Raw genomic sequence first — 72,089 nt, forward strand, 5'->3', positions numbered from 1 at the left:
GGCAGCAGAGGAGTATTCCAGGATGATTTGCATTTCACTGTAATGCTGTGTTCATAGAGCCGATTTGGATGTTTTGTTAGTCCATCAATTGCCTCTCTGGGTAGTGGGTATTGATGGACTCATACCAGGGCAGCATTAGGGTTAAGCTTTACTACAACCAGGGGTCTGTTTACAGCACGTCCAGGGAGGTTGTCCTCAGCCCATACACCTGGTACCTTGAAAAGCATTCCCCACATATTGTGTAGGTCTGGATCCAGCAGCCTCCTGGTACATAGTTCCTAGAGCCACCATTCCTCAGCCCTTGGGACAGTTAGAGTCAACACCATTGCCTTTGGCTTCCTTATCTCCAAGGTCATATTCCCTTTAGGTGTAAAGGAAATTTGTGCCTGCAGTTTCTGGAGTAAGTCTTTCCCCAATAAGGGCCCTGGACAATTTGGCATATATAGAAACTCATGGTGCACTGCTTGTCCTCCAATAACACATCTCCTGGATTTGCAAAGAGGTCTCTTTTTTGGTCCCAGTATCCCCTATCATAGTAGCACAGTTCTTTGTTGGGGGCCTAATTGGGTGAGTTACCACAGAGAAATCAGCACTGGTATTGACCAAAAAATACATGAACCGGCCCCCTACTTCCATGGAGACCATAGGCTCCCTGGGGCCTAAAAAGAGGGAGCCTGGTCTGTCTCAGTCATTAAAATTCTTCGCCCCCACTAAGCCAATCAGATCGGGAGCTGCCTTTGAGGTGCCATGACTAGCAACCAAATGCTGCACTCAGGTGTTAGACCATTGACCATCATTTCTATCTTTTTCCTTTTCAGGGCACTCATCTTTCCAGTAGCCCATTTGCCTGTACCTTGCACATTGGTTCCTGTCCAACTGGGACTGGCTTTCCTCTCCCACTCTTGTCTGCCGTCTTCCTCAGCCTCTGCCTTGGCCACACCCTCTAGCAAATCCAGGGTTACTTTCTGCTAGTGCAGCAGCTATAAATTGAGCTGTCTCTTTATTTCTATTTGTTTTTTTTCTTTCTTTCTCTCCGCCTATTCTTCCCAGTTTATATATATTTTGTTTGCTATTTCCAGGAGTTTACTAATATTTTTCCCTGCAAAGCCTTCCAGCTTCTGAAGCTTTCATCTTATGTCTCCCTGAGCTTGCCTGACAAAGGTCGTATTTATCATATTTTGGTTTTCAGATGCCTCTGGAATTGGAGTGTAGAGCTTATATGCTTCACAAAGCCTTTCACAGAATGCACTTGTACTTTCATCAGGCTTTTGGGGCACTTCTGATATTTTACTTATATTCATTCCCTTCCTTCCTCCTGCTTTTATTCCATTTAGGAGTGCCCTTCTATATAGCTGCAGCCATTCTACGTCCCTTGCCTCATTTGGGTCCCAGTTAGGGTTCTCATTTGGGTAACACTCCTCAGTGAGTTGGTGGGGGTTAGGGGTTGTCTCTGGGACTTCTCCTTCTAACCAGCTGAGAGCTGCCTGATTAACTCTCCTATGCTCCTCTGTATTAAATAAAGATAGTAAACATTACTGATAATTCAGCCAGATCGGGTTATGTGTCATAATAATAAAATTCACCAAATTAATGAGAGCCCAAGCCTTTTCTGTATAGGAAGGGGTGTGGTTTTTTATTTAAGGTATGAGTAGTGGAGAAAGGCTGATAAACGTAAAGCCTAGCCCACCTTGTATCTGCCCCTGGTAATTATAAATCATGTTCTGATCTCTCAAAGTGGCATTTGCAAAGCCCATGGTCAGCCAGAGCAGAGGCGCCCAGCTGCCTCACCCTGTCCATCTTCCTTGTTTTTTTCTAACAGGGGATTCTCTTCCTCTCGGGGCAGGGGGAGACTGAGCCTCACTTTCTTCTGAGCCCAACTCTCTGGATGCTCCTGACTCTGCCTCCTGCCTTATTCTGGCCAAAGATGGGTAGACTGGCACATATGGGGGTGGACATTCCCTTTCCTCAGGTGGAGCCTGAAGAACTGGTTTGGGCTGAGGCTTTGGGGATTCCTTTTCCTGGGAGATGCTAGGGGCTTCAGGTTCCTCTGCTTCATCTGGTTGGGCTGCCCGAGCCACTAATGTTTTGCAATATCCCTCTAGGAGGGCTGTAGCCACCTGGGGCGAATTTGTGCCACATTGAGCCAAGAGTCTATACAGGAAAACTGGTCTGGTTATCCTGGGTGTCCTCCAACTCCAGTAACCACCTTAAACACATGGCCAATTAATTCCCTGTCTATTGTACCTTCAGAGGGCCACCCCACATTGAAAGCAGGCCAATCTATCTCACAGTATGTCCTTAACTTTTAAGCATCCAATTTTGTCCCATAATCACCTCTAAATCCTTTTTAAAAATTCTGTATCATGCACTCCAAAGGAGTCAGTTTTGACGCTTTTCCTCCAATTGCCTCCCTTGAGGAGCACTTTCACTTTCACTCTCGGGTCTACCAGACCGGGTCCTGTTATGGGAGTTTTGGACGCTGCTTAGCCAGGAACATGCCTTCCCCTGTCAAGCCTGCTGCAGCTGTGAAACTGGTTCTATCTGCTGTATGCAGCATCCTAGTTCTGATTTCCCCTGCACTCACCTTGGAACGCACAGCCCACCCTAAGGGATCTGTGCCTCCCTATGTCACTCCCTGCATTGGCCTCTTTCAAGACCATCTTTTTCCCACACTTTCACACACCTCCCCTGCTCCAGAGCCTTCATCGGATGAAATGACCCTCTCTCGTGTCCCAGGTAGCTTCAGACACACCCACACACACTCAGTTGGGGTGGCAAGCCACTCTTACCACACTGCCAGCAAGCTCTACCTGCATTTGCTGCTCTATTGGCCCATTTTCTCCTTTTTCCAGTTCCTGTCTCCGGATCCAGTGAACCACTTTCACTTTGTTAGTGGGGACACAAGGTTCATCCAAATTAACAAGCCATTCCTGCTGCCTCCAGTCACTCTGGACTGGATTAGTGGTCATTCCCTGGGAGGTGATCAAGCTCCTCTTCGTCTTTATGGATGAGCCTCCCTGCCTTGAGCCCTTGCTCCTTACTGTGGTTGATGAAGTGCTGGTATCATCCTGCAGCCCCATCCCTGGTTCTGTTGTGCTGCTGGGCAGGGCACCGGGACATGGGGAGAGCCGGTTTCCATCTGGGTGAAGCTCCCCTGTGGTGTGCCTTGGATGCCACGTCTCCCCAGGCCTTGGGGCTCTAGTCCCGCAGGCCAAGGGGACAGTAAATCTGTTGTATCCAATCCCGGATGAGCCCCCAGAAATGTAGAGGGATTTTTAAGGAATCAGAGAGACAGATGAGGTTCAGGAGGATATTTATTAATTATTTAGGTGCACCAGTCCAGTCGGATTAACATCCAAAGAACTGAGCCCCAGACAAAGAGTTAAGTTACTTTTTAAGCATTTCATGGGGTGAGGGTAGATCTCTGCAGAGGGAAGCATACTACAGAAGCAAGAAACAAAGACAGTTATTTAATTAAGACATGCATTACATAATTTCTTACTTTTTGAGGAAAAATATGTTTTGTGACTTGAGTTTATCTATCTAGTGGCCTTGCAGCTGCACAGCTAGGGAAACAGGGTCTTCACAATGCCTGGGAAGGGAGGAAAGATAAGGCTCACTAGCCACAGAAAAGCAGGCAGTTAGTTTTTAAAGGACTCCAGCTCTTTCTTTTTCTCAGGGGGAGTTGGGTTTTCTCACATACAACTGAGTTTCTGCTTACAAATTCTTTAATTTATTTTAATTCCAGTTACCATTTTTTTGTAATTGAGCTTGTTTGAATCTCCACTCCTCTTTTCTTGGTTCATCTTGCTAATGGTCTATCAATTTTATGTATCTTTTGAAAGAGCCAGGATTTGTTTCATTTTTGTATTGTTTGGTTTTTGTTCGTTTGTTTGTTTCAATTTCATTTAGTTCTGCTCTGATCTTGGTTCTTTCCTTTCTTCTGCTGGGTTTAAGTTTGATTTTTTTCTGTTTCTCTAGTTCCTTAAAGTGTGACCTTGAATTGTGTATTTGTGCTGTTTCAGACTTTTTGATGTATTTAAAGCTATAATTTTTTCTCTTAACACAACCTTTGCTCTATCTTATGTTTTGATAGGTTTTGTCACTATTGTTTTTCAGTTTGAATAATTTTTTAATTGTTATCTTGATTTTATTTTTGACCCAATGATCATTCAGGATCAGGTTATTTAATTTCCATCTATTTGCATGGTTTTGAAGGTTTCTTTTGGAGGTGATTTCCAGTTTAATTCCACTGTGGTCTGAAAGAGTACTTAATATAATTTTAATTTTCTTAAATCTATTCAGATTTGTTTTGTGACCTATTATATGGTCTTTCTTGGAGAAAGTTCCATGAGCTGATGAATTGAATGTATATTCAGTTTTTAAGTAGTGTTCTGTAAATATCTGATGTCCATTTTTTTCTAGAATAATTTAAATCTATTATTTCTTTGTTGACTTTCTGTCTTGATGAGCTATCTAGTGCTGTCAGTAGAGTTTAAAGTCCCACATTATTATTATGTTGCTGTGTATCTTATTACTTAGGGATAGGAGTAATTATTTTATAAATTTGGGAGCTGCAGTGTTAGGTGCATATATATTTAGGATCGTGATATTTTTCTTTTGGATGGGGCCTTTTATCATTATATAATGCCTCACTTTGTCTTTTTTAACTGCTGGTTGCTTTAAAGTTTGTTTTGTCTGATGTAAGAATAGCTACTCCTGCTCACTTTTGGTGTCTATTTGCATGGAATGTCTTTTTCCACCCCTTTACCTTACATGAGTCCTTATGTATTGGGTGAGTCTCTTGAAGGCAGCAGATACTTGGCTGGTGAATTCTCATCCATTCTGCAATTCTGTATCTATTAGGTTGAGCATTTAGGCCATTTACTTTCAATGTGAGTATTGAGATGTGAGGTAGTATTTCATTCATCCTGCTTTTTGTTGCCTGTATAGTTTGTTTTTATTCTATTTTTGTTTTATAGCTCTTGTGTGATTTATGCTTCAAAGAGGTTCTCTTTTGATGTGTTTCCAAGATTTGTTTCAAGATTTAGAGGTCCTTTTAGCACTCTTGTAGTGCTCCCTTGGTGGTGGTGAATTCTGTCACCATTTGTTTCTCTGAAAAAGACTGTATCTTTTCATCATTTATGAAGCTTAGTTTTGCTGGATACAAAATTCTTGGCTGATAATTGTTTTGTATAAGGAGGGTAAAAATAGAGTTCCAATTCCTTTTACCTTGTAGAGTTTCTACTGAGAAATCTGCTGTTAATCTGATCAGTTTTGCTTTACATGTTACCTGGTACTTTTGCTTCACAGCTTTTTTTTTTTTTTTTTGAGATGGGGTCTCACTCTGTCACCAGGCTGGAGTGTAGTGGTGCAATCTCAGCTCACCACTACCTCCAACTCCCTGGTTCAAGCGATTCTCCTGCCTCAGCCTCCCAAGTAGGTGGGATTACAGGCACATGTCACCATGCACAGCTAATTTAGTAGAAATAAAGAGAAATTTTTAAACAAATTTTTTCACCCTTATATAGTATGTAGAACTTGATTTTTGGGCCGGGAGTTGTGGGTCATACCTGTAATCCCAGCACTTTGGGAGGCCAAGGCTGGCAGATCACCTGAGGTCAGGAGTTCAAGATCAGCCTGGCCAACATGATGAAACCCTGTCTCTACTAAAAATACAAAAATTAGCCAGGCATGGTGGTTTGTGCCTGTAATCCCAGCTACTCAGGAGGCTGAGGCAGGAGAATCACTTGAACCTGGGAGGCGGAGGTTGCAGTGAGCCAAGATCACACTACTGTACTCTGGCCTGGGCAATGGAGCAAGACTCCATCTCAAAAAATAAATAAATAAATAAATAATAAAAAAAAGGAACTTGATTTTTGGTTTAAAGTACGAATTACTAAGCCTAACACAAATACTTTGGTAAATGGATTCTAACAATTACATGTCTCTCATCACTTAAAAGAGCCACTAACTTTACTTTTGAAATTAAAAGGTAAGATAATCTTATGATTATATGGAATATTTGTGGTTTGCATGTGCTTTATTATCCATTAAGTGGTCCAGTTTCTGAAAGTTTCAGAAACACTAATATGAGAACACTTTTTCTGATTGAATAATTAAAGGATATCAAGTTATTTTAGTTACTAAATGAAACAGATTGGAATTACTAGTCACTTACTAATGTGGTTTTCAATGTTATTTAATGAACACATTGAAGTTTCTTTTAAACTCATGTTAACCACTTATTTCTATTGCTTTTTCACTTCTATTAGAAAAAATATTAAAATTTACATTACTACAAACTTATGTTATTCAAATCCCACACAGTGCAAATCTTAAAAGATCTGTGTGCATAGGATTATGGAAAGCCTATTCTGTGTTTACACTTAGAAGATAAATAACTACTTTTCAGTAAACCCAATGGGAAACTGTGACTCACAATCACAGCCTATTAAAATATTATCATCTAGAAAGTATTAATTTATTTTTCTAACTTTTGAAATACAGTCATTACTTCTAGTTGACATAACACTAGATTTGAGATGCTGTGGCTATGGTAACTAGAAATGTCATGATTGACTCTGCTTTACTTTCTGCTTTTCTATTTCTCCCAAACACAGCAGCACAAAAAAGGCCAGAAATCCCATCTTGATTGCAAACACACCAGTGCCCTTCTAGGGAGAATATATGTTTGAATATATTAAGTTGAAATTCATGACAGTTTTTCTTGAAGAACAGACTTCTATATGGCAAATAATAAAGATAAATAGAATGAGAAAAGTATTCTAAAAATATCTTCTTACTCATTATTTCTTTCTTCACCAGAATGACCTAATAGTTGCAGCAGTGTGTCTTAAATAACCCTAACTCTATTTTATTATTCTTCAGCTATGGTCATAAGACATTTATGCTTATTTTAGATAAATCTTTTTCCTAATTCAGAAATTTAGCATGATTTTCACAATCTCACATTTTCATTTTTTGTTTCTTTGTTTTTTAGAGACAGAGTCTCACACTGTTGCCCAGGCTGGAGTGCAGTGGCGTGATCTCGGCTCACTGCAACCTCTGCCTCCTGGGTTCAAGCGATTCTCCTGCCTCATCCTCCCAAGTAGCTGGGATTACAGGCACCTGCCACCATGCCCAGCTAATTTTTTGTATTTTTTTTAGTAAAGACAGGGTTTCACTATCTTGGCCAGGTTGGTCTCAAACTCCTGGCTTCATGATCTGCCCACCTCAGCCTCCCAAAGTGCTGGGATTATAATATATATAATATATAATGTATTTAATACACTCCCAAAGTGCTGAGATTATATGTGTGAGCCCTTCCTCAATCTCACATTTTCAAAAATTGTTCATTATAAAAAAGAAAGATGATTAAACCAACTTCCATTTTTTCCCTAAAGAGTAGAGTAACAAATTAAATCTATAGTCTCAAGTATAGCTAAAAAATGAAAAATAAAGATCATAGTCACTTGTTTTAGCTGCATACTTGGGAATAAAACACTTCTTGGGCTATAGGCCAAGAGCTTACAGAGATGTTAGCTTATGGAATGTTGAGAGACCTGGTACAGAAACTTTCACCCCTATTTCCAAAGGGAACATAATACTGAGTCTTTCACCCCTAATTCCAACTATGACCCCAGAACTGGAGAAGTGTAACATGTCATTATCCACAAAGCATTTTATTATAACAGATTGAGGGTATGTGTGTAGATTTGTAACATAGTATACTGCATGATGTTGAGGTTTGAGCACTTCATAATTCCACTGTCCAAGTAGCGTACATCATACCTGTTCAGCAGTTTTTCACTGCTTCTCGCCCTTTTTTCTTCTTTTTAGAATTCCCAGTGTTTATTGTTTTTATCTTTGTTTCCATGTGCCCCCAATGTTTAGCTCCCACATATAAATAAGAACATGTAGTATTTACTTTTCTGTTTTCTATTAATTTGCTTAGAATAATGGTCATCTTTTGCAGCCATGTTGCTGCAAAGGACATTACTTCTCTCTCTTCTATGGCTGCATAGTATTGCATGGTGTACAAGTACCTGAGTTTTTTTTTTTATCCAGTAGATTCATGTATACCTAGTTTAATTCTATGTCTTTGCTATTGGGAATAGTGCTGCAATAAACACGTGAGTGCAGGAGTCTTTTGGGTAAAATAAGTTATTCTCCTTTTGGTATATACCCAGTAATGAGGTTGACAGGTCAAATGGCAATTCTATTTTCCGTTCTTTTTATTTTATTATTATTTTTTTGAGACAGTTTCATTCTTGTTGCCCAGGCTGGAGTGTAACGGTGCAATCTCAGCTCACCGCAACCTACACCTCCCAGGTTCAAGTGATTCTCCTGCCTCAGCCTCCCAAGTAGCTGGGACTACAGGCACACACCAGCACCCCCAGCTAATTTTTTTATTTTTAGTAGAGAAGGCATTTCACCACATTGGGCAGGATGGTCTCGATCTCTTGACCTCGTGATCCGCCCGCCTCAGCCTCTGAAAGTGCTGGGATTACAGGTGTGAGGCCACCACGCCCGGCCCTATTTTCAGTTCTTTAAGAGATCTCCAAACTGCTTACCACAAGGGCTGAATTAAATTGCATTTTAACCAAGAGTATATAAACATTCCCTTTGCTCCACAACTTCAACATCTGCAATTTTTTGACTTTTTTTTTTTATTGAGATGGAGTCTCACTCTTTCACCCAGGCTGGAGTGCAGTGGCATGATCTCGGCTCACTGCAACCTCTGCCTCCCAAGTTCAAGTGATTCTCCTGCCTCAGCCTCCTGAATAGCTGGGATTACAGGTGCCCACCACCACGCCCGCCTAATTTTTGTATTTTTAGTAGAGACAGGTTTCACTATGTTGGTCAGGCTGGTCTTGAACTCCTGACCTCGTGATCCACCCTCCTTAGCCTCCCAAAGTGCAGGGATGAGCCACTGTGCCTGGCCAATTTTTTGACTTTTTAATAATAGTTGTTCTAACTGATGTGAAATGGTATCACATTGTCATTTTTATTTACATCTCTCTGATGATTAGGGATGTTGAGCAATTTTTTGCACGTTTATTGGCAGCTCTCATGTCTTTGAGAAACGTCTACTCATATCATTTGTGTATTTTCTTATTAAATTTTTATAGTATTCTAACCTTTAAAATGGTTAATTTATATTATATATAATATATGCCATATAAATATATAATATATATATAACATTAATATATATTCTTTCTTGTATGGAGTTTGAAAATAGTTTATTCCATATTCTAGGTTGTCTGTGTACTCTGTCAATAGTTTCTTTTGGTGTGCAGAAGTTTTTTAGTCTAATTAGGTGTTAAGTTTTCATTTTTATTTTTGTTACATTCACTTTTAAGGTGTGAGTCACAAATTCTTTCCAGAGGCCAATGACTGGAAGAGTCCTCTTTTGGTGTTCTAGGATTTTGTTGTTGTTGTTGTTGTTGTTTTTTGAGATGGAGTCTGTCTTCAGGCTGAAGTGCAGTGGCCAAATCTCAGCTCACTGTAACCTCTGCCTCCCAGGTTGAAGTAATCCTCCTGTCTCAGCCTCACTAGTAGCTGGGACTACAGGTGTGTGCCAGCACACCCAGCTAATTTTTTTGTATTTTTAGTAGAGACAGTGATTCACCATGTTGGTCAGGGTGGTCTCAATCTTTTGACCTTGTGGTCCCGTTGACTCAGCCTCCCAAAGTGGTGGGATTACAGGTGTGAGCCACTGAGCCTGGCCTCTTCTAGGATTTTTATAGCTTAAAGTTTCATAGTTAAGTTTTTAATCTATTTTGATTTGTATTTTTTATATGGTGAGAGGTGCGGGTTCAGTTTTCTCTTTCTACATATGGTTAATCAGTTTTCCCAGTACCATTTATTGGATAGAGAGCTTTTTCCTTGTTTACTTCTGTTGATTTTGTCAGAAAAAATTTTGGTGTAGAAGTGTAGGTTATTTCAGGTCTTTCTCTTCTTTTCCATTGGTCTATATGTGTATTTTTGTACCAACCCATGTTATATTGATTACTGTAGCTTATAGTACAGGTTGAAGCCAGGTAATATGAGGCCTCCAAGATTTTTTTTTTTTTTTTTTTTGAGACAGAGTCTTGCTCTGTTGCCCAGGCTGGAGTGCAGTGGCTACAAATCTCAGCTCACTGCAACCTCTGCCTCCCGGGTTCAAGCGATTCTCCTGCCTCAGCCTCCTGAGTAGCTGGGATTACAGGCATATGCCACCATGCCTGGTTAATTTTTGTATTTTTAATAGAGACAGGATTTCATCATGTTGGTCAGGCTGGTCTCAAAACTCCTGACCTCATGATCTGCCCAACTCAGCCTCCCAAAGTGCTGGGATTACAGGCATGAGCCACCACACCCGGCCCCAAGATTTTTTTTTGTTGTTTAATGTTGCTTGTCTAATTGGGCTGTTCTGTTCTTCCATGACTTTTAAAATAGTTTTCTTTTTCTAATTCCATAAAAAATCGAATTGATAGTTTGATAAAAATAGCACTTAATCTGTAGGTTGCTTTAGACAGCATGGACATTTTAATTACATTGATTCTTTAAATTCATAAGCATGGAATGCCTTTTTATTTGTGTTGTCTTTGATTTTTTTCAGCAGCGTTTTGTAGTTCTTGTTGTAGAGATATTTTACCTCCTTGATTTAATGTATTCCTAGGTATATTATTTTTTGTTTGTGGCTATTGTAAACAGAACCATGTTCTTGATTTTTTTCTCAGCTTGAATGTTATTGGTGTACAGAAGTGCTACTCATTTGTGTATGTTGATTTTGTATCATGAGACTTTGCTGAAGTCATTTTTTAGGCTTAAGAATGTTTTGGTAAAATCTTTAAAGTTTCCCAGGTAGAGAATTACATCACCAGTAAAGATAATTTGACTTCCTCTTTTCCCATTGGGATGTAGTTTATTGCTTTATCTTGTTAAGTTGCTGTGGCTAAGACTTTTGGAACTATGTTGAATAGGAGCGTTTAGAGAGGATACTCTTCTCTTTTTATTTTATATTTTATATATATATATATATATATTTTTTTTTTTTTTTTTGAGACGGAGTCTCACTCTTGTTGCCCAGGCTGGATTGCAATGGTGTGATCTCAGCTCACTTCAATCTCTATCTCCCACATTTAAGTGATTCTCCTGCCTCAGCCTCCCAAGTAGCTGAGATTACAGATGCCCACCACCACACCCAGCTAATTTTTTGTATTTTTAGTAGAGACAGGTTTTCACCATGTTGGCAGGCTGGTCTCAAACTCCTGACCTCAGGTGATCCAGCCACTTCAGCCTCCCAAAGAGCTGGGATTACAGGCATGAGCCACCATGGCTGGCCCTCTTATTTTTAATTTTTATGGAGGCTTCATCTAGATTTTGCCTGTTCTGTATGATGTTGGCTGAGGATTTGTCATAGATGGCTCTTATTATTTTGAAGCATATTTCTTCAATGCTTAGTTTCTTGAGAATATTTTTATAAATGAATATTAGATTTTCTTGAATGCTTTTTCTGTATTAATTGTGATAATCATTTTTTAAAAATTATCTTTACATGGTGAGTCACACTTATTTACTTGTATATGATGAAACATCTTTGCATTCATTTTTACATGATTGCAGCAAAATACCTTTTCGCTTTGCTTATGAACTCAGCTTCCTAATACTTCATGAATTTTTGTTTCAATTCTCACCAAGAATATTAGCCTGTAGTTTTTTTTGTTGTGTCTTCACTAGGTTTTGCTATCGAGATGATAATGGTTTCAAATAATAATTTAGAAAGGACTTCCACCTTGATTTTTGGAATACACTCAGTAGGATTAGTACCAGCTTATTTTTGTATATGTGATAAAATGTGGCTGTGAATTCATCTTATCCAGGGCTTTCTATGGTTAGTAGCTTGTTTGATTACTAATTCAATATTATTATATACTTTACACATTGTTACTCTGTTCAAGACTTCTGTTTCTTTCTGGTTCAATATTGGGAGGCTAGGTGTATCCAGGAGTTTATCTATTTCCCCTATTTTTTTTTTTTTTTAGTTTGCATGCATAGAGATGTACATAGTAGTCTCTGAGGATATTTATTATTTATGTGAAATTAGTTGTGATTTCACAACTCTAACATTTAAATAGATGCAGAATAAAAGTTTGACAAAATTCAACATTCCCTCATGACAAATCTTAAAAAAAATAATAAGTATAAGGCAAATGCATCTCAAGCCAATAAATTTCATGTATAGAAAAAAAATGCACAGCTAACAACACACTAAACAGGGAAATGTAAGCTTTTACTCTAAGACCTTGAACAAGACAGGAATGCCTCCCTCCTTCCTTCCTTCCTTCCTTCCTTCCTTCCTTCCTTCCTTCCTCCCTCCCTTCCTTTCCTTCCTTCTTTTTCTTTTTCCTTCCTTCCCTCTTTTTTTTTTCACAGAGTCTTGGTCTGTCTCCCAGGCTGCAGTGCAATGGCACAATCTTGGCTCACTGAAACCACTGCCTCCCGGGTTCAAGCAATTCTGCCTCAGCCTCCCAAGTAGCCTGGAATACAGGTGCCTGCCACCACATCCAGCTAATTTTTGTATTTTTAGTAGAGACTGAGTTTCACTATGGTGGCCAAGCTGGTCTGGAACTCCTGACCTCAGGTGATCCACCTGCTTTGGCCTCTTAAAGTGCTGGGATTACAGGCATGAGCCACCACACCTGGCTGGATGGCCACTTTCTACAGACTTACTATACATAATACTAAATGACCAAAAAGAGAAATAAGAGAATAAAATCAAAGACATTCAGATTGGAAGAAAAGAAGTAAAATTATTTCTGCTTGCAGATGATAACCTTAAGTACAGAAAAGCCTAAGATTTTACTAAGAACTACTAGAATAAACAAATTTATTAAATTTGCAGAATACAAATGAACATACAAAAGTCAGTAGCATTTCTATTCACTAACAATTAACTCTCAAAATGAATTTTAAAAACAATCCCAGCTACATTAACTGCAGTAACTATACTTTGAAATAAATGTAAGCAAAAAGGTGAAACACCTTATCTTATAATCTAAAGAACATTAAAGTAAAAAATTAAGTAATACACAAATGGAAAATATTACTCTTTCATGAATTGGTACTATTAATATTGTTAAATACATGTGTTACATGAAGTAATCTACAGATGTAATGTAGCCTCTATCAAAATACCAGGGACTTTGTAAACTTTAAAAAATGTATTTAAAATTAATATGGTACCACTAAAGACCCAGAATACCCAGAGCAATCAAGCAAAAAAGAAAGGCTGGAGGTAACACACAATCTTACTTTGAAATATACTAAAAAGCTATAGGAACCAAAGCAGTACACTTGAATAAAAATGAACACATAGAAACCAGAAATATATCCATGTATTTACAGCTAACTGATTTTAAATATAGGTGACAATTTCTCAGGGGAAGGACAGTACCTTTAAAGCAATGAGACCCTCATTTCACACCATAAAAATAAGTCAACTCAAAATAAATTAGAAACTTACATGTAGGGCTTGAAACTCTGAAACTAATACAAAAAAGTAGAGTAAAAGCCCCGTAATATTGGTCTAGGCAGTAACTTTTTTGTTTTTGAGATGGAGTCTTGCTCTGTTCCACAGGCTGGAGTGCATTGGTGCGATCTTGGCTTACTGCAACCTCCACCTCCTGGGTTCAAGCAATTTTCCTGCCTCAGCCTCCCAAGTAGCTGGGACTACAGGTTTGTGCCACCATGTCTGGCTAATTTTTGTATTTTTAGTAGAGACAGGGTTTCACTATGTTGGCCAGGCTGGTCTCAAACTGGCCTCAGGTGATCTGCTCACCTTGGCCTCCCAAAGTGCTGGGATTGCAGGCATGAATCACCACACCCGGCCGGCAGTGACTTTATGATTTTACCTCAAAACCCCAGGAAAGCAAAGAAAAAAATAGATGAGTCAGATTACTTCAAATTAATAAGCTGCTGCACAGAATCTGATGAAATCAACAGATGTGACAAATAAAAAATGAGAGAAAATATGTGCAAATCATACATGTGACAAGGGGTTAATATGAAAAATATATAAAAACTCAAATGACTATACAACAAAAAACAATAACTATTTAAAATGAGCAAGGCCAGGTGTGGTGGCTCACACCTGTAATCCCAGCACTTTGGGAGGCCGAGGCAGGCCGATCACCTGGGGTCAGGAGTTCGAGACCAGCCTCGCCAGCATGGTGAAATCCCATGTCTACTAAAAATACAAAAATTAGCCTAGTGTGGTGGCGGGCACCTGTAGTCCCAGCTACTCGGGAGGCTGAGGCCTCTCTGGTATGAATTCTGTTTAGTAAGTGTTTAGTAAGTGTTGAGGACCAATTAAAGCCTTTGCCACATTCTTCACATTTGTAGAATTTCTCTCCAGAATGAATTATCTTATTTTTAGTAAAGTATGGGAATCAATAAAAACCTTTGCCACATTCTTCACATTTGTAGGGTATCTCTCCAACATGAATTATCTTATGTGTAGTAAGGGTTGAGTACCAGTTAAAAGCTTTGCCACATTCTTGACATTTGTAGAGTTTCTCTCCAGTACGAATTATCTTATGTGTAGTAAGGCCTGAGTGCCAGTTAAAAGCTTTCTCACATTCTTCACATTTGTAGGGTTTCCTTCCAGTATGATTTCTCTTATGTGTAGTAAGGTGTGAGGACTGGTTAAGAGCTTTCTCACATTCTTCACATTTGCAGGGTTTCTCTCTCGTATGAACTCTCTCTCTCTCTTTTTTTTTTTTTTTGTTAGTCCATCTCTGTCATCTGAGCTGGAGTGCAGTAGAGCAATCTCAGCTCACTGCAACCTCCACCTCCCAGGTTCAAGCGATTCTCCCACCTCAGCCTCCAGAGTAACTGGGACTACAGGTGTGCACCACTACACCTGGCTAATTTTTTATATTTTTAGTAGAGATGGGGTTTCACCATATTGGCCAGGCTGGTCTCGAACTCCTGACCAGGTGATCTGCCTGCCTTGGCCTCCCAAAGTGCTGGGATTATAGGCATGAGCAACCACACCCAGTCAAACTCTTTTATCTTTAGTAAGGGTAGAGGACCAGTCAAAGCCTTTGCCACATTCTTCACATTTGTAAAATTTCTCTTCTGCATGAATTCTCCTATGTGTAGTAAAGTATGAGCACTGGTTATAAGATTTGCCACATTTTTCACATTTGTAGTGTTATTCTCCAATATGAATTATCTTATGTATAGTAAGGGTTGAAGATTGGTTAAAAGCTTTGCCACATTCTTCACATTTGTAGGGTGTCTCTACAGTATGAATTCTCTTATGTTTAGTAAGGTTTGAGGACCAGTTATAAGCTTTGCCACATTCTTCACATTTGTAGGGTTTCTCTCCAGTATGAACTCTCTTATGTCTGGTAAGAGTTGAGGACTGGTTAAAAGCTTTTCCACATTCTTCACATTTGTAGGGTTTCTCTCCAGTATGAATTATCTTATGATTAGTAAGGTTTGAGGATTTTTTAAAAGCTTTGCCACATTCTTCACATTTGTAGGGTTTCTCTCCAGTATGAATTATTTTATGTCTAGTAACTTGTGAGGAACCATTAAAAGCTTTGCCACATTCTTCATGTTTGTAGGGTCTCTCTCCAGTATGAATCATCTTATGTGTTGTAAGGTATGAGAATTGGTAGAAATCTTTGCCACATTCTAAACATTTGTAGAGTTTCTCTCCATTATGAATTCTCTTATGTTTAGTAAGGGTTGAGAATACGTTAAAGGCTTTGCCACATTCTTCACACTTGTAGGGTCTCTCTCCAGTATGAATTACCTTATGTTTAGTAAGGGTTGAGAATACACTAAAGGCTTTGCCACATTCTTCACATTTGTAGGGTTTCTCACCAGTATGAATTCTCTTATGTGTAGTAAGGCGTGAGTACCAGTTAAAAGCTTTGCCGCATTCCTCACATTTGTAGCGTTTCTCTACAGTATGAATCATCTTATGTGTAGTAAGGTAAGATAGTCGGTAGAAAGCTTTGCCACATTCTAAACATTTGTAGGGTTTCTCTCCAGTGTGAATTCTCTTATGTGTAGCAAGGTAAATGAATCGGTAGAAAGCTTTGCCACATTCTTCACATTTGTAGGGTTTCTCTCCAGTATGAATCATCTTATGTGCAGTAAGGTAGGAGTAACAGTTAAAAGCTTTGCCACATTCCTCACATTTGTAGGGTTTCTCTCCAGTATGAATTATCTTATGTGTAGTAAGGTATGAGAATCGGAAGAAAGCTTTGCCACATTCTTCACATTTGTAGGGTTTCTCTCCAGAATGAATTTTCATATGAGTAGTAAGGTTTGAGGACTGTTTAAAAGCTTTGCCACATTCCTCACATTTGTAGGGTTTCTCTGCCGTATGAATTATCTTATGTCTAGTAAGGGTTGCAAATACATTAAAGGCTTTGCCACATTCTTCACATTTGTAGGGTTTCTCTCCAGTATGAATTATCTTATGTCTGGTAAGGTGTGAGTACCAATTAAAAGCTTTGCCACATTCCTCACATTTGTAGGGTTTCTCTCCAGTATGAATCATCTTATGTTTAGTAAGGTGTGAGGACTGTTTAAAATCTTTGCCACATTTTTCACATTTGTAGTGTTTCTCTCCAGCATGAATTACCTTAAGAGTTGAGGACTGGTTAAAACCTTTTCCACATTCTTCATGTTTGTAGGATTTGTCTCCAGTATGAACTCTCCTGTGTCTAGCAAGGGTTGAGAACCATTTAAAGGCTTTGCCACATTCTTCACATTGGTAAGAATTCTCTCTAATATGAATTATTTTATGTTGACTTAGGTGTAAAAGCATGCAAAATGATTTGCCACATTTTTTACATTTGAAAGGTTTCTTTCCAGTATGTGTCTTATGTATATTTGAATTTAAAAATTTATGAAAGACTTTCACATATTTATCACATTGAAATATTTTGCTCTGGGTAGTTGTCAAACACTGGTTTAGTTCATTATAACCTTCTTTTTGCACATTACACTCATTCACACTTTTACAGCCGTTTGTTAACTGTAAATCCTTATGTCCATATTTTCCATATTCTCTCAGTATCACTTTTTGGAAAGAATCTTTTATGCACGGCTGTGGCCAAAGGTCCTGCGCAAAATGAGAATATTTAACTGAAAGAAATAAAAATATCAAATTACTCCACCTACTAGACTCATATAGATTACAAATCTAAACTATAACATTATACAAACTACATATATGAGATGATATAGCAAAATACCAAAGGCCCTAATTTTTTATAGACATATATATGTAACAAAAGATACTAACCAAACTACATCTTAGAAAAAATTATACATGAGCTAAATGTTTAAAGCACCCCAAGTGAGCAGAATGCAAAAAGTCATACAGAAGAAAAAAAGTTTGTTACATTTACCCAACACAGCTGTTCCTGCTCCCCAGTATAACATAATGCCTTTAGAAGTAAATTGCCCTGGATGTGGTGGCTCACACCTGTAATCCCAGCACTTTGGGAGGCTGAAGCGTGTGGATCACGAGGTCAGGAGATTGAGACCATCCTGGCCAACATTGTGAAACCCCGTCTCTACTACAAATACAAAAATTAGCTGGGCATGGTATGTGCCTGTCGTCCGAGATACTCAGAAGGCTGAGGCAGGAGAATTGTTTGAACCCAGGAGACAGAGGTTGCAGTGAGCCAAAATCACACCATTGCACTCCAGCCTGGGTGACAGTGCAAGACTCCATCTCAACAAAACAAAACAAAAACAAAAAGAAGTAAATTGCTAGCTGGGCATGGTGGCTCAACCTGTAATCCCACCCATTCAGGAGACTGAGGCAGGAGAATCACTTGAACCCAGGAGGCAGAGGTAGCAGTGAGCTGAAATCACACCATTGCACTCCAGCCTGGGAAACAGCAAGACTACGTCTCAAAAAAAAAAAAAGAAAAAAAGAAGTAAATTGCCAACATTTTATATATATATTTTAAAAAACACAAGTAGAATGCACCTGCCATGTCCATGGAGAGAGGCTGAGGCAGCTGAGCTCCGGCCTGAGGCACTGGGGCGTCAGGATGGTGAAGATGTCAGCTTCCTTAGTCCGGGCAACTGTCCGGGCTGTGAGCAAGAGGAAGCTGCAGCCCACCCGGGCCGCTCTCACCTTGACACCTTCAGCAGTAAACAAGATAAAACAACTTCTTAAAGATAAGCCTGGCCAGGCGCAGTGGCTCACACCTGTAATCCCGAGGCCGAGGTGGGCAGATCACGGCAGGAGATCGAGATCATCCTGGCTAACACAGTGAAACGCTGTCTCTACTGAAAACACAAAAAATCAGCCAGGCATGGTGGCGGGCGCCTGTAGTCCCAGCTACTTGGAATGCTGAGGCAGGAGAATGGTGTGAACCTAGAAGGCGGAGCTTGCAGTGAGCTGAGATCATGCTACTGCACTGCAGCTTGGGTGACAGAGCAAGACATCATCTCAAAAAAAAAAAAAAAAAAAAAAGAGGTGAGCCTGAGCATGTAGGTGTAAAAGTTGGTGTCCAAACCAGGGGCTGTAATGGCCTTTCTTAATACTCTGGAATACACAAAGACAAAAGTAGATTCTGATGAAGAAGTTATTCAAGATGGAGTCAGAATATTCATCAAAAAGAAAGCAAAGCTAACACTTTTAGGAACAGAAATGGACTATGTTGAAGACAAATTATCCAGTGAGTTTGTGTTCAATAACCCAAACATCAAAGGGACTTGTAGCTGTGGAGAAGGCTTTAATATTTGAAATCTCAGGACTCTTCTGGCTGTAGGTTCCAAGAAAACTGGAATCCTTGGTGCTCACTGCAGAAATCACGTGACTATCACATGCTTAATGTGCTGCTGCCTTGTAAGGAAAATAAAGTGATGCATCTTGAAAATGAAGCTAGTGTGTTAGATCCCAGAAGAAATATTTGTATTCTCATTAGAGGACAGAAAATGAGAAGCCATCACTCTCTTTGGATCATTTAGGTCTCTTGCATCCTTTGTTTTAGAACAAGTTTCATTAAAGTTGTCTTCCTGGGCACCTGTTTATCCATTTCCTGAACAGTGTGCACTCCTTAGCTCTCTACTGAATGGCTTGAACATGCATCCCCGTCAGCATTTTCCCAACCAGACAGGCAACCCCTAAAATCCGAGACAGGACGTTCTGATTGCTGGTAGTAACATGGTAGTACATTGTTTTTCCACCCAAACAATATAGCCTTTTAATATATTTTTATGAAAAATTTCATTGTCAGATGCCTCACTGCATACCCTTTAATAGTACCAGGCAAAGATTTTCTTCAACTATAGTACAGATTAATTCTCAGTGATGGTTTTAAAAGGTGAGAAAGACATCATACATGTGTTTTTTAATCCATTCCTTTTGCCACCTTATGTGCCTGCTCAGAGATAGGATCTCCAACTAACTTTTGATTCTTTTAGTTGTGGGGTCTCTTAAAGCTATCTAGCCCGCCTCCCTCAATTCCCTATGTGAGGAAGCAAAACCCCAGGGAAGCCGAAGGGCTCCTGTCCACCCCCACTCCACAGGCCAGGGGAGAGTGGGGACTCTACCCCCACCTCCCCTTCCTTGTAGGTGGCACATGCTCTGCTCTCTGAGGCAGTCAGTGAAGGCAAATGGTCTGACTTCTTAATTTGGTCACCATTTTGATAGAATTTCTTTATAATTTGATGGAGATCATATTATTTTTTATTTTGAATGGGAAGAATTTTAAAACCCTTTTATGTGAATTACCATCTTGTTTCTTTCATCTTTGAAACTATGGTTTGTAGCAGAGAAGACACCATAACAACCCAGAATTATGTTTCTGGAATGTGGTCTTCATTGTGCTGGAGAACGTGGGGATCTTTTCTTAAAATTCCCAGTGTGCATATACTTTCCAGTTCCTCAGTCCAGTTGCTAAAGTTCTTAATATTTTAGCCTAACATTTTTATCACCAACTTTTCTTTGTAAGTGTTCCTTTTGTTACTTAGTTACTGATTTTCCTGGGTTTGACATATTAAGTATTCTATGAGATGACACATATGCTTTTATTGAAAGCTGATTCTCATGAATTCAAGTAGTTGAGTTCCTTTATGTTTCTTTTATTCACTAAAGTAGCTGGCACAAAACACACCAAAACCTAGAGCGGTAGTTTTATGTAAATGCTCATGAGTTTCTATCAATCATATAATTGTTGATCCACTTATAATTCGTGCAATACTGTATGTATGTAGAGACTGAGTTGTCGATTAAAAAAATGTGGCCTCAAAAAAATAAAATAAAAAAATAAAAAATAAACACAAGTAAAATACTGGCTCATATATCTTTATTACTTGCTTGTAGGGGCCTTAGAAGATACTGGTTTCTGTGACCCATGAAATATAGTGCTGAAAGAAACGGTGGCATACTTTGGAATGACAGTTTGAGTCTGCTGAGATCAAAGGTAAATGTTACAGCAGTGAAGAGACTGCAGTACCACAGAAAGAAAACAGGTGCAGCAAGTGATTACTGAGTATTAACAAAGAAGATGAACAATTTCCTTTAACTAAAAAATAAACACAAAATTTCAGACAAGATACATTCTAAGAATATGTTTGAGAGACTCTCAGAATCTCTAACCCAGACAATTGTTCAAAGTATGCCAGAATAAAGCCACATTATAAAGACTGGGACAGGTAACTTTTTTTAATGTGCAAATTGTAACAAAAGATTAGAATATATATAAAACAGGGCAAGGTAGTCTCAACAAAAATATTATAAAATTTTCAGAAAGAAATAAAAAATGATGTATACACTAATTTTAAAAATTGAAAGTAAATTGAATAATACTCAATGAGTAAAATATGAACACAGAGAACTACAGAAAATCAGAAAACTGGAAATAAGAACAGAAATATTTAAAATATTAGAAAAACAGAAATTATGAAGGTAAAAAATATAAAAAATAACAGAAAAATCTTTTAAAAATGATGTAAAAATGAAGAAGCTCAAAAAACAAACTAGGATACAAAGATATTTATATCAAACACATATGTAAGCACAATTTTAAAAGTCACAGAAAAGAGAATCTTGGGAGCTGCAAGATAAAAGTGATGTGTTGGCTGGGCATGGTGGCTCACGCCTATAATCCCAACACTTTGGGAAGCTGAGGTGGGTGAATCACCTGAGGTTGGGAGTTCAAGACCAGCCTAATCAACATGGAGAAACCATGTCTCTACTAAAAATACAAACTTAGCTGGTGTGGTGGCATATGCCTGTAATCCCAGCTACTCAGGAGGCTGAGGTAGGAGAACTGCTTGAACCCAGGACACAGTGAGGTGAAATCATGCCATTTCACTCTAGCCTGGGGAACAAGAGTGAAACTCCATCTCAAAAAAAAAAAAAAAAAAAAGTGATATTATTTGCAAGAATACTCTCATGAGAGAGCCAGTGGATTCTCAACAAAAATTTTTCAGGACAGAAGGAAACTGTGTGATATAGTCAAAGTTCTGAAGAAAATAGTTATCAAGCGAGTATAATGCCATCACCAAATCTGTCCTGCTAAATAAAAAGAAAAAAACTTCAAAAATAACCAATTTTAAAAAGTGTATTGGCACTTCCTTACATATAAAAGGTGCTGAAAGCAGTTGCTTCCAATGAAAATAAGATGATTCAACAAAGCAACACAAAATCGTATTAAAACACATTACTTTCTGGGAAAGATATGCACATACACAAAAATAAATTTCTTAGCATTATCATAATGGCACAGAAGAAATTTTTAATTATTCTCCAAAATTTGAAAGATAAAAGCATAGAAATCATTATAAACATGTTAATAAATATACAAAATAAAAATATAATTAGCAACACCAATGACAAATCTGAGAACATATGTAATGAGAAAAAATGTTTGCATGCAACTAAAGTTCATTTTTAACCATATTGAAATACATCGTATCTTTTAGAGGTTTTATGTAATCCCCCACATACCACAAAGAATACGCCTGTACAGATACAGAAAACAAAATCAGAAAGAAGTAAAAGCATATCAAAGTAAAAATAGAACTGCCACAAAGAGGAACAGAAAGAAAGAAAATGTGGGACAAAGACGCAAGAATCAAATTGAACAAAAAAAATTAGTAAGTCTCTTTGTTTCAGAAAACTTTCCAATCAAGAGACATACTTTCAATAAAGAAGTTTATTTAAAATTATTAAAAACCAAGATCCAATTTGCCTTTCTACAAGGGTCAGCTGACATCTAATGATAAAAAAATACTGAAGGTGGCAAGATAGATTTAGACATTGCATGCAAATACTAACCAAAGGAGAGCAGAAGAGGTCAAAATAGTATTACAAAAGCTACATCTTAAGTCAAAAACTGTCATAACTTACATAAAGTACTTTAAGTCAAAACTGCAAAAAGACAAAGAAGGACATTAAACAATAATAGATGTATTAACTGGGAACCTATGACAAATTTGTGTGTGTGTGTGTGTGTGTGTCTGTGTCTATGTATATGTCACACTAAGGTTCCAAATATATAAAGCAAATATTGACAGACTGGAAGAAACACCTAGACAGCAATATAAGTATAGTAGGAAATTTCAATACCCCACTTTCTGTAATAAAAATAAAACAAGACGGAATATTAGTAAGTGAAGAGAGGAACTGAAGGCAGTATAATACAATTTTTTTTTTTTTTTTTGAGATGGAGTTTTGCTCTTGTTGCCCAGGCTGGAGTGCAATGGCACGACCTCGGCTCACCACAACCTCCACCTCCTGGGTTCAAGCAATTCTCCTGCCTCAGCCTCCTGAGTAGCTAGGACTACAGGAATGCGTCGTCATGCCTGGCTCATTTTGAATTTTTAGTAGAGACGGGGTTTCTCCATGTTGGTCAGGCTGGTCTCGAACTCCCAAACTCAGATGATCGGCTCACCTCGGCCTCCCAAAGTGTTGGGATTACAGGCATGAGCCACCACGCCCAGCCCATACAATTATTTTTAACAGAGAAATAGAGAAGAGTCCTCAAGAATATGAGGAAACACATCGTTCTCAATAGCTTATGCAACATTCTCTTTGATAGATCACCTGTTAGGCCAAAAATGGAGTCTTAAAAATTTGTTAAATTTGACATTTTATGAATTACATTCTATGACCAAAATGGAATGAAAGTATAAAATAGAAAAAAAGGCTGGGTGTAGTGGCTCATGCCTGTAATCCCAACACTTTGGGAGGCCGAGGCAGGTCTACTAAAAATACAAAATTAGCCAGGCATGGTGGTGCATGCCTGTAGTCTCAGCTACTCGGGAGGCCGAGGCAGAAGAATCGCTGGAGGCAGAGGTTATGATGAGCCAAGATTGCACCACTGCACTCCAGCCTGGCAACAAGAGTGAAACTCTGTATCAAAACAAAAAACAAAACAAAAAAACTACAATAAACTTTGAATAGCCAAAGCAATCTTGTGGAAAAAGAACAAAGCAGAGGGACATCATATTTTATAATTTCAGACTATATTTCAAGAATATACTAATAAGAAAAGGATGGAATGTGCAGAAAATTAACATAAAAACCAATAGAACAGTGACCACTACTCTCACACATTTTAGACGTGACACATAAGAGAACTAATAAAAATAGTTTAACATAAAGTTTCTCAAAATCATGCAGACATTTGTATCTTCCCCCAAAACAATGGAAAAGCAGTCAGATTGTGTAGTCTCTTATATGCCAGGAAGAGGACTCTGGCTCTAACTGTAAACTTGAAGGAAAATCAATGAAGGGAAAGTAGAATCCTTAGAGAATTTAAAAGCCTAAGATAGAAGATGGCCCTATGTGAGAGCAACAACAACAACAAAACAAAACAAACAAACAAAAAAACACACCTCAGGCTTCCCAGAATCTATTTGCTTTGGAACGCAGCTTCCCAAATCACATTATAGGGACTTGCTTTTTTTTTTTTTTTTTTTTTTTTTTTTCCTAATCTTCCAACCTTCCATCTATGTCAACTGTTTTATTCACTCTCACCTACCTGGGGGTGTGGCTACCATACTGTGTCTCTTCATATTCCAGGGATCTCTTCCTTGCTCCAGACAGGTGATCAGATCTGGCTTAGAGACAGCAATACCTGCTTTATTAAAAATAAATAACATGAATCTTTCTTATATTCTCTAATTACCTACCTATTACTGGGCTTAGTAAAGAGGATGTAATAGAATATTCTAGAAAATTCATCCCAAAATACTATTTAATGACAGAAAGTTCTTAACATTTAGAAAATATTTTAAATTTGTAGGTCCTTAATTTCACTACTCGGTGCTCATGAATCAAAAATTAGTAGTGGCAAATAGATTTTAACATATGGGCAACAATATTTTATACTACTAAATTTCTGAAATTACCACTACAATAGAATGAAGGGTACAGACCAGCTCAGGAATGCAAAAAGTTCAGGCTAAGATAAAACATCTTGAGGAAATTTTTTTCTACGCGGATAATTCCTTAAGATTTTTTGAAAACAGGAATCAGAAACTCATTTATGCAAAGCATAAACTACCAAAAATTATTCTACAAAAATGGAGAAATGAAACCTATAGTGTATATAAGGAACTACGTATTAAAGTTATTCTCACCCAAGAACACCAGGTTTCTGAAGTTCTCTAACATCACTTTCCTATACAAATCTTGCTGAGCAGTATCCAGGCATTGCCACTCCTCCTGAGAGAATTCTATGACCACATCCCTAAATGTCAACGGCCCCTGAAAAACACACACACACACATATTTACAAGTGTCCACGGGCAGAATTTATCATTTGAATTAAGGTTAAATGAGAGAGTAAAGAAAGTTGGTTCTGACTTACAGGAATGACTGAAATAATCCAACAGTTTTCAACACAGAAATATTCTCTAATGTATTCTCTAACTCTGAGAGAAGAAAATGGTATAAGACCCACAATACCGCTGTATATATGATAATTTATGAACAATAAAGTATAAAAACTAAAGGCATAAACACGAACATGTACATTTTTTAGTGTTATATTTGCATCACAAAGAATGAGTAGTGCATATTTTTCAGGCAAAAATGACATGTTGAGTTAGACGGCACCTCTGAAGTTTTAATGTGTACAATAAACTGGAGATCTTGTGCAGATTTTTTTTTTCAGAAGATGTGAAATAAAGTCTGAGATTCTGAATTTCTAACAAGCTCATTAGTAATGCCAATGTGTTTGGCCCAAAAAGAATATTTTTTCAAACATCCAGTAAGTGGAAGAGCCTGTGTTTTACCCAATTTTTCTGGCCTGTAAACAAAGATAAGAGTCTTCATTTTCCAAAGATAGACATACGCAAAGAAAACCTAAGAAAGAAAGGCAGCTGCCAGATTAAATGTGATGATTTATGCACAGCTCTTCTTTAGCTACATAAAGATACTTAATAATGAAGAGAAAAATAATTAACTCTATAGTGAAATAAATATTTCAGAAAGCTCTTGAAGTAAATTTTAAAATCAACTGCACAAGGACAAATTTTTATGATGTGCTGACGCACACCGAAGAACACAGCATCATTACTGAGATACCCCCCAAAAAGTATAGTCTGAATTTAACCACACAGAAAAATCAGTTTTATGCAGAGTTCAAGATGCAGATATCTCCTATGTTCTGTAATTTTTAATAACAATTTAAAGTAGTCTTTCTTTAGCACCCTAGAAAGCAGGTATCTCTCAATAATTGTTTTTCAGAACTTTCAGGGTAATAAATGCCATCCTGCTTAAATAAGCATTTTCTTAATCGTGTTCTGAATAGACCTAATGAAGAACACATACGAAACCTCAACGTTACATGTTCTCCATCTTTACTAAGGACGTTCCCCCAATAGGAATCTTAAGTATCCACATCTTCCCACGTTCAACAGCAACAAGGGAAACATTTTTAATATTGCAGATCAAAAATTCATGGTAAGAATTCTGCATGGCATATAAGAAGTCATGATTTAGAGAGTGTAGAGAAGGCTCTGGGATACAGGAGAGAAATATTTTGCAGAGACCCTTGACTGTCACAAGAATTTTTTAAAGTAGTTAAGCTCACTGGGGGAAAGAAACACAAGTAGAGAAGTAAAGGTTTGCAAGGACTAAATGCATGGCACTCCAGGAGGCAGAGTGGACACAGCTCTTCATCTGAGACATGTTTAGCTGAAAAAAAAGACAAAAAAAAAAAAAAAAAGCCATTTTTCCTCTTTCGTCTTCTTTGGAAATGCTTTTCAGATGACATTCCCTGGAGAAGTTACACCTGCATCTTGAAAAAATTCCTTAAAAGGCGTCAGCACCACCTGTTTACCTGCTAGCCTCACACCCACAGAAAAAAGAACTAAGGCCTGGAGAAAAAGCCCACCCATTTCTGTCCTTTATAACAGCAGAGATTCAGGAACAACGAACTGCTCAACGAATATAAAAATATATTTCTCTATTTCTGTCTTCAGGTGCCTGCTTTTGCCACAAACACCAGCAATTTCTGCTAAAGTAATGGAAATATGGGTGACACTGACCTCTCCCTGTCAAAACCAAACAGAACGGTCCCTGTGACTACCTTTTAGTGCAAAGGTGGAACTTAACTCTCATGAATGTATCTTGAACCCCACACACTTGATTCTGGCCTCACCTTAGAGTCACATGAGAAACAATTAAAACAGCATGAATACTTTCACCTAGAACAATAAACAGAACCTGTGGAAAGGGTACAAGTAAAGATATTTCTGCAAATTGGCCATGTAATGCTAATGAGAAGTCTAGGCTGATAACCACTTAGCTAAGCATTGCCTCTCAAGCTTTAATGAGCTCAAAAATCACTTGGTAATGTTGGTCCCACTTTATGTAATGTGATTCTGTAGGTTTGGAAAGGGTCCATGGATGGGTGTTTCAAACAAGTCCCCTGTCAATGCTGATGTTGCTCCCCCTGGGCTCATTATCAGCATTAGTTAGAGAAAGGAGGCACAGCACTGAGTCCCTTACATGCCGCACTCTTGTCACAATACAATACTTCTGATACCCAAATAAAGACAAAAAATGTAAAGTTTCATATTCTTTGCTGGCTCTCTAAAGTTTACAGAGGACACAGAAGGCAGCAATGTCAGAATAAGTCTGCATTTAAAAAACAACATGTACACATGTACTAATGCAATGTTTATTAAGCAGGTACTATGTGCTCAATAGTATGTTACAGAGCACTGTGCTGGGAATAACACATTATGTGTTATTATTTGTTATTATGTCCTACTAACACCTTTAAAGTTCATACTAAGTGTTCAATAATTCTCAGGATTTAGAATGTAGTTTAGAGAAATTTTTTTTGTGTTTATATTTACTTGTTTATGACTTGTAGAGCAGCTACTGGATCTGCAGGAATAGAAAATTTGCTAAATGGAATGTTTCTGTAAGCACTGGTTTTACCACAAAATTTAAAAATTAAGATCTTAAAATGTATAGTTTATTTTTCTTATGTATCTGCTTTTGGGTTTCAGGATATTGTGAGCAGCAGCTCTAGAAAGTCAGCAGGATTTACCCCCCAAAACTTGAATCTTTATAAATCAGTTTTGTAAGGAAAGACTCCAGAGTGGGGCCAGACCTAAATAAGGCCTCCAAAAATAGTGAATCTGATCAGAACTGGGGCAGGGAAAAGAACCTAGGTAGTATTTGTTTTCTATGTCACTGGAGTATTTCCAGTTCTGTTTTTCCTAAGCTTACCTAAGGAAAAACTTAAATCCCAGCCTGGCATAGTGGCTCATGCCTGTAATCCCAGCATTTTGGGAGGTCGAGGTGGGTGGATCACCTGAGGTCGGGAGTTCAAGACCAGCCTGACCAACATGGAGAAACCCCGTCTCTATTAAAAATACAAAATTAGCTGGGGTGGTGGTGCATGCCTGTAATCCCAGCTACTCAGGAGGCTGAGGCAGGAGAATCACTTGAACCTGGGAGGCTGAGGTTGAGGTGAGCTGCGATCACGCCATTGCACTCCAGCCTGAGCAACAAGAGCGAAACTCCGTGTAAAAAAGAAAAAAAGAAAAAAGAAAAAAAAGTTAAATCCCAGAGTTTATGTAACACTAATCTATTTTTGCAACTGCTGTCAATTTTATAACATATACTAATAAGCAATTTAAATGGATCTTTTAAAGTTTTTGAGGATAATTTTTTTTTTTTTTTTTTGAGATGGAGTCTTGCTCTGTCACCTAGGCTGGAGTGCAGTGGCACGATGTCGGCTCACTGCAAGCTCCACCTCCCGGGTTCATGCCATTCTCCTGCCTCAGCCTCCCAAATAGCTGGGACTACAGGTGCCTGCCACTGCGCCCGGCTAATTTTTTTTGTATTGTTAGTAGAGACAAGGTTTCACTGTGTTAGCCAGGATGGTCTCGATATCCTGACCTCGTGATCCACCCACCTTGGCCTCCCAATGTGCTGGGATTACAGGCTTGAGCCACCGTGCCCGGTCACTCGAGGATAATTTTATTAGAAGATAAATATGTATTCTTAGAAAAGTAAAAGAAACACAAATAATAATAACCCTTCAGTCCATAAATATACCTTTAGGTGATAACTTCAGAAGTCACAACAATATTAAAAAGAAGTGGATCAAGTTTTTTTTGCACACTTCTATTCACTGTACCAACCATATAATGCTTCATTCAACCATGTATCCAGTTGCTAGTCTAGACTAAAATTTCCTGGATGGTAGGGACCTTGACTGCTTCATCTATTTTTTGAATGACCATATGAAATGGAAGCAATTAGTTTGTTTGAGTCACCAGACCTCCTCTTTGTCTTTCACCCTAGTACCAGAAAACTTGAGAAACTCTCATCTGGGTAACAACCAAATTTCTCTCTTGTATGAGGGAGAAAAAAACACAGGATGTCTCCTTTCTCTTACAACGAGACAGAATTAATCATTCTTGTTAGCCTGACATAATTCTACCCTTGACATCCTCAAATGTCTTAAGGACACCCAGGTGATTAGGAGAGGGTTCCCAGTGACCCAGGGCTGATGGCCCAGTGATGCCAGGCTGGAGAAACTCAGGCTGATTCTAAATAGAAAATGGAACTGCCTTGGTGGAGCCCCAGAACCTGGATCACCTATCCTGATTTTTGCAAGCTTTTGGGTATGAAGAAAGACGAGAATACTTTACTCCAATATCACAATTACCGGTAGGTATAGTTGTGGTTATGGCTCTGGATACTTTGTGGCCTTGATCTCTCATTCTTAAGATGCTTGTTTACACTTACAGATTCTATCATCAGATTCTATTTACACCGGGAGCCTCTCATATACTGTAGCAGGTCACTGAACAAGATTGAAAAGCTTAAAGAGCCACACTCTCAAATGGCGGATTTAAGATTTCTACACTGACATCCCGCAATACAGAAAATGCCTTCTGTTGGTTTTCAGTACATTCTCAATCCGAAGTCTGGCTGTGTCTTGTAAATCCCAGGCAGTGGCTAGAACTTATGTGCAGATTCTAGGTGGGATCAACCTGACTCTGCATCCTTGGGTGTTACAGCAAGCAGAATACAATCAAAGGAGAGATCCCTTCATAGAGGCTGCTCTAGCACATTCTAAGTAATATGTCTACCTAAAAGAAAAAAACTGAGGCAACATGTATATAAGTAGAGAGTTAAGCTAGGCCAAGCTTGAGGATTGTAACCTTGGAGCAAAGATACATCCTCCAAAGACTGAACAAATAAGAAATTGAATCCCTGAATAGACGAATAACAAGCTCCAAAATTGAATTAGTAATAAATAGCCTACCCACCAAAAGCAACAAAGAATCAGAAAAATTTACAGCTGAATTCCACCAATGTAAAAATAAGAGTTGGTACTACTTCTACTAATATTATTTCAAAAGATTGAGAAAAGGGGACTTCTTTCCAACTTATTCTATAAAAATAGCATTATTCTGATACCAAAATCTGGCAAATATAAAACAAAAAATAGAAAACTTGAGGCCAATATTTTTAATGAACATTGATGAAAATATCCTCAACAAAATACTGGCAAACCGAATCCAGGAGAACATCAAAAAGCTAATGCACTATGATCAACTTGGCTGTATCTCTGAAATAAAAGGTTGGTTGAACATACAATTAATAAATGTTGCTCATCATATAAACACAACTAAAGATAAAAACCACAAAGTTATTTCAATAGATGTTTAAAAAGCTTTCAATAGTCCAGGGATGGTGGCTTATGCCTGTAATCCCAGCACTTTGGGAGGCCGAGGCAGGTGGATCATGAGGTCAGGAGTTCAAAACCAGTGTGACCAACATGGTAAAACCCAATCTCTACTAAAAATACAAAAATTAGCCAGGCATGGTGGCATGTGCTTGCAATCCCAGCTACTCAGGAGGGCGAGGCAGGAGAATCACTTGAATCCAGGAGGTGGAGGTTGCAGTAAACTGAGATTACGCCACAGCACTCCAGCCTGGGAGACAGTGAGAGACTATGTCTCAAAAAAAAAAAAAAAAAAAAGAATGAAGCTGGAAGCATTACATTGCCCCTCTTCAAACTACATTACAGTAACCAAAGCAGCATTACACTGGCACAAAAACAGACTCATAGAACAATACAACAGAATAGAGAGCCCAGAAATAATGCCACACACCTCCAAACCATCTGATCTTTGACAAACCTGACAGGAATGTGAAAAGAATTCCGTATTTAATAAATGGTGCTGGAATAACTAGCTAGCACTACGTAGAAGATTGAAACTGGTCCCCTTCCTTACACTATATATAAAAATCAACTCAACCTGAATTGAAGACTTAAATGCAAAACTTAAAACATGCATGTTCATTTCACCACTGTCCACAATAACAAAGACATGGAATAAACCTAACTGTCTATTGACGGTAGACTAGATTGAAAAAATATGATAGCATGAGGTGGCTCACGCTTGTAATGCCAGCACTTTAGAAGATTAAGGCAGGTGGAATGCCTTAGCTCAAGAGTTAAGGACCAGCCTGGGCAACATGGCAAAGCCGTATCTCTACAAAAAATAAAAAAAGAAAAATTAGGCATGATGGTGTGAGCCTATAGTTCCAGTTACTTAAGGGGCTGAGGCAGGATGATTCCTTAAGCCTTGAGCCTTGGAGGTTGAGGCTGAAGTAAGCCAAGATCGCACCACTGCACTCCATCCTATGTGACAGAGTGAGACACTGTCTCCAAAAAATAAAGATTTAATCAAAATAAAATATGGTACAGAAAAATCATGGAAGACTATGTGGCCATATAAAAACGCAAAGCTGGGCGCTGTGGCTCATACCTGTAATCCCAGCACTTTGGGAGGCTGACACAGGTGGATTACTTGAGATCAGGAGTTCAAGACCAGCCTGACCAATATACTAAAACCCCGTGTCTACTAAAAATACAAAAAATTAGCTGGGCGTTGTGACAAGTATCTCTAATCCCAGCTACTCGGGAGGCTGAGGCAGGAAAATCACTTGAACTTGGGAGGCAGAGGTTGCAGTGAGCAGAAATCACACCACTGCATTCCAGCCTGAACAACAGAATAAGAATTGGTCTGGCTGGGCGCGTTGGCTTATGTCTGTAATCCCAGCACTTTGGGAGGCCGATGTGGGCAGATCACAAGGTCAGGAAATCGAGACCATCCTGAGCAACATGGTGAAACCCCATCTCTACTAAAAATACGAAATATTAGCAGGGCTTGGTGGCATGCACCTGTAGTCCCAGCTACTTGGGAGGCTGAGGCAGAATTGCTTGAACCTGGGAGGCTGAGGTTGCAATGAGCCGAGATCGCACCATTGCACTCCAGCTTGGACAAGGGCAAAACTACGTCTCAAAAAAAAAAAAAAAAAAAAAAGAATTCGTCTCAAAAAACAAACAAGCAAACAAACAAAAACTACCAAGATAAAGTCCTTTGCAGCAATATGGATGGAGCTGGAGACCATTATTCTTAGAAAATTAATGCAAAACTGAAAACCAAATGCATGTCACCATTTATAAGAAAGAGCTAAATAATAAGAACACGTGGACATAAAGAAGGAACAGTCATGGAGGCCTAGTTGAGGATGAAGGTAAAAGGACAAAGTGGATCCGAAAAAAATACCTCTTTGGTGCTATGTTTAGGAATTCACTGACAAAATAATCTACAACAAACCCCCATGAAACAATTTTACCTATATAACAAACCTGCATGTGTATGCCTGAACCAAAAAGAAAAGTTAAGAAAAGAAAAACCCATGTGTGCAGAAGAGTGCAATATAACTGGAAAGAACTGTTTGTTCTACAGATAGTGGTCCCGGTGGGGCGGTACTCTGATTTATTTCTGTGTCCATGCAGGCAGATGAGATTATGAACAGGTGCTCCATAATCCTAGGCAGATGGAGAAAACAGGTTACTGCTGCAGATTCAGTGTCTGGGGGTGGGGATATGCCAGGAGACTTGTAGACACTTTTGTGTCTTTTTGGCAAGAAACCCTAGGATCAAATATGCTGTGGTAAAGTTCCTGATGGTGGTGCCTAGTCCTGGGAGGAGTGTGGACACATCAATGTCTAGAGTGTTTGTGAGTGGGTGGGAATCCTGTGGTCGCAGCTGTGAGACAGAAGGTCTGTCATTAGATCTCCTTTCCTTTGAGTTTTCATTCTCTCACCCTAAGAGGAGACCTGGAATCACAGGACAACAGGCAGTATGACAGTCTGTGTACAGGAGAGCAGAGCCTTCCATTTTCAGACACCTGGAGTTCCACTGCAGGCCAGGCCTCTGTGATATCTTTCTTCTGGCACCAAATCTGTAGCATTTGCTGAACCCCAAGAAATTCTCTAACACCAACTCAATGTCTAACATTTGAATTCTGACACCACCCAGTCAGCATGGACCCTGATTCAGGTCTGTCTCACAACATTGTCCTCACGGCAGATGCCAGTCACAAACCCCATCTATGCGTCTGAGCTACTGTTTAAAAATTGGGAACTCCCGAGCCCTTTCTCAAGTTCAATGATCTGATCGAGCTACTCACAGAACTCAGAAAAGCACTGTAGTTATGTTTACTAGTTTATTATAAAACATACAACTGAGGAAAAGTCAAATAGAAGAAATGTATAGGACAAAAAAGATGTAGAAAGATGAAACACACACATAACCCTAGTAAATAGCTGGGATTAATAAAATTCTTCATTCTTTGTGTTCTCCAGGAACAGTTTATAGAAAGAAATACCCTTCCCATTATGACTTAGATGGTGCTCTCCTTTCTTATTTATTACAGAGCCAGACACAGACTCTGCCAGAGGTACACAGCCCCCATTTTGAACAGGGGCTGAGTAAAATAAGGCTGAAACCTACCGGGCTGCATTTCCAGATGGTTAGGCATTCTAAGTCACAAGATGAGTTGGGAGGTCAGCACAAGATACAGGTCACAAAGATCTAGCTGATAAAATAGCTTGCAGTAAAGAAGCGGGATAAAAGCCACCAAAACCAAGATGGTGATGAGAGTGACCTCTGGTCATTCTCCCTGCTACACCCTCCCACCAGTGCCATGAGAGGTTACAAATGCCATGGCAACATCAGGATGTTACATTGTAAAGGTCTAAAAAGGAGATATATAAATAATCCACCTTTTATTTAGCATATAATTTAAAAATAACCATAAAAATGCACAACCAGCCTATGGAGAAAGCCATTTCTTTTATTTCTTTACTTTCTTAATAAATTTGCTTTCACTTTATGACTTGCCCTGAATTCTTTCTTGAGCAAGATACAAGAACCCTCTCTTGGGGTCTGGATCAAGACTTCTTTCTGGTAACATTTTCCTGGCAACCACAAAAGGACCATACTGAAGAGACCTCTGTCCCTCCCCACAAAAAGTTATCTGTGAATACCAACTGGCTGACTTTGAGTCCATATACCTGAGTAAAGGATGAGATTAGGTTGGAGGCACAACTTAGGTAAGTCAGAGTCTCTCCTAAGACAGCGTGGGTTAAAGGAGCCTCTTAAATAAGGCAAGGATGCTTGACTGTACTTGGGTTCAAGGCCCAACTTAGGAAGATTATAGTCCTTCCTAAGATTTAGAAGGTTAGAGACTGCCCTCAGTAAAGTCCCTCTCAACTAAGAACTGGTTTCACACTACTGGATGTTGGATGTTAATTGCTATTCTTTTTGGATTAATCTGTCTTGTACTCTTTGCTGGTGCCTATGGGTGACAGGATTAGGCATCTATAGGACCATGGGACATGGGGAGCTTTTTCCCCTCCAAAAGGGGAAACTTGGGAGCTGATGGGACTTCTGGAAATGATCCTTTTGCTACCAAGAAACAGCTGCCTGAACTTGTAAAATATATTTGTGTAGAAATGCAGGATAAACTTTCTGGATGTTTTCTATTCTTTTTTTTTTTTTTTTTTTGAGATGGAGTCTCCCTCCGTCACCCAGACTAGAGTGCAGTGGCGCGATCTTGGCTCACTGCAACCTCTGCCTCCTGGGTTCAAGCGGTTCTCCTGCCTCAGCCTCCCGAGTACCTGGGATTATAGGCACGCCCTACCATGCCTGGCTAATTTTTTGTATTTTTGGTAGAGACAGGGTTTTGTCATGTTGGTCAGGCTGGTCTTGAACTGCTGACCTCAAGTGATCCACCTGCCTTGGCCTCTCAAAGTGCTGGGATTACAGGCATGAGCTACCACACCCAGCCTAGATGTTTTCTTAAACACTTATTAATCTTTGCGATAACCCCTTTTTTGAAACTCAAGAGTTATGAATGGCCCTCACCATACTGATGAGTTTTGACTGAGCTCCTCTCTACCCCAAATACAAAAGACTCTAATAGTTAAGCAAGAATATCATCGCCCCTATACAGCATGAAGTAGTTACAGAAGATGAATTTGCATTCCTCTATAACCCTTATGATTAAGGGGTTTTTCTGTACAAAAGAGGGAGGAAATGTCAGGCATATTGAACCAGGGCAAATCCATTTTGAATAAGGGGTGGGTAAAATAGGGCTGAAACCTACTGGGCTGAATTCCCAGGTGGTTAGGCATTTTAAGTCACAGGATAAGATAGGAAGTCAGCAAAGGATACAGGTCTACAGGTCGTAAAGACCTGGCTGGCAAAACAGCTTGCAGTAAAGAGCAGGATAAAACCCAACAAAACCAAGATGGTAATGAGTGTGACCTCTGGTCATCCTCACGGCTACACTCCCACCAGTGCCATGACAGTTTACAAATGCCATGAAAACATCAGGAAGTTACCCTATATAGTCTAAAATGGGGATAAATAATCCACCCCTTGTCTAGCATATAATCAAGAAATAACTGGCCAGGTGCAGTGGTTCACGCCTGTAATCCCAGCACTTCAGGAGGCCGAGGCAGGTGGATCATGAGGTCAAGAGATGGAGACCATCGTGGCCATCACAATGAAACCCTGTCTCTACTAAAAAAAAAAAAAAAAAATTAGCTGGGTGTGGTGGTGGATGCCTGTAGTCCCAGTCACTCAGGAGGCTGAGGCAGGAGAATTGCTTGAACCTGGAAGGCAGAAGTTGCCATGAGTCGAGATTGTGCCACTGCACTCCAGCCTCACAACAGAGCAAGACTCCCTCTCAAAAAAAAAAAAAAAGAACCATAAAATGGGCAACCAGTAGGCCTCCGGACTGCTCTGCCTATGGAGTAAGCAATTCTTTTATATCTTTACTTTCTTAATAAACTTGCTTTCATTTTATTCCATGAACTTACCCAGAATTCTTTTCTAGAGTGAAATCCAAGGACCCTCTCTTGGGGTTTGGATTGGGACCTTTTTTTGGTAAAAACTTGGCACCTTTTCGGGCCGGGCGCGGTGGCTCACGCTTGTAATCCCAGCACTTTGGGAGGCCGAGGCGGGCGGATCACGAGGTCAGGAGATCGAGACCACGGTGAAGCCCCGTCTCTACTAAAAATACAAAAAAAATTAGCCGGGCGTGGTGGCGGGCGCCTGTAGTCCCAGCTACTCGGAGAGGCTGAGGCAGGAGAATGGCGTGAACCCAGGAGGCGGAGCTTGCAGTGAGCTGAGATTGCGCCACTGCACTCCACCTGGGCGACAGAGCAAGACTCCGTCTCAAAAAAAAAAAAAAAAAAAAAAAAACTTGGCACCTTTTCTTCTTTTTCTCATTAAAAGAGTCAGCTGTATTTGTCTTCAGTGGTCTAAATAAAATTTTTCACAGGCTACTGAACTTTGAGCTACCCTCAATCTCAGCCATTATACAATTTCATTCTATATCCCTCCTAAGAACATGCTGACTTCAGGATAAAACATTCTCTGAACTGAAATCTGATTTTTTAACCCCCCATTTGCCATTCCCCTCCATTCTTTCTAATCTTGTAGGCTCCACTCTATGAAAAAAAGCCCTTGTCTACCTAAAATTGCATTCCTTAAAGTTTTTATAATTGGTATTCCTCCTGTTGCAATCCTCTTTTTGAATTCTATTTTTTTTTTTTTTTTTTTTGAGACAGATTCTCACTCTATTGCCCAAGCTAGAGTGCAGTGGCATGATCTCAGCTCACTGCAATCTCCCATCTCCTGGGTTCAAGCATTTCTCCTGTCTTAGGCTCCTAAGTCACTGGGACTACAGGTGCATGTCTCCAAGCCTGGATAATTTTTGTATTTTTAGTAGAGACAGGGTTTCACCATATTGGTCAGGCTGGTCTCAAACTCCTGACATCAGGCGGTATGCCCACCTCAGCCTCACAAAGTGCTGGGATTACAGACATGAGCCACCATGCCCGGCTGTAGAATTTAATGTTTTTGTTTTTTTTTTTTAAATGGAGTCTCACTCTGTCACCTGGTCTGGAGTGTATTGGCACCGCATCAGCTCACTGCAACCTCTGACTCCTGGGTTCAACCATTTCTCCTGTCTCAGCCTCCAGAATAGCTGGGATTACAGGTACCCACCACCACGCCCAGTTAATTTTTGTATTTTTAGTAGAGATGGGGTTTCACCATATTGATCAGGCTGGTCTCAAACTCCTGACCTCAGGTGATCCACCCACCTTGGCCCCCCAAAGTGCAGGGATTACAGGCATGAGCCACCGCGCCTGGGTCTGGAATTCAAATTTTTTAACAGAAATCTAACTTTGTAACATATTACAAAGTCTAGAAACTGCCTTAAAACAACTACATGGTCAGTAAGACCCTCCCAGTCCCCTTTTGTCTTAACCTTAACTCATCTGCCTGTAGCTTTCCAGGACTCTGTAGCTTCTCTCAGCAGAAAGGCTTCTTCCATGACTGGAGTGAGCAGGCTAGAACACCTGCAGGAGAGACTCTCCAGAAAAAAACTAACTGGACCTTTAAAAACCTACTTGCACAGTCTCAATATAAGCCTTAGCTTTGAGTCACTGGGCTCAAGCTTTAATTTCCATGTTAGAGTTGCTCGCTTGGTTTTTGAAACTAAGTGTTTGAAAAATCCAAAAAAATTACTCAAACAGTGTTCATATAAGGGAAGAAAATTTTAAGGTGCTTATATTTTATACCTTAATAAGAAAAGCAAAAGTATTTCTATCAGAAAATAAATGTATTATTTTATTAATTCCATTAAAAATCATGCAGCAAACATTTAGTCATATGGAAACACTTCCACGCAGTACCAAGTTTCATCTCATAAAATTTAGCATAAAACTCAGAAATCAAGATAACAGAATTTGAACACACATATTCGCTGTCAAAAATTTACCCTGCGAAAAAAAAGGAACTGATGTTTTCATGAATCTATGTAACTCACCAATTATCTACCACATTTTCTTGTGGAAACGTATTCATTTTCTACAGCAAAAATGGAATACAGATTTTTCCTCTTCTTTTTCTTGGTAGCATTCTAAAAGCTAAGCTTGAAATTCTGTTTGAAATCACCCAGCCATTAAAAACTACACCTGGTTGGGCGCGGTGGCTCATGCCTGTAATCCCAGGCGGGTGGATCACGAGGTCAGGAGATCGAGACCATCCTGGCTAACACGGTGAAACCTCGTCTCAACTGAAAATAGAAAAGGTTAGCCGGGCGTGGTCGCGGGCGCTTGTGGTCCCAGATACTCTAGAGGCTGAAGCAGGAGAATGGCGTGAACCCGGGAGGCGGAGCTTGCAATGAGCCGAGATGGCGCCACTGCACTCCAGCCTGGGCGACACAGCGAGACTCCATCTCAAACAAATAAAAAAATAAATAAAAATAAAATAAACTACACCTGAGAAAATTTGTAAACTCACTCTGGGAAAGAAAAAGGTAAGTGAAAATTTTTAACAAATGAAATACATGATTAATTTTTTTGAATCCACCCATGTCTTTTATGCCCTTTGTAAATATTTTTCTACCTTTCAAGCCCTACTAATATAATGTAACTTACAGCTAAAAAACAGGTGAAAATAAGTGAACAAATCTCTTCAAGGTGACAAACCCAGGTAGTGGCAGTGCTGGTTAAATAACAGATGTGTCTGACTCATGTTTCAAGTCAGGCCATTCCATCACTTGAGAGATCCTGCACCCACTCCTGCTCACTTATGTGCTCAAGAACCACCCATTCAGGAGACACTGCACTATTTTTCGGTGACTGCCCCAGGTGCATTTTACTTTGCAAGCTCTTACACCATCTCACTGGAGTCAGTTTGTTGTTGTTTTTGTTGTTTGTCTTTCGGGATACTATTTTTCTTGGTCACATATTTTTCACTGTTTTTTTACTCTTTTTCTTTTACTATATTTATTTCACTATCTTTGCTCCCTTACAGAATCCAGGGGGCAGAAGTTATTTCTTTGTTTGCTCCTCATTACCAGCATCTGGTTGGCTGACAAGCAATTTGTCTCCATGAAATGGAAACTAGGTTGGTAGAAGACAATTTATTCATTGTTATTACTATTATTATTATTATTATTATTAGACGGAGTTTCGCTCTTGTTGCCCAGGCTAGAGTGCAATGGCAGGATCTTGGCTCACCGCAACCTCTGCCTCCCGGGTTCAAGTGATTGTCCTGCCTCAGCAACCCCGAGTTCAGGCATGCACCACCACGCTTGGCTAAGTTTTTTGTATTTTTAGTAGAGACGGGGTTTCTCCATGTTTGTCAAGCTGGTCCCAAAGACAATTTTAGCATATCAAGGGGTTGGTTACCTTTTCAAAATAAGAGTACTCCAGAAGATTCCTCTCAGCCCCAGGGTATCCACTTGCCCCCTTAACAGGATACACTCCATACCTCAGGTCGTCCTATGGGAGAAAATAAACCAGAAGCTGATATCCACTAGACACTCTAGCTGACATAACCATGGCAGATATCTCGGTTTATCCCCAGATAATACTGAAACCCAGGACCAGGAAAAAACTAAACAGTGGCTGAGGCCACATAACCCCATAAATTTTCCAAAGCAGAACTCTGACCCAAAAAAATTCTGATAACATCTCTGTGCCTAGAAAGATAAAAGGAAAAGACACACAGAGATTTTTTGCAATACAGTGTCAGGGGATTATTATTTGCTTTCTTTTCATGGAAAATATTTACAAACAGATAACAAACCTTCTTAAAAGCACCACTGTCTGGGTGTGGTGGCTCACGCCTGTAATTCCCACACTTTGGGAGGCCGAGGCAGGCGGATCACCTGAGGTCGGGAGTTCGTGACCAGCCTGACCAACATGGAGAAATCCTATCTCTTCTAAAAATACAAAATTAGCCAGGCGTGGTGGTGCACGCCTGTAATCCCAGCTACTCGGGAGGCTGAGGCATGAGAACCTCTTGAACCCGGAGGCGGAGCTTGCGGTGAGCCGAGAATGTGCCTTTGCAACAAGAGCGAAACTCCGTCTCAAAAAAAGAAAAGAAAAGAAAAGAAAAAAGCACTATTTAATGCTTTGCCAAAAAATAATTAATTAAAATATGGTATAAAAAAGTACACTACAAACTAAGTGGCCAGGCCCGGTGGCTCACGCCTGTAATCCCAGCACTTTGGGAAGCTGATGCGGGCGGATCACCTGAGGTCAGGAGTTTGAGACCAGCCTGGCCAGCATGGTGAAACCCTGTCTTTACAAAAACACAAAAATTAGCCAGGTATGATGGCGCGCACCTGTAATCCCAGCTACTAGGGAGGCTGAGGCAGGAGAATTGTTTAAATCCGGGAGGTGGAGGTTGCGGTGAGCCAAGATCGCGCCATTGCACTCCAGGCTGGGAGACAGAGCGAGACTCCATCTCAAAAAAACAAAACAAAACAAAACAAACAAAAAAATACAAATACGTGATCATGTGAATTAGGGAGGAAAAGCTGGCATTTGGGAACCCCAGAAGAAATTGGAAATTTAGTATCTTACTGCAAGCAAGAATGAGGCTGGAGTAATGAGGGATGGGGGTTAGACTTAAGACCCTGCTTGGGACCCAGGTGAAAAATGCAGCAGAAAATCAGTTGCCTGTGGAGTGTGAAAATAATTAAGTGGCAGGCAATTAGACTGAGGTGTCTCTAGTCTCTGGGTTCCGACTTTAATTAAAAAAATCTAACTGAGGCGCATTATTTTTAATTACTACATTCAGTTAAACAAAATTCAGGCTTCACCAACTATAAACTGCCAATTGAGCTCCGATTACATAACCAGGAAATTTTCACCTTTAATGTACAAATTAAGAAACCATGTAACTGTACCTAACCAATTACTAAATTTAGTTTTCTTCATCATGCATTTTACAAAAGACTTTCTTTCAAGCCTCTCCCATAGACCACAAACTACAAACCATAGCTTGGTGCTCTACAATTCTAGAACCACTTTTTGATTAAATTATTTAATCAGTTAATTTTTTTTTTGAAACAAGAGTCTCGCTCTGTCGTCCAGGCTGGAGTGCAGTGGCACGATCTCGGCTCACTGCAAGCTCTGCCTCCTGGGTTCACGCCATTCTCCTGCCTCAGCCTCCTGAGTAGCTGGGACTACAGGCGCCCGCCACCACGCCCGGCTCATTTTTTGTATTTTTAGTAGAGACAGGGTTTCACCTTGTTAGCCAGGATGGTCTTGATCTCCTGACATCGTGATCCGCCCGCCTCGGCCTTCCAAAGTGCTGGGATTACAGGCGTTAGCCACCGCGCCCGGCCTAGAACCACTCTTTGATTAAATTCTTTTAATATTTTTGCAGTGACTCCCATTAACTTTTAATAGGAGATAATAGGAACTGGGAACCCCACGGAACAAACCTCTTCCCATTCATGAACCCACACCCCAAGTCAGGATTCTCCCCTGACGACCCTCCCACGGTCCCTGCACAATCCGGTAGAGAAGCGGCGCTGCGGGTGCACAGATCCCCAGAGAGGGCTCCAGGCAAGGGCACAGTCACTATGCAGGGAAGAGACACGACGCCCGCGGCCCGGCTGTCGGCGCAACCGCCATCTTATGGCTGAAGGCGACTGAGGACGAGCTGGGCAAAGAGAACTCGGGGCACAGTTTGTGGAGCTGACTGCGGGGAGGCCTGAGTCCTGCCACAGCCACTTCCCACCGGTTCCAACCAGCCCTTCCCCTCACTCCGAACGTCGGACTCCGCAATCTCACCATTTCTAGGCTTACAGGGGGTCCCCGCGTCTTATCTGTGGATTCCCAATACCTGCAGGTCACAGGACCACAGAGGCTGGGCCTCTAGGAGCAGAGGACACAGAGCAGTGAAGAGGAGACCTGGAGCTCCAACTGCAGCGAGAGACAAAGAACCGGACAAATCCCGCCGCATCCCGGAAGCCGTCCTCTCCGCTTAAGCTGCGTGCCTGATTGGACAGTTCCCAGCCCAGCGTCGCTGATTGGATAACGTTTAAACCCCACCCTCTCAGGCCCTGACTGACAGAAGATGTAATTAGATGCTGCGCTGAATGAAGAAAGAGTGACCGCCTAGGCTGCAGCCTTTTCAGGCAGGGCTTCCTCCCTGAGCTGAGATAGGCCCACCCCAAAGGGTATTTGCATTCAACCTTGTGTATAAGGTCATATGCATTTGTAAATAATATATCATATGGCTATACATAAATGAAAAGGATATAATAACAAATGTTTTAAAATTTCAGGTTTTTTACCTTCCTGGCATTTATGGTCCTTTGAGCAGGCGGCCTGAGATTTTAAAAAGGAGGTAATCCTCTGAAATAAAATGTGAACCATATGTGAATTTTGAATTTTCTAGTAGCCAAACAAGAAAATTAAAAAGAAACAAGAGGCCAGCACAGTGGCTCATGCCTGTAATCCTAGCACTTTGGGAGTACAAGGCAGGCAGATCAAGAGGTCAGGAGTTTGAGACCAGCCTGGCTAACATGGTGAAACCGCGTCTCTACTGAAAATACAAAAATTAGCCGGGCGCGGTGGCGGGCATCTGTAATCCCAGCTACTCAGGAGCCTGAGGCGGGAGAATTGCTTGAACCCGGGAGGCGGAGGAGGTTGCAGTGAGCAGAGATCGCGCCACTGCACTCCAGCCTGGAGGGACAGAGCAAGGCTCCGTGTCGGCGGGTGAAAAATATAAAGAAAAGAAACAAAAGGACAGGCGAGGTGGCTCACGCCTGTAATCCCAGCACTTTGAGAGGCCAAGGCTGGTGGATCACGAGTTCGAGAGATTAAGACCCTCCTGGCCAACATGGCTAAACCCTGTCTCTACTAAAAAAAAAAATACAAAAATTAGCCGGGCGTGGTGACGCATGCCTGTAATCCCAGCTACTGGGGAGGCTGAGGCAGGAGAATCGCTTGAACCCGGGAGACAGAGATTGCAGTGAGCCAAGATCGCGCCACTGCCCTCCAGCCTAGTGACACAGTGAGACTCCGTCTCCAAAAACAACAGCAACAATGACAACAACAACAACAACAAGGAACAGGTTGAATTGATTGTAACAATGTAATTAACCTAATATATACAAAATATCATTTTAATGTGTGAGGAATATGTAATTATTAATGAAGTATATAAATATTTGCAACTAAATTTTTGAAAAGAACTCTGTGTTTTACCTTTCCAGCATATTGCTGTTCAGACCAGGCACATTCCAGGCACCCAGGAGCCACACATGGTAGCTCTGATGTCGGTGATGTGAAGGGCCAGAGGCAAAGGAAGGGCCTCTCCCTACTAACATCTGTCTTCAGTTCGGAGGTTGGAACAGAGTGGCCATAGAAAGAGCTGAGGGCAGCAGAAATAAAATAACCACAGGTAAACCACTGCTGGCCACCTGTTGCCCACCTTTCTTTTAGAGATTAGGCTGTGAACATAGGATGATGGAGCTTAGGAGAAAAAAACCTCTGTGTCTTCAGTTCTGCCCACACTCTTGAACTCCAATGTTTAGATACGGAGAAAATAGATTAAAGGAAAACTTATTTTGCTATTTGGCCTTGACCCTAATTGCGAGGCTGTGGTTATCTGTTTTCTCCTGTGGTGTGGGGACTGTGCGAATATAAACACCAATCACATGCATACATGTCTCCCTGTATTTCTGCATTACCCAACATTCCCTTTCAAGACATCCAACTTTAAATTAGGGGAAGAAATCAATACCTAGATGGTGCCCACTGTTAGAAGGCAAGAAGTAATCAACCTGTCACTGAATCCTGGCATCCTATCTGCACTGGTACATGTATTAGTTAGCTTTTGCAGCATAACAAACCATCCAAAACTTACTAGTTTATAATTAAGATGATCAGCCATTTAGGCTGGGCTGAGTGGGGCCGTTCTTCTGGTATCAGCCGAGCTCTTTCAGACTTGTATCATCAGCTGCTTGTTGACTAGCCAGCTGTACTTCTGGGGGTGATCTTCTGCCTCTGGGGCTGTCAACAGGGGCGCCTTGCTTCTCCTCCCCATGGTATCTTATTTTTGAGCTTGTTAACATGGGCTTTATTCATGGAGATTGCAGCATTCTGAACGAAAAACAGAAGCATTCAAGACCATTTGAGCCTGGGCCCCAAACCAGCCCACTGTCATGCTCCCAAGTTTCTACTGCCCTGAGCAAATAAGGCCAGCCAGATCTAGGGTTTGGAAGACAGATTCTGGATCTTGATGGAAACAGCTGTAAAAGCACCTGACAATGGGCATAGATACAAGAGGGAAGAAAAATTGCTGCCATTTTGCAAACGGTATCGGTCTACCTTTTTTGCATATGTGACATATAGTACTTCTCCACATCAACAAACATGTCCAAAGACCCACGAGTACTAAGTGACTGGGCTAAGACTCAGGATCAACTTTACCTGACGCCAAAGCCCATACACCTCCATAGATCATACTACTAAAGTAGCTGCCCCGCCCTAGACCCTTGAAATCCTGGAGAGTGACACTTCTACAGAATAAGTCAGATTCCTTTTAGGTCTGTGTTCATATACTACTGTTTATCACTGGAAATAATCCTCTTAAGAAATTGCAGAAGAGTCCAGGTGCCGTGGCTCATGCCTGTAATCCCTACACTTTGGGAGGCTGAGGTGGGTGGATCATGAGGTCAGGAGTTCAAGAGCAGCCTGACCAACATGGTGAAACCCTGTCTCTACTAAAAATACAAACATTAGCCAGACGTGGTAGCATGCACCTGCAATCCCAGCTACTCAGGAGGCTGAGGCAGGAAAATCACTTGAACCGGGGAGGCAGAGGTTGCAGTGAGCTGAGATCATGCCACTGCATTCCAGCCTGGGCAACAGAGCCAGACTCTGTATAAAAAAAAAAAAATTGCAGAAGAACACAGTGGCTCACACCTATATTTTTAGCACTTTGGGAGGCTGAGATGGGAGAATTATGTGAGCTCAGGAGTTCCAGTGCAACCTGAGTAACATAATAAGATTTTGTTTCCATGACAAAAATGAAGAAATTAGCCAGCCATGGTGGTGCATGCCTGTAGTTGCAGCTAGTTAGGTGGCAGAGGCAGGAGGATTGCTTGAGCCTGGAAGGTCCATGCTGCAGTGAGCCATGATTGGTTACACCACTGTAACCGAAACTGGGTGATAGAGTGAGACCCTGTTTCAAGAAAAAAAAAAAAATTGGAGAAGCATTTTGAAAAGACATGGAATAATTTTGGGAGAAAGATGAAGGATGAGCTTAGAAAATCAAAGCTGAGACAGGGTACAGTGGCTCACGCCTGTAATCACAGCACTTTGGGAGGCTGAGGCGGGCGGATCACGAGGTCAAGAGATCGAGATCATCCTGGCCAACCTGGTGAAACTCCGTCTCTACTAAAAATACAAAAATTAGCTGGGCATGGTGGCGGGCGCCTGTTATCCCAGCTACTCAGGAGCCTGAGGCAGGAGAATCGCTTGAACCCAGGAGGCAGAGGTTGCAGTGAGCCGAGATCGTGCCACTGCACTCCAGCCTGGCAACAGAGCAAGACTCTCTCTCACAAAACAAAAAAGAAAAAAGAAAAAAAAAAAGGAAAAAAAATCAAAGCTGAACAGTACATTATTTATTTTTCATCATAGAAAATACGTGAAAACTTTTAAAGAAAAGAAACTTTAGGCCAGGAGCGGTGGTTCATGCCTGTAATCCCAGCACTTTGGGATGCCAAGGCGGGTGGATGATCTGACGTTAGGAGTTGGAGACCAGCCTGGCCAACATGGTGAAACCCCGTCTCCACTAAAAATACTAAAATTAGTTGGCTGGGTGTGGTGGCTCATGCCTGTAATCCCAACATTTTGGGAGGCCGAGGCAGGTGGATCACTTGAGATTAGGAGTTCAAGACCAGCCTGGCCAACATGGTGAAACCCCGTCTCTACTAAAAATACAAAAAATTAGCCAGGCATGGTGGTGGGTGCCTGTAATCCCAGCTGCTCAGGAGGCTGACGCAGGAGAATCACTTGAACCCAGGAGGCGGAGATTGCAGTGGGCCAAGATCATGCCATGGCACTCCAGCCTGGGCAACAAGAGCGAGACTCCATCTCAAGGAAAAAAAAAAGAAAATTAGCTGGATGTGGTGGCAGGTGCCTGAAATCCCAGCTGCTTAGGAGGCTGAGGCAGGAGAATTGCTTGAACCTGGGAGGCAGAGGTTGTAGTGAGCCGAGATCATGTCATTGCACTCCAGCCTGGGCAACAAGAGTGAGACTCTATCTCAAAAAAATAAAAGAAAGAAAGAAAAAAAATGCAATGAGATAGACAGCGACACATTTATAGTAGTGGACTTCAATACTCCACTGACAGCAGTAGACAGATAATCAAGATAGAAAGTCAACAAAGAAACAATAAACTTAAACTATACCCTAGAACAAATGGACTTAACACATATTTACAGAACATTCTACCCAACAACTACAGAATGTGTATTTTTTATCAGCACATGAAACATTTTCCAAGATAGACCATGTGATAGGCCACAAAACAAGTCTCAATAAATTTAGGAAAATTGAAATTATATCAAGTAATCTCTCAGATCACGGTGGAATAAAACTGGAAATCAACTATGAAAGAAACCCTCAAAACTATGCAAATACATGGAAATTAAATAATCTTTTCCTGAATAATCATTTGCTCAACAATGAAATCAAGATGGAAATATAAAAGCTCTTTGAGCTAAATGATAACAGTGACAAAACTTATCAAAACTTCTGGAATACAGTAAAAGCAGTGCTAAGAAGAATGTTCATAACAATGCCTACATCAAAAAGTCTGAAAGAGCTCAAATTTAAAAATCTAAGCTCATACCTCTAGAATCTAGAGAAACAAAAACAAACCAAACCCTAACCCAGCAGAAAAATAAATAACAAAGATCAGTGCAGAACTAAATGAAATTGAAACGAAAATTTCAAAAGGTAAATGAAAAAAGTTCGTTCTTTGATAATATAAATGAAATTGATAGGCCATTAGCGAGATTAACCAAGAAAAGGAGAGAATATTCAAATAAACTCAATTTGAAACAAAACAGGATCTATTACAAGCAATCCCACAGAAACACAAAAGATTATTTAAGGCTACTATGAACATTATGAAATGCACAAACTAGAAAATCTAGAAGAGGTGAATAAATTTCTGGAAATATACAATTCTCCTAGAGTAAACCAGGAAGAAATAGAAACTCTAAGCAGATCAATAACAAGTAGCAAGATTGAAACAGTAATAAATAATTGCCAACAAAAAATACTCTGGGACCAAATGGATTCACAGCTGAATTTTACCTGCCATTTAAACAAGAATTGGTACCAATTCTACTTAACCTATTCAAAAAAATAGAGTAGGAAAGAGTTATTTCTAAATCATTCCATGAAGCCAATATCACCCTAATACCAAAACCAGGAAAAAACATAACAGGAAAAGAAAACTACACACCAATATTCGTGATGATCATAGATGCAAAAATCCTTAACAAAATACTAGCCAACAAAATACAATAGCATATTAAAAAGATAATACACAATGATAAAGTGCACATCCTACCAGAGATATATGAATGGTTTAATGTACATAAGTCAATAAATGTGATACACCACATAAACTGAATTAAAAACAAAAATTATATGACCATTTCAATAGATACAGAAAAAGCTTTTGACAAAATTCAGCATCTCTTTATGATTAAAACCTTCAGCAAAATCAGCATAGAGGAGACATACCTTAAGGTAATAAAAGTCATCTATGACAAACCCACAGCCAGTAGTATACTGAACAAGGAAAAGCTGAAAGCATTCCCCCTGAGAACTGAAACAAGAAAAGGATGGCCACTTTCACCACTTCTATCCAACATAGTACAGGAAGTCCTAGCCAGAACATTCAGACAAGAGAAAGAAATAAAGGACATCCAAATTGGTAAAGAGGAAGTGAAGCTATTACTATTCACTGATGATAAGATCATATACGTAGAAAACCCTAAAGACTCACCCGAAAAGCTTTTAGATGTGACAAATAAATTCAGTAAAGTTTCAGGGTACAAAATCAATGTGCACAAATCGGCAGCACTGCTATACACCAACAGCCACCAAGCTGAGAATCAAATCAAGAGCACAAACTCTTTAACAACAGCTGCAAAAAATAAAATAAAATAATCAGAAATATACCTAACTGTGGCCGGGCACGGTGGCTCACACCTGTAATCCCAGCACTTTGGGAGACCTAGGCAGGTGGATCACCTGAGGTTGGGAGTTCAAGACCAGCCTGACCAAGATGGAGAAACCCCATCTCTATTAAAAATACAAAATTAGCTTGGCATGGTGGCACATGCCCTGTAATCTCAGCTACTCGGGAGGCTGAGGCAGGAGAGTTGCTTGAACTCAGGAGGCAGAGGTCGGGGTGACCTGAGATCATGCCATTGCACTCCAGCCTGGGCACCGAGAGCGAAACTCCATCTCAAAAATAATAATAATAATAAATAAATAAATATACCTAACCGAGGAAGTGAAAAATCTCTAAAAGAAAATCTACAAAACACTACTGAAAGAAATCACAGATGACACAAACAAATGGAAAAACATCTGACGTTCATGGATGGGTAGAGTAAATATTGTAAAAATGACCAACCTACCAAAAGCAATCTACACATTCAAGGCAATTCCCATCAGAATAACATCATTCTTCACAGAACTTGAAAAAACAATTATAAAATTCTTATGGAACCAAAGAAAACCACACACAGCCAAAGTAAAACTAAGCAAAAAAAACCAAATCTAGAAGCATCATAATACCCAACTTAAAACTGTACTACAAGGCTATAGCTGTCAAAACAGCATGGTACTGTTATAAAAATAGGCACATAGAGCAATGGAACAGAATAACAAACGGAGAAATAAAGCCAAATACTAACAGCCAACTGATCTTTGACAAAGTAAACAAAAGCACAAAGTGGAGAATGAATGCCCTATTCAACAAATAATGCTGGGATAATTGGCCAGGTACATGTAGAAGAATAAAACTGTATCTTCATTTCTCATAGAAAAATCAACTCAAGATGAATTAAAGACTTAAATCTAAGACCTGAAACTAACAATTCTAGAAGATAACATCAGAAAAACTTTTGTAGACATTGGCTTAGGCAACGACTTCATGACCAAGAACCCCCAAAGCAAATGCAACTAAGATAAATAAATGGGACTTTGATTTGTAATGAAAATCAAAAGCACGATGCAATACCACCTTACTCCTGTAAGAGTGGCCAGATTATGCCATTGAACTCCAGGGCAACAAGAGTGAAACTTCATCTCAAAAAAAAGAATGGCCATAATTTTTTTATTTTTTGAGGTGGAGTCTAGCTCTGTCGCCCAGGCTGGAGTGCAGTGGCACGATCTCGGTTCACTGCAAGCTCCGTCTCCCGGGTTCATGCTATTCTCCTGCCTCAGCCTCCCGAGTAGCTGGGACTACAGGCGCCCACCACAACGCCCGGCTAATTTTTTTTTTTTTTTTTAAGTAGAGACAGGATTTCACTGTTTTAGCCAGGATGGTCTTGATCTCCTGACCTCGTGATCCGCCCACCTCAGCCTTCCAAAGTGCTGCAATTACAGGCGTGAACCACCGCACCCAACCTTTTTTTTTTTTTTTTCAGACTTGAGTCTTGCTCTATTGCTCAGGCTGGAGTGCAGTACGATCTTGGCTCACTGCAATCTCTGCCTCCCAGGTTCAAGCAATTCTCATACCTCAGCCTCCCGAATAGCTGGGATTACAGGCACCCACCACCACGCCTGGCTAATTTTCATACTTTTTTAGAGATGGAGTTTCACCATGTTGGCCAGGCTGGTCTTGAACTCCTGACCTCAATTGATCCACCTACGTCAGCCTCCCAAAGTGCTGGGATTACAAGCATGAGCCATTGTGCCCTGCCAAGAATGGCCATAATTAAAACAAAACAAAATAAAATAGACATTGGCATGGATGTGGCTAAAAAAAAAAAAAAAAAACACTTTTACACTTTTTGTGTGAATATAAACCAGTGCAACCACTATAAAAAAACAGTATGGAGATTCTTTTTTTTTTTTTTTTTTTTTTTTTTTTTTTTTTTTTTTTTTTTTTTTGAGACAGAGTCTTGCTCTGTCACCCAGGCTGGAGTGCAGTGGCTCAATCTCGGCTCACTGCAAGCTCCGCCTCCCGGGTTCACGCCATTCTCCTGCCTCAGCCTCTCTGAGTAGCTGGGACTACAGGCGCCCGCCACCACGCCCGGCTAATTTTTTGTATTTTTAGTAGAGACAGGGTTTCACCGTGGTCTCGATCTCCTGACCTCGTGATCCGCCCGCCTCGGCCTCCCAAAGTGCTGGGATTACAAGCGTGAGCCACCGCGCCCGGCCAGGAGATTCTTAAAAGAACTAAACATAGAACTAATATTTTATTCAGCAATCCCACTACTGAGTATCTATACACAGAAAAAGAAGTCATATAAAAATGAAACTTGTGGGCCAGGCGTGGTGGCTCATGCCTGTAACCACAGCACTTGGGGAGGCCTAGGCAGGTGAATCACCTGAGGTTGGGAGTTAGAGACCAGCCTGACCAACATGGAGAAACCTTGTCTCTATTAAAAATAAAAAATTAGCCAGGCATGGTGGCACATGCCTGTAATCCTAACTACTCGGGAGGCCGAGGCAGGAGAATTGCTTGAGCTGGTGAGGCGGAGGTTGCAGTGAGCCAAGATCACGCCATTGCACTCCAGCCTGAGCAACAAGAGCAAAACTGTATCTCAAAAAACAAACAAACAAACAAACAAACAAAAAGAAACTTACAACACATGTATTTATAGCAGCACAATTGGCAATTGCAAAGATATGGAACCAGCCTAAATGCCCATCAACCAGTGAGTAAATAATGAAAATATGGTATATATAATACTACTCAGCCATAGAAAAAAACAACATGACATTTGCAGCAACATGGACGGAGTTGGAGACCATTATTCCAAGTGAAGTAACTCAGGAATGGAAAACCAAACATTGTATGTTCTCATTTATAAGTGAGAGCTAAGCTATGAGGCTGTAAAGACATACGAATTATATAATGGACTCGAGACTTGAGGAGAAGGATGGGAGAGGGTGAGGAATGAAAGACTACACATTGAATACAATGTACACTGCTCAGGTGATGGGTGCACCAAAATTTCAGAAATCACCAGCAAATACCACCTGTACCCCAATAACTATTAAAATAATAAGAGCAAAGAAACCCATAAGTTTAAGTTTATATACTTTAGCATTTTTTTTTGTTTAAGAAAGTGTCTCACTCTGTGACTTCGGACGGAGTGCAGTGGCTCCATCATGGTTCGCTGTAGCCTCAACCTCCTAGGCTCAGGCAATCCTCCTACCTTAGCCTCCTGAATAGCTTGTATTCCAGGTGGAGGGCACTATGCCTAACTAATTTTTGTATCTTTTGTAGACGTGGGTTTCACTATGTTGCCCAGGTTGGTCTCGAATTTCTGGGCTTAAACAATCTTCATGTCTTGATCTCCCACAGTGCGGGGATTACAAGTGTGAGCCACCATGATTTACTAGAATCTTATTTTTATATGATGTTTAAAAAACTAAATAGATTTAGATCTGTTAGTTAACAGAAAATTTGAGAAAAACATCTTTTTTAAAAAATATAAAATTATTTTTGTCACAAATACTGATATGAAACTTTTCAAAATTATTTCCTTGAGATTTCACTAAAAATTTGCTTGTTCAGAGTTAATGTAATTAACGTATGTAATTAAAACTACTAGATGTAAGAAAAACAACTCTGCATAGGATGTATAGACAAGTAAATAATACTTTTTGATACAAAAATTGGGAATACTTCCTCTAGTTTGTGTTGTGGGAAGTCAGGGACCCCGAACAGAGGGACCAGCTGGAACCGAGGCAGAAGAACATAAATTGTGAAGATTTCATGGACATTTATCAGTTCCCCAAATTAATATTTTTATAATTTCTTATGCCTGTCTTTACTGCAATCTCTGAACATAAATTGTGAAGATTTCATGGACATTTATGACTTCCCTAATAATACTCTTATAATTTCTCATGCCTGTCTTTACTTTAATCTCTTAATCCTGTTATCTTTGTAAGTTGAGAATGTACATCACCTCAGGACCACTATTGTACAAATTGATTGAAAAATATGTGTGTTTGAACAATATGAAATCAATGCACCCTGAAAAAGAACAGAATAACAGTGATTTTCAGGGAACAAGGGAAGATAAACATAAGGTCTGACTGCCTGCAGTGTCGGGCAGAATACAGTCATATTTTTCTTCTTGCAGGGAGCCTATAGACAGACATGTGAGTAGGAGAAGTATCACTGAATTCTTTTCCCAACAAGGAATATTAATAATTGATAACCCTGGGGAAGGAATGCCTTCCTGGGGGTAGGTCTATAGATGGCCACTCTGGGAGTGTCTGTCTTATGCTGTTGAGATAAGGACTGAAATATGCACTGTTCTCCTGCAGTACCCTCAGGCTTACTAGGATTGGGAAATTCCAGCCTGGTAAATTCTAGTCAGACCGGTTCTCTGCTCTTGAACCCCGTTTCCTGTTGAGATGTTTATCAAGACAATGTGTGCACAGTGGGACATAGACCTTCATCAGTAATTCTAATTTGCCTTGCCTTGCGATCTTTATTGCCCTTTGAAGCATGTGATCCTTGTGACATACCCCCTGTTTGTACACCCCCTCCCCTTTTAAAATCCCTAAGAAAAACTTGCTGGTTTTGTGGCTCGAGGTCACCATCACAGTCCTACTAATATGTGATGACACCCCCAGAGGCCCAGCTGTAAAATTTCTCTCCTTATACTCTTTCTCTTTATTTCTCAGAGTGGCTGACACTTAAGGAAAATAGAAAAGAACACGGAAATATTGGGGGCTTGTTCCCATGGTAAGTATGAAATTAGAGATTGTTGAAAAATGAAAAAATAAAAAAATAGAGACAAAATAGAATATGAAAAGTTAAAGAATTAACTATAAAAGATTGTAAAACATGTATGGAAATCTAGAGTGGTCAAAAGTGAAAAATTTGGGGGATTTATTTATAAAGTTTTATTAAAATGAGTTTTAGTATAGATAATACACTAATATAAAACTAGAAATTGATTTTCTCTGGAACAAAAGTTTTATGTATTAATGATATGACAAAGTAAAATATTTTTGTTCACTTTTTGAACAAATTTGAAAACAGAGTAGAGATAGAATTTTTTTCATGCTGTCTTTCTCAGGTGTTTTAATTGGAAAACTCAATCTCTTATATCAAGTGGTAATGGTTTTGTTTTTTAAAATCCTTTTATTATCACTTTTTTTAAGTGAATGACTATTATTTTATGGTGACATGTGATCTTATTTTGGTAAAGCATTTTAACCCTTTGACATTTTTTTTTTTTTTTTTGAGACTGAGTCTTGCTCTGTCGCCCAGGCTGGAGTGCAGTGACATGATCTCAGGTCACTGCAACCTCTGCCTCCTGGATTCAAGCAATTCTCCTGTCTCAGCCTTCTGAGTAGCTGGGATTACAGGTGACTGCCACCACACCCGGCTAAGTTTTGTATTTTTAGTAGAGATGGGGTTTCACCATCTTGGCCAGGCTGGTCTTGAACTCCTGACATCATGATCCACCTGCCTCAGCCTCCCAAACTGCTGGGATTACAGGCATGAGTCACCATGCCTGGCAACCCTTTGACATATTTGACAAGCTTCACAAAATCACATTTCAGCTAAAAAATTGTCTATTTTTTATCCCAAAGTTTTAGATGTTACAGAGGGCCAATGCAGCATCCCAAAGAGTGAAGAACAGAATTATCTGATATGGTAAATTACATGGAAAACATTGTTAAATTAAAAATGTTTGATCAAACTTTTATTTTAATAAATGTTCTTAATATTTAGTCCAAAGGCTGGGTGTGGTGGCTCAAGCCTGTAATCTCAGTACTTTGGGAGACTGAGGCAGGTGGATCATGAGGTCAGGAGATCGAGACCATCTTGGCCAACATGGTGAATCCCCATCTCTACTAAAATACAAAAAATTAGCTGAGCATGGTGACACATGCCTATAGTCCCTGCTACTCGGGAGGCTGAGGCAGAAGAATCATTGGAACCCAGGAGGTGGAGATTGCAGTGAGCCACTGCACTCCAGCCTGGTGACAGAGCAAAACTCCATCTCAAAAAAAAAAAAAAAAACAAAAGGCCAGGTGTGGTGGCTCACACCTGTAATCCCAGCACTTTGGAAGGCCAAGGCGGGTGGATCACGAGGTCAGGAGATCAAGAACATCCTGGCTAACATGGTGAAAACCCATCTCTACTAAAAATATAAAATATTAGCTGGGTGTGGTGGTGGGCACCTGTAGTCCCAGCTACTAGGGAGGCCGAGGCAGGAGAATGGCGTGAACCTGGGAGGCAGAGCTTGCAGCGAGCCGAGATTGCACCACTGCACTCTAGCCTGGGTGACAGAGCCAAACTCTGTCTCAAAAAACAAAACAAAACAAACAAACAAAAAAAGTATTCCAAAATTGTATACATCCTTCCTCCCTCCCTCCCCCCTCTACCCTCTTTCTCTCTTTCTTTCTTCCTTTTTTGTCTTGCTCTGTCACCCAGGCTGGAGTGAAATGGTGCAATCTTGGTTCACTGTAACCTCTGCCTCCTGGGTTCAGGTGATTCCTCTGCCTCAGCCTCCCAAGTAGCTGAGACTACAAGTGTGTGACAACACACCTACCTATATTTTTTGTATTTTTGGTAGAGATGGAGTTTCACCATGTTGGCCAGGATGGGCTTGATCTCCTGACCTCATAATCCACCCACCTTGACCTCTCAAAGTGCTGGGATTACAGGCATGAGCCACCACACCTGGTCTACAATTTCTAAAAATCTAATATATCTGAGTATATGCTATTAGTCATAATTATGGCTATTATGATAAATCATTGTAGGCCACAGATATTATGAACTTCTTTTCATTTGTTCCCTTATAACCATTTCAAGTCATTTCTACAGTTAACAGGTTAATTCTGATGTAGTTTCTAAAAACTTCAAAAGCATGCAAAATTCTAGAATATCGTGTCTTTAAGGAGGTTTATGAAAAGATAAAAATTGCCCAGACAAATTGAGTACAGATTTCTGATAATTTGAGGATCATATTGTTTGGACTGGGTAAGGATTACATGAGTTCTAATGAAGAGACTGACTCATAAAATTTATAACCCAGGCAAAATAAATATTAATTAAATATTTTGAAAATATGCTGTCTCATATTTATGGTAAATCAGCTAGTACTGAATTTTTCAGATATGTCATTTGAATAAACTCCGTGGTTTAAGTCAATTACCTATGACAGTTATCAGTGCAATGCACCCGAATTGGAGAAACAAAGCCTAGTATTTAAGAGGAAATAAATTTTACGTTAAGTGTGGACTCATGGAAAACCTAGAAAGCCAACAGCCCCTAATTTATTCCTGAGTTCTTATAGCTTCCATTATTGAAAGTGCTGTCTTCCATTAAATATCACAGATGAGATAAAATAATCTAAATTAAATATAAACTAGGCTGGGCATGGTGGCTCACGCCTGTAATCCCAGCACCTTGCAAGGCCAAGGTGAGCAGATCTCCTGAGGTTAGGAGTTTGAGACCAGCCTGGCAAACATGGTGAAACCCCATCTCCACTAAAAATACAAAAGTTAGCCAGGCATGGTGGTGGGCACCTATAATCCTAGCTATTTGGGAGGCTGAGGCAGGAGAATTGCTTGAACCTGGGAGGCGGAAGTTGCAGTGAGCTGAGATCACACCATTGCACTCCAGCCTGGGTGACAAGAGTGAAACTCCATCTCAAAAAGAAAACATAAATAAATAAATATAGGGCTGGGTGCACTGGCTTATGCCTGTAATCCCAGCACTTTGGGAGGCCAAGGCATGTTGGGAGCAGGCCCCCCAAAATCTGGCCACATACTGGCCCCAAAACTGGTCATAAAATCTCTGCAGCAAAGTAACATGTTCATAATGGCCCTAATGCCCACACCGGAAGGTTGTGGGATTGCGGGAATGAGGGCAAGGAACACCTGGCCCACCCAGGGTGGAAAACTCTTTAAAGGCATTCTTAAGCCACAAACAATAGCATGAGTGATCTCTGCCTTAAGGACATGCTCCTGTTGCAGTTAACTAGCCCAACATGTTCCTTTAATTCGGCCCATCCCTTTGTTTCCCATAAGGGATACTTTTAGTTAATTTAATATCTATAGAAACAATGCTAATGACTGGTTTGCTTTTAATAAATATGTGGTAAATCTCTGTTTGGGGGTCCCAGCTCTGAAGGCTGTGAGACCCCTGATTTCCAACTTCATACCTCTATATTTCTGTGCATGTGTCTTTAATTCCTCTAGTGCTGCTGGGTTAGGGTCTCCCCCACCCAGCTGGTCTTGGCATCTATCATCAGGGCTTGAATCCAGGTCGAAGGGTTGGTGGAGTGACATTTGGAATGGAAAACTAGCTGGAGGACACCTGAGTACTCTTAAAGCAATCCCCATGGTGAGTAAGAAGGGGAGCTCAGAAGCATCAGGGTAAAAATGGGAAAGGCATGGGGTCTGGTTCGTTTCACCTTGGAACTTTTTCACACTGATGATGAGGAGGAACAAGAGTATAGCAAAGTAAACAGAAGAGGTTACAGAGCATGTTTATTTACCAGCTAAAAAGAAAGCGTCAAAGGAAGGAGAGGTTCATCCCTACCCTTCTGCACACTCTCCTTATTATTTTGAAGAAAAAGACCCTCCAGATCTTTCTTTTCTGGAGGACACTGGGTGAAAAGTAGTTGCCCCGGTGACTGTTCAAGCAGCGCCTCGAGTGACTGCTCTTAGTTCTATTCAGGCAAGAATTCAGCAAGCTAGACGAGAGGGTGATTTAGAGGCTTGGCAGTTCCCTGTTAGAATACACCCCTCAGATCAACAGGGAAATATTATAGCTACATTTGAGCCTTTCCCTTTTAAATTACTCAAAGAATTTAAACAAGCTATTAATCAGTATGGACCCAGTTCTCCTTTTGTAATGGGACTGTTAAAGAATGTTGCTCTTTCCAGTCAGATGATTCCTACTGACTGGGACACTCTTACTTGAGCTTGTCTAACTCCTGCTCAGTTCTTACAATCAGAGGGAAAGCACATTTAGTTGATTATATCAAGGCCAGTGATGGTATCAGAGGTAATCTGCATAAAGCTACTCTGCTAGAACAGGCAATGGCAGGACTGAGAGTGGATAAAGGAAATAAATCCATTTTCTGGAGCTTGTTTTAACTGTGGGAAGCATGGTCATACTAAAAAGGAATGTGGAAAAAATCAGCAAGTCAGGCTGCCAGATAGGGGAAAAAAGAAAATTGCTGATCCTGAAATATGTCCAAAATGTAAAAAAGGAAAACATTGGGCTAATCAGTGTCACTCTAAGTTTGGTAAAGAAGGGAACCCAATTTCAGGAAACACCATGAGGGGCCCTTCCCGGGCCCCGTTCTAAAGCGGGGTATTTCCAGCTCAGGCCATTCTGTCACCACCATACAATGTCTGTCCCCTGCCATAGCCAGTAGTGCCACAGTAGATTTATGCTGCACAAAAGTTGTGAGCCTTCTGCCTGGGCAACCCCTGCAAAAGGTCCCAACAGCAGTCCGTGGACCCTTGCCAGTGGGGACAATAGGATTACTTTTAGGGAGGTCTAGTTTAAGTTTAAAAGGCATACAAATAAATACAGGAGTCATTGATTCAGATTACAACAGGGAAATTCAAATCGTTGTATCTACTTCTGTTCCCTGGAAAGCAGAGCCAGGAGAGCACATAGCACAGCTCCTGATTGTGCTGTATATGGGAATGGGAAAAAGTGAAATTAAATGAACAAGAGGATTTGGAAGCACAAATAAACAAGGCAAAGCAGCTTATTGGGTAAATCAAATTACTGATAAATGTCCTACCTGTGAAATAACTATTCAGGGAAAGAAATTTAAAGGTTTGATAGATACAGAAGCGGACATTTCAATCATTTCTCTACAGCACTGGCCGTCCATGTGGCCAATTCAACCCACTCAATTTAACATAGTTGGAGTCGGTAAAGCCCCTGAAGTATATCAAAGTAGTTATATTTTGCATTATGAAGGGCCCGATGGACAACCTGGGACTATTCAACCAATTATTACTTCTATACCTATAATTTTATGGGGAAGAGATTTATTACAACAATGGGGAGCACAAGTTCTAATTCCAGAACAATTATATAGCCCTCAACGTCAACATACAATGCATGAAATGGGGTATGTCCCCGGCATGGGACTAGAAAAAAAATTGCAAGTTTTGAAAGAACCGCTTCAAGTGGAAGAGAAAATTCCCGCCAAAGATTAGGATATCATTTTTGATGGCAGCCATTGTTAAGCCTCCAGAACCTATACCTTTAAAATGGCTAACAGATAAGCCAATTTGGGTAGAACAATGGCCGCTAAATAAAGAGAAACTGGAGGCTTTAGAGAAATTAGTTACTGAACAATTAGAAAATGGACACATAGCTCCAACATTTTCTCCTCAGAATTCTCCAGTTTTCATAATTAAGAAAAAAATCAGGTAAATGGAGAATGTTAACTGACTCAAGAGCCATCAATTCAGTTATACAACCTATGGGAGCATTACACCCAGGATTGCCCTCTCCTGCTATAATTCCAAAAACTTGGCCTTCAGTAGTCATAGATTTAAAAGACTGTTTCTTTACTATCCCTTTAGCTGAGCAAGACTGTGAATGGTTTGCTTTTACAATTCCTGCAATAAACAACCTGCAGCCTGCTAAGAATTATCACTGGAAACTGTTGCCATAGGGCATGTTAAACAGTCCCACAATTTGCCAGATGTATGTGTGGTAAGCAATTGAATGTACTCGTAAAATATTTTTCACAATGTTACATTATTCACTATAAGGATAATATATTTTGTGCTGCCCCCACTTGAGAAATATTATTCCAATGTTACGATCACTTGCAAAATTTGATTCCTCATGCTGGTTTAATTATAGTTCCTGACAAAATTCAGACTACTCCTCCTTACTCCTACTTGGGGACCTTAGTAAATGACACTACCATTGTGCCACAGAAAGTAACCATACATAGAGATCAACTAAAAACATTAAATGACTTTCAAAAATTACTAGGGGACATTAATTTGATACGACTTGCTCTAGGCATTCCTACCTATGCCACAAGTAATCTGTTTTCTATCCTTAGAGGAAATCCTAGTCTCACTAGCCCTTGGCAATTAACAAAGCAGGCTGAGGCAGAGTTACAACTAATTAAAAAGCAAGTCCATAAAGCTCAAATAAATAGAATAGATCCAGAGAAAACTCTAGATTTGCTAATTTTTTCAACTCAGCATTCACCTGCTGGTGTTATTGTCCAAGAACAGGACTTAGTAGAGTGGCTTTTTCTTCCACATACTAATTCATGGACTCTAACTCCTCATTTAGATCAAATCGCTACTAGGATAGGAATTGGGAGAACTCGGATTGTTAAATTACACGGATATGATCCTGGAAAAATTATTGTCCCTCTCACGAAGGCACAAATACAGCAAGCTTTTATAAATAGTCTTACTTGGCAAACCCATTTAGCTGACCTCATGGGTATTCTCGATAATCATTTTCCTAAAATGAAGCTGTTTTAGTTTTTGAAATTAACTAATTGGATTCTCCCTAAAATAACTAAATTTAAGCCAATCAAAGGTGCTGAGAATGTTTTTACAGATGGGTCTAGTAATTGTAAAGCTCCTTATTCTGGCTCGAAAAGCAAAGTTTTCCAGATGCCCTATACTTCAGCTCAAAAAGCAGAGCTTGTAGCTCTAATTGAGGTATTGACTGCTTTTGATATGCCTATTAATGAGATTTTTGATTCATCATACGTGGTTCATTCCACACAGTTAATTGAAAATGCTTAGTTAGGATTTCATACAGATGAACAACTGATGACTTTATTTACCCAATTGCAAACAGCAGTTAGGAGTAGAATGCATCCTTTTTATATCACTCACATTAGGGCTCATACACCTGTTCCAGGACCATTGACTAAAGGGAATCAAATGGCTGATTGCCTAGTTGCTAATGCAATATCTAATACTAGACATCTTCACAATTTAACCCATGTTAATGCCTCTGGTCTCAAACGCAGATACAGCATTACCTGGACCAAAGCTAAAACTATTATCCAGTGATGCCCAACTAGCCAAATGGTACATTCCTCATCTTTTACGGGACGAGTGAATCCTCGAGGATTGGAACCTAAAGCTTTTTGGCAAATGGATGTCACACATGTTCCCTCGCTTGGGAGACTAGCTTATGTACATGTATGTGTGGACACCTTTTCTCACTTTGCCTGGGCTACATGCCAAACAGGAGAGTCTTCTGCCTGTGTCAAATGTCACCTTTTGCAGTGTTTTGCAGTGATGGGCATTCCAGCTTCTATTAAAACAGATAATGCCCCAGGCTATACTAGCCAAGCTCTAGCTACATTTTTCTCTATGTGGAATATTAAACACATTACTGGTAGCCCATACAATTCTCAAGGACAAGCCATAGTGGAAAGAATGAATCTCTCCCTAAAACAGCAGTTGCAAAAGCAGAAAGAGGGAGACAGAAAATATGGAACCCCACAGATGCAGTTGAATCTAGCATTATTAACTTTAAATTTTTTGAGTCTGCCCAAAGGCCAGATGTTATCAGCAGCTGAATAGCATTTACAGAAACCAGTTGCAAAGACAGAAGCAGAACAATTGATTTGGTGGAGAGATCCAATAACAAAAATTTGGGAAATAGGTAAAATAATAACTTGGGGTAGAGGTTATGCTTGCGTTCCTCCAGGACTGAATCAACAGTCGATTTGGATACCATCAAGACATCTGAAACCTTATCATGAGCTAGATTCCAAGGAAAAGACTCCGGGAGGATCCCGAGGACCCCCCTAGTTGCAGCCATGTTGAGGAGGACCCCAACTGTCATGAGCAACACCCATTGAACACAGCAACCCACCTGGCGACAAATCAAGAAGCTGTCACAGATGGCAGAAGAAAACCTGAGGAAAGTGAGACAACCAGTCACAACGAATAATTTAATGGTAGCTAAGATAGTGGTTATCACCACTGCTGTGAGTATTCCTTCAATAAGGGCTGACACAGAGAATAATTGTACTTATTGGGTATATTTATCAATCTTGGCTGGCAATAATGCCTGGATGCAATCACTTTTTGTCACAATTACACACGTTTTCTGATCTCAGAATTTACCATAATAAACCTGCTCCTATAATTGAGGCATACTGCCCTCAAAAACCTATTTGTAAACAGGATTCACCCAGTTAGAAAAAATGAGCCTACTAGTTTAGGAAGATTGCATTGCAGAACAGGCAGAGGGGCTGCACAACGATTCCTGTGGAGTCATTATTAATTGGTCCCCTAAGGGGATGTTTAGCTTGAATTGCACCTCTCAGTCTGCATGCCATGGCCGCACTATGTTCAGCTGGTCTGAAGAAAATGGTCAGATGGTAGATATAATAAGAAGTATGGCAAGAGTTCCTATTATCTGGAACCATGGCAGTATAGTGGCACCTCAACCTCAAATGATATGGCCCACTCTAGGAGCTTAACATAAGGATTTAAAATTAAAAGAACAAATATTTAAAGCATCCCAGGCACACCTGACCTTAATGCCAGGAACTGGAGTGCTTAAAGGAGCTGAAAATGGATAAAAACACTTGGAAGCTCTGTGATTTCAATGATGATTGTGCTTTTAACCTGTGTTGTTTGTCTTTGTATAGTCTGCAGATGTGGATCCTGACTCCTGTGAGAAGTAGCTCACTGTGACAAAGCTGCCTTTGCTTTTATCGATTTGCAAATCAGAGAAGGGGGACATGTTGGGAGCAGGCCTCCCAAAATCTGGCCATATACTGGCCCCAAAACTGGTCATAAACAAAATCTCTGCAGCACTGTAATATGTACATAATGGCCCTAATGCCCACGCTGGAAGGTTGTGGGTTTGCGAGAATGAGGGCAAGGAACACCTGGCCCACCCAGGGTGGAAAACTGCTTAAAGGCATTCTTAAGCCAGAAACAATAGCATGAGCAATCTGTGCCTTAAGGACATGTTCCTGCTGCACTTAACTAGCCGAACCTGTTCCTTTAATTTGGCCCATTCCTTCATTTCCCATGAGGGATACTTTTAGTTAATTTAATATCTATAGAAACAATGCTAATGACTGGTTTGCTGTTATTAAATATGTGGGTAAATCTCTGTTTGGGGCTCTCAGCTCTGAAGGCTGTGAGACCCCTGATTTCCCACTTCACACCTCTATATTTCTGTGTGTGTGTGTCTTTAATTCCTCTAGCACCGCTGGGTTAGGGTCTCCCCAACCGAGCTGGTCTTGGCAAAGGCAGGTGGATCACCTGAGGTCAGGAGTTCGAGACCAGCATGGCCAACATGATGAAACCCCATCTCTACTAAAATTACAAAACATTAGCTGGATGTGGTGGCAGGAGCCTGTAACCCAGCTACTTGGGTGACTGAGGCAGGAGAATCGCTTGAACCTGGGTGGTGGAGGTTGCAGTGAGCTGAGATCATGCTACTGCACTTCAGCCTGGGCAATGAGCAACACTCCGTCTAAAAATAAATACATAAACAAACATAAATAAAAAATTAATGAAGTGTGTGTGTTTGCATGTGTTGGGGGGTGACTATTCTAAATTATTAAAATAGGTTATGACATCTTTCTTTTGTCAAACATATAAACATGAGAAAACAATCAAAACTGCACGTTTTCTGCTATCCCATGGGCCATTTAAACATTTACAAAGAAATTTTATTCAATTGTCCCTTATAATGCATGTTTTCTTGCAGTAGAAAAGCTTTCTGATGCAAGAAATCTGCTGTTATACCAGTAGCTAAAAGGATATAAGGAAATGTTTCTCTCATGGGACATTTCTGAAAAAGTCTCCAATGATAAAGATACTTATTTCACTAGACAAATTTTTAAAATGGTAAATAAGGTATAATGGATACAATACTATGAGAAAAGCTAGCTAAATTGACTGGATTGCTTTTATAATTGCAGATTGATGACAATCATATACACTTAGGGTGAAAAAAAATGTGTTGACCCTCATAAAATAGTCACTGGAAGGCCTATGCACCTAAAAATAGATCCTCATATATCTTCTGTTACTGAAGTCTAGTATGACTAAATGCAGCAAGACTTTAATGCATTATGATGAAGCATATTTTCACCAGGTAAAGAAAGCCTTTTAACAGTCTACTGACAGAGGACAGTAAGTCTTTATAATCTACAACCCAGAGATTAAATCTGCTTGCCATCTACACTGCAGTAAGACTTCAGGACCTTGAATCTTGGGTTCATAATCTCACAACTCAGAAGCAGACCTCCAAACTCTTACAATTTTATACCCATTGGAGATCTTAAGGAATGTTTCTCCTCAAAAGGAGATGTCATCCTTGATGTAGATCACTATTTTCACAAAATCAAAAATCAAGACATTTCTGCTATCATGACACTCTTAGTTCACTGTTTTTTGTTTGTTTGTCTGTTTTGGGTTTTTTGGTTTTTTTTTTTTTGCCTCTGCAAACAAAAGAAATAAAAGGCTGGCATGGTGGCTCATGCCTGTAATCTCAGCACTTTGGGAGGCTGAGGCGGGTGGATCACCTTAGGTCAGAAGTTCAAGACCAGCCTGACCAACATGGAGAAACACCATCTCTATTAAAAATACAAAATCAGCTGGGTGTGGTGGCATGTGCCTGTAATCCCAGCTACTCAGGAGGCCAAGGCAGGAGAATTACTTGAACCCAGGAGGCAGAGGTTGCGGTGAGCTGAGATCGTGCCATTGCACTTCAGCCTGGGCAACAAGAGTGAAACTATGTCTCAAAAAAAAAAAAAAAAGGAAAAGAAAAAGAAAAAAGGGATCTCTTGTGTGCACTCATGGGTTTTATTTTTATATGTAGAGGATTTTGCAGTCAACCTAATCTATGAACAAACTTATGCCTTGATAGATTAAAGATGAAGGGCCAATGTGGGTGAGACATTTTAATGGGACATTTGTTGCCTCAAAACATCAGAAACAGAATATTGGTCCATTGCTCCTAACTTACTTCATAAGTTAAAGAGAACTTATTCAGAATAGGATAAAGAGCATTGCCAGGAGGCCATTACTCTTCTGAATGAGCACATCTGGTAGGTTATTTTTTTCCACGGTTTAGAGTAAATGAGACAATGGTTAGAAATTTATCCCCCATAATAGGGCTCTATAGCAGATTCTAGTTTAAGAATTATGGATACACTATTGTAGAAAGTAAAAAGTTTCCTCTTCAAAATTTCCCTTCTTGTTAAAGAATAATTTGTAAGTATTAAAAGTAATAGTTTCTTTTAAAGACTAACATCCTTCAAGCCTCCTTGCTTTGTGCTAATAACTCTTTGTTAAGCCCTATCCTATGTAGCTGCTAGACATGCTCACAGGCACATGGTACATTCTGTGTCCTTGTACCTTAACAAAGATATTTGTGCTGGACATGTTCACAGACACGTTCCAGCTCACAGCCTATGCTCCTTCCCTATTTGGCATAAACAACTTCCTCCTTTCCTTTATTCTTCTTTGCCTTTACCTATTTAGGAAAGTTTTAAATTATTAGCCAGTTAGGTTAGCTTAGATTGTGTGGTCCAGCTCCATCTAATGGAGACAGGATGCAGAGGCAGGGACAAGCTGCATAAGGGATAAAAATTGTTTCCCTCCTTTGTTCAGGTGTGCTCTTGCCATTGTTCCATCTGGGGAGCACCCTTTCTGCAGAAAGTAAAATTGCCTTGCTGAGACAATTTTTTGTCTGAATGTTAATTTTTCGTTGCAGTACCAAGGAACAAGCATTCTGTTTTTAAATAAACATTTTACTTATAACAAATATAGACTTTAAATTTTCCTCCTAAGTTTGTTCTAAATAATAGAATTTCTCTAGATTACTTACTGGATAAACAGAGAAGTATCTGTGCAGTTGCTAATACTTGTAGTTGCACGTGGAGAAATGCATTGAGTATTACAGAGATTCAGTTGTAGGGGATTAATGAACAGTCTGCCTGGTTGAAATGAGCAGGCCATTTGTCTAGTTAACTATTTGATCTATTTAATTTCAGTTGGTTATTCATGGGAACCCTGGCCAAAAAGCATACTTAAAAGTTGTGATATTATTCTTCTGATAAAAATTGCTTCCCTCCTTTGTTCAGGTGTGCTCTTGCCAGTCAAACCACCATGGAGAAACCCCATCTTTACTAAAAATACAAAATTAGCTGGGTGTGGTGCTGTGATAGTCAAAATAGTGTCTCCATTTTGCAGTGTATTCTCACAAAAGTTATAAATGTTTGCATGTAGTCATCTCTAGAATGTCAAATGGTCGATCTCTCTCTTTTTTTTGAGACAGAGTCTTGTTCCGCCACCCAGACTGGAGTGCAGTGGCTTGATCTTGAACTCTTGACCTTGTGATTCACCCACCTCAGCCTCCCAAAGTGCTGGGATTACAGGCATGAGCCACCACACCCAGTCCAAATGGTCTCTAACTGGCATTAAAAAAAACCTCAAAGACATATGTGACCATGGGGACACCATAAACTATGAATGACATTATAAGGACAAAAACCCAAAATAATAGAAACTGAGAGTGGCAATAAGACCCCTGAGTTTTGGTCGCACTTTGACCTATGTGAGAACTTAACCTAAAGGAGAAAATGTTTTAAACTAAATTATTGAAGGCCATCATTCTGGACTGAGCTTGTGCACCAGGCCCAAACAGACCAAACCAAACCAAATGGAGTCACTCATGGTAAATGGGACATAATCAAACTGAAAATTTAAGGAAATAGGAAGATCTTTAGGATCTACAGGCCAGGTTTTGTTTTTCATTTGTAAACAGCAGATTTGAACACAAGGAGGTCCCCTCTACTGTAATCCTTTAAAAAACTAATAACCTGAAGTCTTTGTTTCCACTTTTCAAAATCCACAGTTCTGCTATTTTAAAGTGGAATTTGAGACTAATTAAGTACTTTTTGTTGTTGTTGTTGTTGTTTTTGACATGGAGTTTCACTCTTATCACCCAGGCTGGAGTGCAATGACACCATCTCAGCTCACTGCAACCTCTGCCTCCTGGGTTCAAGGGATTCTTCTGCCTCAGCCTCCTGAGTAGCTGGGATTAGAGGTGCCCACCACCATGCCCAGCTAATTTTTGTATCTTCAGTAGAGATGGGGTTTCACCATGTTGGCCAGGCTGGTCTCAAACTCCTGACCTCAGGTGATCTTCCTGTCTCAGCCTCCCAAAGTGCTGGGATTACAGGCGTGAGCTACCACGCCCAGCCTAAATAAGTACATTTTTTTATGGTGACAGAGTGAGATCATTATCTAAAGTTCTGGTCTATTTCTCAACATTAAGGAGATGTCCAAAAGGGAAAAATTATTAAATTATAGCCTAAAGCTCTTTCCTATTGTGTTTAATTTTGGTTAATCGGTTTTTTTTTACATATAGTAAATGGAAACCTAACTGGATATGTAAATAGACTGTAACCCATTTTTGTACCAACTGCTGCGTTGTTGCCAATAAGAGGACATCAACTGTTCAAACCATGTTCAAATAAGGCAAATTCCTGGCTTTAATCAATCTTGCTGTTTCTGTACCTCACTTTCATTAATTATCTGAATGTCACTTTGCTTTTTCTGTCCATAAATATTTTTCCACCATGTGGCTGTGCTGGAATCTCATTGAGCCTACTGTGGATCCACAGTCTGCCTGATTTGCAAATTATTCATTGCTCAATTAAACTCTGTTAAATTTAATTTTAGTTCTCTAAAGTTTTTTTTCTTTTAAAAGTTTTCCAATTTTTTCTATGATGAAAAATATATAATGTGTTGTTCAGCATTTTTTTTTTTTTTTTTGAGACGGAGTTTCACTCTTGTTGCCCAAGCTGGAGTGCAACGGTAGGATCTTGGTTCACTGCAACCTCAGCCTCCCGGGTTCAAGTAATCCTCCTGCCTCAGCCTCCCAAGTAGCTGGGTTACAGGCACTTGCCACCAAGCCTGGGCGATTTTTTGTATTTTTAATAGAAACAAGGTTTCACCATGTTAGCCAGGCTGGTCTCAAACTCCTGACCTCAGATGATCCACCCACCTCAGCCACCCAAAGTGCTGGGATTACAGGTGTGAGCCACTGTGCCAGGCCCAAATTTTTTCTATGATGAAAAATATATAATGTGTTGCTGGGCTTTGATTTTTTTTTTTTTTTGGAGATGGAGCTTTGCTCTTGCCACCCATGTTAGACTTCAATGGCAGGATCTCCACTCACTGCAACCTCTGCCTCCTGGGTTCAAATGATTCTCCTTCCTCAGCCTCCCAAGTAGCTGGGTATACAGGTGAGCACCACCACGTCCAGATAATTTTGTATTTCTAGTAGAGATGGGGTTTCGCCATGATTGGCTAGGATGGTCTCAAACTCCTCACCTCAGGTGATCCACCCACCTTGGCCTCTCCAAGTGCTGGGATTACAGGCATAAGCCACAATGCCCTGACAGCTTTGATTTCATAAACTCAGTCCTTAGCTATTTTTCCAAATTATTTTATGGCCTTTCAAATTGCTTCTGCAATTTATTGTATTTATTTATTTATTTTGAGACAGGGTCTCACTCCATTACCCAGGCTGAAGTGTAATGGTGTAACAAATCATGGCTCACTGCAGCCTCGACCTTCCAGGCTCCAGCAATCTTCCTGCCCCAGTCAACTGAGTAGCTGGGACTACAGACATGCACCATTATGCCTGGCTAATTTAAATTTTTTTTTTCATGGAGACAAGATTTTACCATGTTGCCAAAGCTGCACTTGAACTCCTGAGCTCATGTGATTCTCCCATTTCAGCCTCCTAAAGTACTACGATTACAGGTTTAAGCCACCATCTGCTTCTGGAATTTCTTGAGAGAATCATTCTCAATAATAAACAGTACCATATGGGCATGAATCTAAAGAACATCAGTCCTCTATTGTAGAAGTTCCACTCTCCAGGATTTCAAAGGATTAGGGCAGATTCTGTAATACTGTTATCTATGGTGGTGCATGGGCTTTGAAGTCAGACAGAATTTATTCTGAATCTCACCTCAGCCACTTAGTAGCCATTAGTCTTTGGACAAGTTTCTTTCTGTGGAAGAGTTCTATAAACCACATACATTAAAAAGGGCAGAATAATAATGATTACCAAAATGGTAGCAATTTTTCATCCTCCTGTATTCTTGCCCATTGCCAGGTGCTTTTACAGTTGTTCCATTGAGATCCAGAATCTGTTTTCTGAACACTAGATCTGGCGGGTCATACTTGCTCAGGGCAGTAGAAACCTGTGGACATGACAGTGGGCTAGTTTGGGGCCCAGGCTCAAATGGTCTTGAATGCTTCTGTTTTTATTTCAGAATGCTGCCACCTCCATGGGAAAAACCCATGTTGGCCAGTCAGAGAATAAGATACCATGGAAAGGAGAAAAAAGTTGCCCCTGTTGACAGCTCCAGAAGCAGAAGCTCAATCCCAGAAACACAGCTGCTTAGACAACAAGCAGCTGATGATACACGTCTGAAAATGCTCAGCTGAGACTAGAGAAATGGCCCCACCGAGCCCAGCCCAAATGGCTGACCATTTCAGTTATGAGCTAATAAGTTTTGGATGGTTTGTTATGCTGCAATAGCTAACTAATACATGCACCAGTGCAGACAGGATGCCAGGATTTAATAACAGATTCAGTACTACTTACCTTCTCACAGTGGACACCCTAAAGGTACTATTTTTTTCCTCTGATTTAGAGTTGGATGTCTTGTAAGGTAATACTGATTAATGCAGAAATACATGTAGACATGTATGCATGTGATTAGTGCCTATACCCACACAGTCCCTCACACCACAGGAGAAAATAGACAACCACAGCCTGACTATAAGGGCCAAGGCCAAACAGCAAGATAAGCTTGCCTTTAATCTAATTTTTTCATATCCAAAAATTGGAGGTCAAGAGTGTGGACAGGACTGAAGACATAGGGTTCTCTTCTCCTGTGGCCCCATCATCCTTTGTTCACTCTCTGATCTCTAGAAGGAAGGAGGGCAACAGGTGGTCAGCAGTGGTTTACCTGTGGTTATTTTATTCCTGTTGCCCTCTGCTCTTTTTTTTTTTTTTCGTTGAGACGGAGTCTTGCTCTGCCACCCAGGCTGGAGTGCAGTCACCCAATCTCGGCTCACAGCAACCTCTGCCTCCCAGGTTCAAGAGATTCTTCTGCCTCCTGAGTAGCTGGGATTACAGGCATGCGCCACCATGCCCAGCTAATTTTTGTATTTTTAGTAGAGACGGGGGTTTCACCATGTTAGTCAGGCTGGTCTCGAACTCCTGACCTCGAGAGCCTCCCGCCTCCGCCTCCCAAAGTGCTGGGATTACAGGTGTGAGCCACTCCGCCCGGCCTGCCCTCTGCTCTGTCTATGGCCACTATCTGTTCTACCCCCAGAACCGAAAAGAGATGTTGGTAGGGAGAGGCTCTCTCCTCACCTCTGGCAGAAAAGGCATGTTCAGGTCGTTCACCCTCCTGATGTCAGAGCTGCACTTCAATGTGGCAGCTATTGGCCCTGTGTTGCTACTGGGTGCCTGGAATGTGCCTGGTCTGAACTGCGATGTGCTAGAAAGGTAAAATACGAGTTAGTTTCAAAGGTTTAGTTCCATATATATAGAAACACTTCATTAATAATTACATATTTCTCACGTATTAAAATGACAATATTTTGGATATATTGGGTTAAATTGTTACATCAATTTCACCTGTTCTTTGTTTCTTTTTAAAAACAGAGCTAAACTCTTTTTAAAGTTTGGCTACAAATTAGCCAGGCGTGGTGGCCAGCGCTTTTTATCTCAGCTACTTGGGAGGCTGAGGCAGGAGAATCGCTTGAACCTGGGAGGCAGAGGTTGCAGTGAGCAGAGATCGCGCCATCGCACTCCAGCCCAGGCAACAGTGTGAGACTCCGTCTAAAAAAAATAAAAATAAAAAATAAAGTTTGGCTACTGGAAAAATTTAAATTTACATGTGGCTCACATTTCATTATTTTATTTTATTTATTTATTTATTTTTTTTGAGACAGAGTTTCACTCTTGTTGCCCAGACTGGAGTGCAGTGGCGTGATCTCGTCTCACTGCAACCTCCACCTCCCAGGATCAAGCGATTCTCCTGCCCCAGCCTCCTAAGTAGCTGGGATTACAGGCGCCTGCCACCACGCCCAGCTAATTTTTTTGTATTGTTTTAGAGACGGGGTTTCACCATATTGGCCAGACTGGTCTTGAACTCCGGACCTCAAATGATCCACCCTCCTTGGCCTCCCAAGGTACTGGGATTACAGGCGTGAGGCACAGCGCCCAATTTGTGGCTCACATTTTATTTCAGAGAATTGCCTCCTTTTTAAAATCTCAGGCTGGCTGCTCAAAGGACCAGAAGCCAGGAAGGTCACAAAATATAAAATTTTAGAACAACTGGGCCGGGCGCAGTGGCTCACGCCTGTAATTCCACCACTTTGGGAGGCCGAGGCGGGCGGATCACCTGAGGTCTGGAGTTTGAGACCAGCCTGACCAACATGGAGAAACCCCGTCTCTACTAAAAGTACAAAAAAATTAGCCAGGCATGGTGGCGCATGCGTGTAATCTCAGCTACTCGGGAGGCTGAGGCAGGAGAATCGCTTGAACCGGCGAGGTGGAGGTTGCGATGAGCCAAGATCGCGCCAGTGCACTACAGCTTGGGCAACAAGAGTGAAACTCAATCTCAAAAAAAAAATTTTTTTTAGAACAATTGTTATTATATTCTTTTCATTTGTGAATAGCCATATAGCATATTATTTATAAGGGCATATGACCTTATACACAAGATTAAAGGCAAAACCCTCTCAGGTGGGCCTAGCTCAGCTCAGGGAGGAAGACTTGCCTGAAAAGACTGCAGCATAGGCTGTCACACTTCATTCAGCCCAGCATCTGATCACATCTTCCGTCACTCAGGGCCTGAAGGGGCGGGTCTTAAACATTATCCAATCAGGGACTCTGAGCTGGGGACAGTTCACTCAGACACGCAGCTGGACCGGACAGGGCGGCTTCCGGGTTTGGCGCGGCCTTTGTCTCTTGCTGCAGCGGGAGCTCAGTGTCTCGTCTTCACTGCTGTTTGTCCTCTGCTCCTAGAGGCCCAGACTCTGTGGCTCTGTGACCTGCAGGTATTGGGAGATCCACAGCTAAGACGCCAGGACCCTCTGGAAGCCTAGAAATGGTGAGAGTGCCGTCCAGACATCCCGAGAGAGGGGAAGGGCTGGCTGAAACCTGTGGGAAGTGGCTGTGGCGGGACTCAGGCCTCCCCTCAGTCATCTCCCCAATCTGCGCTCCGAGTTCTCCTTGCCCAGCTGGGCCTCAGTCCCCTGCAGCCATAAGATGGCGTCTGCGCCGACAGCCGGGCCCCCAGGCGTCCTGTCTCTTCCCTGCGCAGTGACTGTGCCCAGGCCTGCAGCCCTCTCTGGGCAGCTCTGCACGGGCGGCGCCACGCCTCTCCCAGATTGTGCACGGACCATGGGAAGGTCGTCAGGGGAGAATCCTGACTTGGGGTCGGGTTCATGAATGGGAAGAGCTTTGGTCCGTGGGGTTCCCAGTTCCTGTTTTCTCCTACTAAAAATCTGTGAGAGTCATCGAAAAAATATTAAAGAATTTAATCAAAGAGTGATTCAATAATTGTAGAGCACAAAAGTATGTTTTGTAGTTTGTGGTTCATGGGAGGAGCTTAAATGAAAGACTTTTATAAGGTGCATGATGAAGAAAACTATATTTAATAATTGGTTAGGTACCTTTACGTAGCAGTTGCTGTTAAGTAGAAACCCGAGGACTAGACCCTCCTCAGTGTAATTGCCTGCCACTTAATTATTCTCACACTCCACAGGGGACTGATTTTCCCCTGCATTTTTCACATGCGTTCCAAGCAGGGTCTCAAGTGTACCTCCCAGCCCCATTCCTCCGGCCTAACTCTGGCCTGCAGTTAGATTTAAACTGCAAATAAACTAAAATACTAAATTGCCAGTTCCTTCTGACATTTCCAAATGCCAACTTCCCTTTCCTAATTCACATTCTCAACTGTTTTTCCTTTAGTGTACATTTTTGATACTGTATTTCAGTTAATCATTTTTTGACAAAGCATTGGATGGCACTTAAAATGGTTTTCTGTTTGAAAATATTTCTCAT

General features: G+C 40.5%; 2 protein-coding genes and 1 pseudogene across 4 annotated transcripts in view; 2 read left to right on the forward strand and 1 right to left on the reverse strand.

Moving 5' to 3' along the window:
* Positions 1-14,658: 14,658 nt before the first annotated feature.
* ZNF738 (zinc finger protein 738) lies at positions 14,659-41,693 on the reverse strand. 3 transcript variants are annotated; one of them, XM_058424600.1, is made up of 5 exons: positions 40,957-41,149; positions 39,107-39,199; positions 24,634-24,760; positions 24,033-24,131; positions 14,659-17,163 (listed from the first exon to the last, which is right to left on the reverse strand). In XM_058424600.1, the coding sequence occupies exons 1-5, from the start codon at positions 41,104-41,106 to the stop codon at positions 15,209-15,211; spliced, it is 2,424 nt and encodes an 807-aa protein (XP_058280583.1). In that variant the 5' UTR covers positions 41,107-41,149; the 3' UTR covers positions 14,659-15,208. The 3 variants fall into 3 exon arrangements, with proteins under 3 accessions (XP_058280583.1, XP_058280585.1, XP_058280584.1); XM_058424602.1 differs by lacking the exons at positions 14,659-17,163; positions 40,957-41,149 and adding exons at positions 19,878-22,623; positions 41,507-41,693 and having other exon boundaries at positions 24,033-24,128; XM_058424601.1 differs by lacking the exon at positions 14,659-17,163 and adding an exon at positions 19,878-22,623 and having other exon boundaries at positions 24,033-24,128.
* LOC116478803 (iron-sulfur cluster assembly 1 homolog, mitochondrial-like) lies at positions 18,079-18,935 on the forward strand (annotated as a pseudogene).
* A 29,244-nt stretch (positions 41,694-70,937) lies between the features above and the next one.
* The window catches only part of LOC116478775 (zinc finger protein 708-like), a 41,841-nt gene continuing 40,689 nt past the window's right edge, over positions 70,938-72,089 (forward strand). The window contains 1 exon segment of the mRNA XM_032170279.2: positions 70,938-71,133. Coding sequence (XP_032026170.1) covers positions 71,131-71,133 — 3 coding nt within the window. The 5' untranslated portion in view covers positions 70,938-71,130.

Source organism: Hylobates moloch, unplaced genomic scaffold (assembly GCF_009828535.3).
Source record: "Hylobates moloch isolate HMO894 unplaced genomic scaffold, HMol_V3 SCAFFOLD_12, whole genome shotgun sequence".
NCBI lineage: Eukaryota > Metazoa > Chordata > Mammalia > Primates > Hylobatidae > Hylobates > Hylobates moloch.

Bases quoted from the DNA above. Each gene is read 5' to 3' on its own strand.
- ZNF738 (XM_058424600.1), bottom strand. From the start codon at position 41,106: ATGGGAGTCACTGCAAAAATATTAAAAGAATTTAATCAAAGAGTGGTT. The intron at 39,200-40,956 runs GTGAAACCCTGT...TTTCTCCCATAG, and splicing joins AGACCATCCTGGCTAACAAG to GACGACCTGAGGTATGGAGT. The intron at 24,761-39,106 runs GTAACCAACCCC...TGTGTTTTTCAG, and splicing joins AGTACTCTTATTTTGAAAAG to GGGCCGTTGACATTTAGGGA.